General features: G+C 48.0%; 5 protein-coding genes across 8 annotated transcripts; 4 read left to right on the top strand and 1 right to left on the bottom strand.

The window, feature by feature from the left end:
• The first annotated feature begins 5,916 nt into the window (after window positions 1-5,916).
• Window positions 5,917-14,338, top strand: LOC121453558 (spermatogenesis-associated protein 24). Its single transcript, XM_041660428.1, has 6 exons — window positions 5,917-6,057; window positions 7,189-7,254; window positions 7,446-7,576; window positions 7,669-7,739; window positions 13,985-14,087; window positions 14,191-14,338. The coding sequence occupies exons 1-6, from the start codon at window positions 5,941-5,943 to the stop codon at window positions 14,318-14,320; spliced, it is 618 nt and encodes a 205-aa protein (XP_041516362.1). The 5' UTR covers window positions 5,917-5,940; the 3' UTR covers window positions 14,321-14,338.
• A 1,793-nt stretch (window positions 14,339-16,131) lies between these two features.
• On the top strand, window positions 16,132-20,474 carry LOC121453135 (proline-rich basic protein 1-like). The gene has a single exon (XM_041659646.1). It carries the CDS (start codon window positions 16,180-16,182, stop codon window positions 19,231-19,233), a length of 3,054 nt encoding a protein of 1,017 aa, XP_041515580.1. The 5' UTR covers window positions 16,132-16,179; the 3' UTR covers window positions 19,234-20,474.
• A 1,717-nt stretch (window positions 20,475-22,191) lies between these two features.
• Window positions 22,192-24,694, top strand: LOC121453601 (marginal zone B- and B1-cell-specific protein-like). The gene is made up of 4 exons (XM_041660479.1): window positions 22,192-22,569; window positions 23,380-23,504; window positions 24,053-24,163; window positions 24,260-24,694. The coding sequence occupies exons 1-4, from the start codon at window positions 22,396-22,398 to the stop codon at window positions 24,408-24,410; spliced, it is 561 nt and encodes a 186-aa protein (XP_041516413.1). The 5' UTR covers window positions 22,192-22,395; the 3' UTR covers window positions 24,411-24,694.
• Window positions 24,695-30,836: 6,142 nt separating this feature from the next.
• On the top strand, window positions 30,837-45,214 carry LOC121453291 (solute carrier family 23 member 1-like). The gene is made up of 16 exons (XM_041659942.1): window positions 30,837-30,984; window positions 32,785-32,843; window positions 33,403-33,537; window positions 33,848-34,005; window positions 34,568-34,656; window positions 34,761-34,828; window positions 34,975-35,156; window positions 35,282-35,402; window positions 35,567-35,723; window positions 35,959-36,106; window positions 36,579-36,684; window positions 36,894-37,023; window positions 37,104-37,247; window positions 37,646-37,741; window positions 40,341-40,608; window positions 44,750-45,214. The coding sequence occupies exons 1-15, from the start codon at window positions 30,885-30,887 to the stop codon at window positions 40,586-40,588; spliced, it is 1,941 nt and encodes a 646-aa protein (XP_041515876.1). The 5' UTR covers window positions 30,837-30,884; the 3' UTR covers window positions 40,589-40,608; window positions 44,750-45,214.
• LOC121453292 (polyadenylate-binding protein-interacting protein 2) lies at window positions 43,187-53,970 on the bottom strand. Of its 4 annotated transcripts, none has more exons than XM_041659943.1 (4): window positions 53,819-53,970; window positions 48,931-49,094; window positions 46,714-46,893; window positions 43,187-44,190 (listed from the first exon to the last, which is right to left on the bottom strand). In XM_041659943.1, the coding sequence occupies exons 2-4, from the start codon at window positions 49,066-49,068 to the stop codon at window positions 44,134-44,136; spliced, it is 375 nt and encodes a 124-aa protein (XP_041515877.1). In that variant the 5' UTR covers window positions 49,069-49,094; window positions 53,819-53,970; the 3' UTR covers window positions 43,187-44,133. The 4 variants fall into 4 exon arrangements, with proteins under 4 accessions (XP_041515877.1, XP_041515880.1, XP_041515879.1 ...); XM_041659946.1 differs by lacking the exon at window positions 53,819-53,970 and adding an exon at window positions 53,531-53,549; XM_041659945.1 differs by lacking the exon at window positions 53,819-53,970 and adding an exon at window positions 52,509-52,569.
• Window positions 53,971-61,298: the final 7,328 nt, after the last annotated feature.

Genomic DNA, 61,298 nt, shown 5'->3' on the forward strand with positions numbered 1-61,298 from the left:
CCAGGCTGGCCTCAAAGCCTGGCCTTGAAATATAGCCAAAACCTTTGAACTTTTTTTTTCTAAACAGGGTTTCTCTGTGTAGCTCTGGCTGTCCTGGAACTAGCTCTTGTAAACCAGGCTGGCCTCTAACTCAGAGATCCGCCTGTCTCTGCCTCCCGAGTGCTGGGATTAAAGGCGTGCGCCACCACACCAAGCCCCTTTTTATTATTAATCATCATCATTATTTATTATTATTATGTTTTGTTTGTTTCAAGACAGGGTTTCTCTGTGTAGCCTTGGCTGTCCCGGATTTCACTCTGTAGACCAGGCTGGCCTTGAACTCAGAGATCTGCCTCTGCCTCTGGAGTACTGAAACTGAAAGTGTGTGCCACCACCCTGAAACCCTCCTGCCTCTACCTCCTGAATGCTAGAGTCATTCCTGGCTGCTGTGCTGCTGGGGAAAGGACCCAAGGCATTGTGCATGCTAGCTTACTAAGCTACATCCCCAGACTTACCTTCCGAATTTTTTGAAAACCTTTTTAACCTATGAGCAGCAGGGAATTTACTTTGTAAAATGTGCCAGGCACGGTGAAACATACCTTTAAACCCAGCACTCAGGAAGCAGAGGCAGATAGATTACTGTGAGTTCTAGGCCAGCCTGCTCTAATAGCAAGTTCATAGTGAAACCCTGTCTCAAAACAAACAACAGCAAAAACCATGCATTGTAAAATGTACCCATGAACCAGACAAGCCTGTGGAGAGCTCCTAGCCATGAAGAACGCAAAGCTCTCCTCTCCCAGCCTCAGCCCGGGCTAGAAAGTGGACCAGTGGGGTAAACCCTCTCCTGGATGCCATGAATAGTTTGTGGATTTCATGGCAGTGATGAATTATCTTGGTGATGACCCCAGAGTCAGTCTAGCCCAGCTCATTAAATGTCACACCGACTGTCTGTTCTCATAGCCTGGTGTACTGTTTTATTTACTGCTGATAGACTATAGTACTCACATCTGGTCTCCTCAAGAGGGCCAGACTTGCTCTGGTTGAAGGGTAGTTTAATCTATTTGGCACTATGTAGAATCGCGTTAAACTCTTAATTCCTTGCTTATAATTTAGATACCTTGTCTTCGTATTGGTAAAATAAGCTTTGTACTCTTGCCTATGTCTTTGATGAGGTTTCCTGGCAGTGTAAACTCTTTAGCTATGGCTTTTCTAGCTGCCAGTGCGGCTCACAGTTTGAGACCCAGGACGGAGACTGTGATGGGAGTGAGGGCTCACCCGGGGCCAGGAACTGACGTTCAGATGATGAGGAGCAGGGCAGCCGGAAGGAGCCCATGCCCTTGTTCATCTGCTCAAGCAGGAGCCATCTCAGCCTCACTGGTCAGCTCCGGTAAGAACATAGTATCACCGTGCATGCTTCCGGGACCTGTTAGGCATGACAGGAAGCGCCACGCCGTGCTGGCATCAGGGCCCAGCAGGCTGGCTGAGCTGCAGCTGCTTTCATTCTCCTCATCACTGCTCAGAGCTAGCGCTGCCAGGGGCACCGTGAGATCCCAGCACTGGCCACACAGCCACCCGTTGTCTGCATGCACTGCCCTCACAGGAGCTGGCACTTAGTTTGTATCACTTCAAGTATTAGATTGGTGTCCTAATTATTTATTTTGGGAAAGGACCAAGTTACTATACATCTTAATGTTTGGGCCTGCGCTATTGGTACCTCATGCAGTGGTCACAAAGTTACTGAGTCTACATTTGCATCACTCTCAGTGTTTGGAGGTGGGAGTGTTCTGTGACCAGAGTCAGGAATGACACATGGGAAAATGCTGAAAAGTCTGGCCACCTGATCATTGCATCTAGAATGAGTGTATTTTAACAAAGTAAACATTAAACAATTTTATATACAAAATGCAACCTTATGGCTTTTCTTTGTTTGGCCTTTGTCCACTACCTCATGCGTGGAGTCACTTTGGACCAAAGATGCTCCTGTGGAATAGTCTGTGTTTAGAATCGTACATAATGCTAATGGGATGAATTCCAGACGGGCGCGGTGGGGGGGGGGGGCGGTGGGTTTCAAGACAGGGTTTCTCTGTGTAGTCCTGGCTGTCCTAGAACTTGAGCTGTAGACCAGGCTGGCCTCAAGCTCTCAGAGATCCGCCTGCCTCTGCCTCCCAAGTGCTGGGATTAAAGGTGTGTGCTGCCACCTCCTGGCTAAGGATTTTTTGTTTTGCATTTATCACCTTTTCTGTGTATAGGTGTTTTGCCTGCATGTGTGTATGTGTGCCATGTGTGAGCGGCGCCCTTGCAGGCCGGAAAGGGCATCGGTTGTTCACCATGATGTGGATGACGGACAGAACCTAACTTGGGTCCTCTGCAGGAGCAGAAAGTGGGGTTTTGGCTTTGGAGGGGGGAATTTGGAAACATAATTTATATATAAAATTTTAGCAAGAAACAATGTAAAATGACAACACACATTAAAAGTGAAAATAAGCCTGGTGTTGGTGGTGTACCCCTCACACTTTTAATCCAAGCTCTCAGGAGGCAGAGGCAGACCATTTCTGTGAGTTCAGAGTCTATAGAGTTCCAAGATAGCCAGAGCTATGCAGAGAAATCCTGTCTTGAGAGAGAACCTGTTGATAAAGACCACTTTCTATCCTGAAATAACTGTATAAAACATGATATCCTCAAGTCAAATACCTAGGAGCGACCTAATCTTTATTTCTCTTCAGAGAGAATGAACCCACAGAGAACGCCTATAGGTGAGAATGCAACTTTACCTGAACCGGAGTGACTTCTGCTAAGAATTCCTTCTGTACTTTCAGATAGCAATCCAGCGTACCACAGCCAATCTAGATCAAGCCTAGATTTAGTATCAGAAACACTGGTGCTACCCAGCTCTTTCCTGGCTATATTCTCAGTGGGCCATACTTAGCAAAGTCTTGGTTTAAAGATACCATTCACGGTGTTTAATATTTACATGGTACAACTGGTCACATGTCCTACTTGGCTCAACATACGTGTGAGACTCAGTACAGCTGAGTTTGAGAACTTGCCTGTATTTTAGGTGGGCTGGGTCAGAGGCAAATGATACCTCGGACGTCTAGATCAAATGCCGAGTGCAGTGGTTCTCAACCTGTGGGTCGAGACCCCTTTGGGGGGGGTCACATGTCAGATGTTTACATACAGTTAATAACAGAAGCAAAAGTCATGAATTAGTACGAAACAATGTTATGGTTGGGGTCACCACAACATGAGGAATGGATTAAAGGTTGGCAACATAGGAAGGTTAAGACCACTGTCTTACTGGTTTTCATTTTGGGGTTGTTTTAGAAGAGGGGTTCTCAGGAAGCCCAGACTGGCCTTGAACTTCTTATCTTCTTGCCTTGACATCACTAGTGCTAGGATTCCAGGTGTGCAATACTCCGCCATGGAAGTCTGACTTGTTCCCTCCAAAACATCTGGAACTTCTGATTCCATTAGACTCCACTCCAAAACCACCATCCACTTACACCGTAGCAGCTTTACCCCCTTACCTAGAATATTTCAGTAGCTTATTTCATCCCCAGCATTAACATCATCCAAGTTCTAATCATAGCTAGCATTTTGAAGATTTTGCTTTTTTTTTTTCTTGAGACAGGGTTTCTCTGTGTAACAGCCCTAGCTGTCCTGGAACTAGCTCTTGTAGACCAGGCTGGCCTCGAACTCACAGAGATCCGCCTGCCTCTGCCTCCCAAGTGCTGGGATTAAAGGCGTGCACCACCATTGCCTGGCTATTTATCTTTTTCTTAGCACTGCCATAGCTCTACTACTATTTCTTCTAGCTGACTATTGACGCACTGGTCCGCTAGACCAAGTCCTAGTCTGGTTTTGTCTGGGATGAGCCGTGAAGTGCCACCTTCCAAAACGAGCTGCTCTGGGAGAGTCTGTTGAGTGTGGTGACTCAAACAGAACCCCGGGAGGAAAGCACGAAGATGGCCGGTGCACGCTGACGTCAAGCCCGAGCCACAGCGTGCAAGGCCAGCAGGAGTGACACCATGGCGACGGCAGCTCACAAACATTTCAGTGGGGCTGGCTGAGAGTTTCCAAGTTCAGTCCATTATCGTCATGGTGGGAAGCATGGCAGCATGCAGGCAGACACGGTACTGGAGGAGCTGAGAGTTCTGCAGCAGGAGACTGTGCCACACTAGGCCTAGCTTGAGCATGTAAGACGTCAAAGGCCCCACTCCTACACACACACACACACACACACACACACACACAGTGCCACACTTCTTCCAACAAGGCCACACCTCCTAATTGTGCCATCCGCTATGAGCCACGCACTCGAACACTAGACTATGGGGGCCATCCCTAGTCAGACCACCACAGAGACATGTCTAAAACACCACTATCCACAAAACTAAAGATAACAACTAGATAGGTGTGGTGGAACAGGCCTATAATTCTTTCCTACTATGGAAATTATCACTAAAGGGTTTTTTTTAGAAAAAACAACAACAATAAAAAAAAAACTTTAAAAATTCTTAGGCAAGGCCGGGCGGTGGTGGCGCACGCCTGTAATCCCAGCACTCGGGAGGCAGAGGCAGGCAGATCTCTGTGAGTTTGAGACCAGCCTGGTCTACAAGAGCTAGTTCCAGGACAGGCTCCAAAACCACAGAGAAACCTTGTCTCGAAAAAACCAAAAAAAAAAAATTCTTAGGCAGGGGGCTGGAGAGACAGCTCAGTGGTTACGAGCACGCATTGCTCTCCCAGAGGACCAGAGTTCACTTCCCAGCACCCATATCAGATGGTTCACAGCCATCCATAACTCCAGCTTCAGGGAATCCAACTCCTCTGGCTTCTATGGGCACCTGCACAAATATGCACACACAAACACAAAACATTTAAAAAATTAAATACTTAGACACATGACTAGAGAGATGGCTCAGCATTCAGGAGCACCTGCCCTTTCAGAAGGCCCAGGTTCAGTTTCCAGCACCCACAAAGTGGCTCACAACCATCCATGACTTCAGTTCCAGGGAATCTAAGGCCCCGTTTCTGAGCTCCCACAGGCACTAGGCACAGATATACATCAGGCAAAACACTGATACACGTAAAAGTAAAACATTTTTTCTGAACTTCTTAGGCACATGGGTCATATTTTGAGAACCAGGCAAGGGTAGTGGCAATACAGGACAGTATAAACTATAGACTATGCCCACATGAGGTTTCTACTGACTGCTTCTCTTGCCAACTCCCCACCCCCCTTTTTTTTTTTCTTTTTTGAGACAAAGTCTCATTATGTAGCTCTGGCTATCCTGGAATTTACAGAGGGTGAAGATTAAAGGCATCTGCCACCATGCCCAGCTTGTTTGTTTTAAGATTTATTTATTTATTATGTGTACAGAGTTCTGCCTGCATGTCTGCCTATAGGCCAAAAGAGGGCACCAGATCTCATTAAGGATGGTTGTGAGCCACCAACCACCAAACTAGCCTTGAACTTGCTATGTATGAAAATATGACTCTGAATTTCTTATCTCCTGCCTCTACCTCCGAAGTGCTGGGATTACAGGCTTTCCATGCATGCTAATAAGAGGCACGCACTCTTTCAATTGAGCTTCTGTATTTTTGTGGGCTTTGTTATTTTGAGGCAGGGCTTTTCCATGTAGATCATGGCTGGTCTTGAACTCACAATCTTCCAGCTTCCTGAATGCTGAGGTTTCCATCTTAAACTACCAAGCCCAGTCATTTGTTTCTGCATTGTTGGGGGATGAATCCATCTTGGCTCTCCCCCGGCCAGCGCTCTACCCACTGCACGACACGCCCCGGCCTCGAGAAGCTTTCTGAAAGCCGGTCCTCGGCCTTGTTAACAGAGGAAGTCCCCGCCCCCGGTTGCCAGGGCGCTCTGTGGCGTTGCATTCTCATTGGCTGGCGACGGGTAAGGCGCGCAGCGGGAGGCCATTTCCAACGAGCTGGCGGGGGCGAAAGATGGCGACGCCCCTTGGGTGGTCGCAGGGGGGCTCCGGATCTGTGTGTCTCGCCTTCGATCAATTGCGGGACGTGATTGAATCTCAGGAGGAGCTGATCCACCAGCTGAGGAATGTGGTAGGCAGCCAGAGCTCGGGGAAAGGCCGCAACTGGACGCCTCCCCCCGGGGGCGAGGCCAGGCCCTCTTTGGATTAGGGGGCGTGGCTAGAATACAGTGCGGAGGGCGTCATCCTGGAGGCGGGGCTCACCTGGCTGCTAGGGGCAGAACCAAGAAGAACGGGACTGGGGGTTGTGGGGGGCAATGCCTGCCTGAAGTTAACCCAAATCAGGCGGTGTTCCCCACTCTGCCTGCTTGCTGAAGGGACAGGAAGATGCTCATTGAACCTCAGTGTCTCCACTTTTAGTGGAAATGACCTCACTGACTCCCAAAGCCTTCTGCGCACAGAAATCAGAACATTAAGTCATACTCCTCCCCAGTGTCAAATGCAGTCCTAATCGAATTTGGCCTTTCCCGGTGGTGGTTTAAGGGTCTCCAGACATTTCGGTGTGCGTTTGTTTCCAGCCTCAGCTAGTGGGTGCCAAGCATTGGCGTCACAGGTTGCCTTGGTGCTGGCTAGCAGGAGCCAACAGTTTTTGTTTTTTTCTATTTTAGTAACAATGTTGAGATATTTCTCTAGCTCAAAAAATAAAACTGGCTTCACATCTATTTTTCACTCTAATGATTTTTAGACAGTTTCTTCCCTTCTGTGCAGTTAGATTCAAGGGGGATTGTGAGAGGCATACTTAGCCTATTTCCAAAAAAATGTATGCTTCTGTGGGCACTGAATTCCCTTCAATTCCCTGAGGGTCCCCAGATCTTTCTCTTGGCAGCTCACTTTGGCATGTGTGTCCCCACCATCTGGAACATTTTTTCCCTTCTCATATTTAGCAGTCAGACATCAGGATTAATGCCACTGTCTCTGAGAGGAATCCTGGCCCTTAGTAAAGCTGGGTCCAGGGCTGTTCTGTGTACCACAGTCCACTGGGCTTTCCCCCACAACATACAGCATGAGCTGTCTTCAGGAGGCGGCTCGCTCCTTGCAGGGAGCACTTAGGACTGGGCCTCAGTAAATCTCTGGAACTAAAATCTCCTGTCCCAAGGCCTGAAGTCCTGGATATCATCCCCTTAGCCATCCTTGTCCCTGGTCCCTAGAGAGCAACCCCTCCCACCTTGGTCCCAGCCCCTTCCTGAGCCGGGCTCTGTTGCAGATGGTTCTCCAGGACGAAAATTTTGTCAGTAAAGAAGAGTTCCAAGAAATAGAGAAGAAACTGGTGGTGAGTAATGGTGTCTGCAGACGCCTGATTTCCTCCCGATTCCCAAGATCCCGGTGTCTGGGCAGGGTCCTTGTAGTGAGGCTGAGTCTTCCTGCACCCAGGCTTCAGCGCCTTTGAGAAAGGGAGTTAGTTAGGGGACCCTACAAGACCCAAGGTGTCTTGGGATAAAGCGGTAATCACCTCCCCTGCAGGAAGAGAAAACTGCTCATGCCAAAACCAAGGCCCTCCTGGCCAAGGAAGAGGAGAAATTGCAGTTTGCCCTCGGAGAGGTGGAGGTACTGTCCAAACAACTGGAGAAGGAGAAGCTGGCCTTTGAAAAAGCGTGAGTGAGTGGGCCCCAGGAAGAGGTGTGGAGGCTGGGGGCTTATCTGCCTTCTGCCTGCCCACCCTTTCATTGTAACTTCCCCTGCGCAGGCTCTCCAGTGTCAAGAACAAAGTCCTGCAGGAGTCTAGCAAGAAGGACCAGCTCATCACCAAGTGTAATGGTAGGCGGGAGGCCCGTGCTGCCCCTCAAGTTAACATACACGGGCTCTTTCCCAACAGCCCAGGGCCTGTGACAAAATCAGGGTTCTACCCCAACTTCTGCCCCCGGCTGAGGATACAGGCAAGTCCAGGCGGGTCACACCCTCGAAAAGGCCTTCAGGGACCAGGCAGGTCACGGAAATGATGGATGAAATCGGTGTGCGATATTCTTCACAGCCATAAAGGAACGGGCTTGCTCCCATTTTTCTTGAAACATACAACCTTCTTAGTCCACCTTCTGTTTTTTCCCATTTTTGATAAGTGTTAGAGATAGTGCACCCAACTGATAACCTTGCTTCTAGAGGAGTCGTAGAACAAGCTCAGTCCTCCTGGGGAGCTGGTCTTCCACTCAGGACCAAGCGACTCATGAAAGCCGTGCCCCTCCCGTGAGAACAGGGCCAGGATCCCCAGATCTTTTAGAAAAGAATCTAGGAGCCAAGTGTTGTGGCACATGGTTCTGATCCCAGCACTCAGAAGGTTGAGGCAGGAAGATGGGAGTTTGAGGCCATCCTGGATGGTGTAAGACCTTGTCTCAAGAGCAGAAAAGAATTTTCAAGCCAACTTTAATGGGAAAAATCTGAATTATTAGTGTAGGCAACTAATTTAGGCAATTTGAAAGAATTTTATTCACGGAGTAAAATCTGCTGAGCTGCTGGGTTTCAGCTCTGCCATCTGCTATGTACACATCTTTGGCCACTTACTGGTCCATGGCGTGCTCTGAGCTGAGGGGCGGCACCTTTCAGTTCCAGAGACTGCTAGACTTGTTACTTAGCCTAAGAATTGTCTATGAATTCCATGCATGGAATCTGTTCACTCTCTGTAGCAGATCTTCAATAGGCCAGAGACGGCCTGAGCCCAAGAGGGTTAAGGTCCCTCCCTAAGCCTAACAGATAGTTACTGTCTCCCCGCACCCCCAACTCCTCCCTTATCATCTTTTCTACCTAGGGGTTGGAGAGATGGCCTAGCAATTAAGAGCTCTGACTGCTCTTCCAGAGGACCCGGGTTCAATTCCCAGCACTCACATAGCAGCTAACAACTGTCTATAACTCCAAGATCTGACACAGACATACATGCAGGCCAAACATCCCTATCCAGAGAACCCAGAGAACTGGAATTATTTCCTGGTATAGCCAGAGATGTCTTTCCTTAGGCATTTTCTTCTACCACAATCAACCCAGGCCCTAGGGCTCACCGTGTGTCATGGGGTCAGGGTCTGGCTTCCTCTCCACAAAATGTCCTGCTCCTCTCCAATGGGCTACAAGTCCTCACCTAGGCAGTGCGGTGCTGTGACCCTCGCTTTAATCAATATTCCTACCTGACCCTTTGTGATTCAGTTTTGTTTTTATATTTACATAGTTTTTTTCTTCCTTCCTTTCTTGATCTTTAATTTTTTTGAGACAGGTTCTCTCTGTGTAGCCCTGGCTGTCCTAGAACTTGGTATGTAGACCAGGCTGGCCTTGAACTCACAGAGATCCTTCTGCCTCTGCCTCCAAATACTGGAATTAACAGGTGCCACCACTTCCCAGCTAGTCACACAGATTCCTAGTTCTTTCCCAAAAGAATTTTAGATGCAGTTAATTTCATATTATCCAGAAGACCTTGAGAACCAGACTCCAAGGCCCTGTCCTGCCGCGCACTGAGATCCTTCCTAAGTCTCTCGCCTTCATCTCTGTCTCTTTCCTCTTTTCTACTCTGTTCATCTGGGCCCACATTTTATCTGAACTGATAATGCACCAACATTTCTGCATGGTTGGAGCTTGTGCTGTAGTTTCCTCTTCTCCTTCCTTTCTTGTATGTGTACATGCCTGTTTGTATGTTCGTGTCCATGCAAGGACCAGAGGCCAAAATTGGGCAGCTTCCTCAATCACTCTCCCCATTTTTATTTTATGTGCATGAATGTTTTGCCTTCGTGTGTGTGTGTGTATGTATGTATGTATGTATGTATATATGTATGTATATCTGCACTGCATGTGTGACTGGTCCCCACAGATACAGAAGAAAGCGTCTAATTCCCTGGGGCTGGAATTAGTGTGTGAGCTGCCACATGGGTAATGGGACTTGAAATGGGGTCCTCTGCAAGAGGAACAAGTGCTTTTACCACTGAGCTGATTCTTCAACCCCCTGACATTTATTTTAAAGCAATGGTTTTGTGTTACAGTTCTTGTATGTGTGTGCATGTATACATCACACCCTACACGTGTGGAGGTGAGGGAAGATTTGGTCTTCACGTTTTCCTTCCACTGTGTGGGCCCTGGAGATTGAACTCAGGTCCTCTATGTGTTAGGGAAGAACTTTAACCAGCTGTGCCATCTCGCTGGCCCACTGCCCTGGCTGTGACAAGGTCTCACACTGAACCTGAAACTTGCCAGTTTGGGCTAGACTTCTGTCTAGCCATCCAGAAAGCCTCAGGGACCCACTGTCGGGATTACAGGGACACACAGTTGCACCCCCCGTGGGTGCTGGGTATCCAGATTGTGTGCTCACATTCGTTGTGCAGCAAGCACATTACCAACTGAACCCCCTCCTCAGCTCCCATTCCACTTACCTTGTATGTGCTCGTGTGTGGGTGTGGGTGTGCATGTGTGCACCTGCATATGGAAGCTGGAAGACAACCTTCAATTTCATCCTGAGGACTGGTACCCACTTCCTTTAAGAAAGGCTCTCTCAAAAAAAAAAAAAAAGGAAGAAAAAGAAAAAAGAAAGGCTCTCTTGCTGGGCAGCGGTGGTGTACACCTTTAATCTCAGCACTCGGGAGACAGAGGCAGGGGGATCTCTGTGAGTTCAAGGCCAGCCTGGTCTACAAGAGCTAGTTCCAGGACAGACACCAAAACTACAGAGAAACTCAGATTCTCATGCTTGCAAGGCAAGTGTTTTACAGACCAAGCCCTTCTCAGCCTCCAATTTTTTAAAATATTTTTCAAACTTCAATGACTTTGTTTTTTTAGGTTTATTCATCTTAATATTTTGTATGCATGGATGTATCTTCTGCATGTGCCTGGTGCCCTCGGAAGCCAGAGGAGGGCATCATATTCCCTGGGACTAGCTAGAGCTACAGAAGATTGTTAACTCTCATGGGTCTGGGAATGGAATCCAGGTCCTCTGGAAGAGCAGCCAGTACTCTTAACCACCAAGTCCACTCTCCAGTCCCCGCACCTCTTTTTTTTTTTTTTGAAATGGGTTCTCAGGCATCCCAGGCTGGCCCCGAGCTTGCTATTGAATGACTTTGAATCCATCCTCCCGCCTTCACCTCCTCGTATTGCTCTTCCTTTCTTTTTCTCTCTTTAATGGTTCTGGCAGCTGGACCCAGGGCTTAGCATGCTAAGCATAAGCTGCTCTCTACCAGTGAACATATTCCCAGTCCTGTGCAGTCTTTTCCTCAGTGGGATATGCCCCTCCCCGACTGTGTGATCAGAAATTTCCAGCGCTCCATGAAGGGCAGTTATATAAATGAATGCTCTTAGATCCTGATAGCCACCTGGATTTTTTATCCAAGACACAGAAATCTATGTATTGAATGTGCACCTGTTTAGGAGAGAGGCTTTTCCATGACTGTCCTCACATCCTCTCCATGCTGCCTTGGAAGAGGGACGTATGAGGAAACAGGCCTCAAAAGCAGCTAAGCCAGCATGCTAACACTGCCTCATCGGTATGAGCCTCTCTGAAATGTGTGGCCTCATCCTGCGCTCTCATCGGTTTCTCTTCTGTCTGCCGTTTGTTTCTCTCTCTCTCTCTCTCTCTCTCTCTCTCCCCCCGCCCCCGTATGGGAGCCTCATACATGCTAGGCAAGTGTTCTAGGAATGAGTCACACCACCAGCCTTCAACGCCTGAGTCTTTATTTTTATTTATTTATTTTTCTGGAACTCACTCTGTTGACCAGGCTGATCTCGAACTCACAGAGATCTGCCTGCTTCTGCCTCCCGAGTGCTGGGATTAAAGGTGTGCACCACCACCCAGCACACTTATTTATGGTTTTTTTTTTTCTGTTGAGACAGGTAGCCCAGGCTGGCCTCAAACTTGGTAGGAGACCTTGGGCTCCCAATACTCTCAGCTCTGGCATGTGCCAACACCCTCAGTGTAATTTCTGTTTTTTTTTAAATATTTATTTATTAATTATGTATACAATATTCTGTGTGTGTGTGTGTGTATCTGCAGGCCAGAAGAGGGCACCAGACCTCATTACAGATGGTTGTGAGCCACCATGTGGTTGCTGGGAATTGAACTCAGGACCTTTGGAAGAGCAAGCAATGCTCTTAACCTCTGAGCCATCTCTCCAGCCCTGGTTTTTTTTAAAAATTTATTTATTTATTAAGGATTTCTGCCTCCTCCCCGCCACCGCCTCTCATTTCCCTCCCCCTCCCCCGATCAAGTCCCCCTCCCTCATCAGCTCGAAGAGCAATCAGGGTTCCCTGACCTATGGGTAGTCCAAGGACCACCCACCTCCATCCAGGTCTAGTAAGGTGAGCATCCAAACTGCCTAGGCTCCCCCAAAGCCAGTACGTGCAGTAGGATCAAAACCCAGTGCCATTGTTCTTGAGATCTCAGTAGTCCTCATTGTCCACTATGTTCAGCGAGTCCGGTTTTATCCCATGCTTTTTCAGACCCAGGCCAGCTGGCCTTGGTGAGTTCCCGATAGAACATCCCCATTGTCTCAGTGTGGGGGTGTACCCCTCGCGGTCCTGAGTTCCTTGCTCGTGCTCCCTCTCCTTCTGCTCCTGATTTGGACCTTTCTGGGTTTTATTTTTGAGGATTTTTTAAAATTTATGTGTATGAGTGTTTTGTCTACACATATGTATGTGTATGTGCCATGTGTGTGCCTAGTACCTGTGGAGGTGAGAAGAGGGTGCCAGATTCCCTAGGCACCTCTCTCTCTGCTAGATAGATAATAATATCTATGTTAGAGAGAGAGTTAATTCACATATTTAGGAACCACCATGTGGGTGCTAGGAACCAATTCAGGCTCCTCTGGAAGAGTCCGGGCTCTTAAGCACTGAGCCGTCTGTCCAGCCTCTAGTTCCTGAGTCCTAACTCTTCTTTTGGGGAAGATGAACACATGTCTGATGGGTTCACAGACATCATTGCCCACAGGCGGCCCTCTATAGCACAGGGCTGGGCACCCACCTTGCCCTTTATAGGTCCGGTTGGTGGACGTGGCCAAACTCGATGTTTCTGATCCCAAAGTCCATCCATTCCACAGTACACAGATCTATGAAACACTGTTTCAGGTCTTAGGGAGTGAAGGAGACAATAGTCCCTGTCCTTATGAACCGTGTGTCATAGTTGTAGAAGGACATGAGTGACATATGAGGTGTGTTAGACATCGGCAAGGAGAAAGGGAGCAGGGACGGGGACTCGGAAGGGGAGGGGTGTAATTTCTAGATGAAGGGTCTAACCAAGGATGTGTAAAGGCCCAAGAGCAGCAGCTAAGAGCCAGGGCTTTGGCCTTCTTCTTTCCAAGGAATTTTTGCCCATCCTCACCTGGGCGAGGTTTGTAATTGAATGGTGACATCGCTGACTTACTGTCCCCACTCCCAAGACCCCATAAATTTGCTGATACGTCAGGGCCTCGTGATGAACACCTGTAATCCCAGGCTGAGTAGAAGGACCAAAAATTTAAGGCCTACCAGGGTTACAGAGTGAGTTTAAGGCTAGCCTGGTCAACCTAATGAGACTGTGCTTAAAAACCAAGTAGAAAGTAGATGGGTGTGGCCGTGCGTACTAGGCTGAGGCAGGTGAGTGTCTTGCATTTGAGGCTAGCCTGGTATGCATAGCAAGTTCTAGAACAGCCAGAGCTACATAATGAAGAGAAAAATAGTAGAAAGAGGGAAGCATGCCTTTAATCCCCCACTCTGGGGGCAGAGGCAGGCTGTTCTCTGTGAGTTCGAGATCAGCCTGGTCTACAGAGTGAGTTCTAGAACAGCTGGGGGCTGGGGCTGTGTCGAAAGACTCTGACTAAAAAAAAATTAAAAAATAAAAAATAAAGGGTTGGGGATATAGCTCAGTGATAGAGCACTTACCTGTCATGTGTAAGAGCCTGGGTTCAGTCTCCAACAAAGAAAAACAAACTCATTCATACTGAGGCACTGCAACTGTTCAAAGATAACCGAGTGGCAAGAGCAAACCTCTGGAACGCCCCACAAGGGAAGACCTCCGCTCAGGAGCGGCCTGAGAGATGGGAACCTCCCCTCCTCCCTGCCTCTCTCCCCCACAGAAATTGAGTCTCACATTATAAAGCAAGAAGATATACTTAATGGCAAAGAGAATGAGATTAAAGAGTTACAGCAAGTTATCAGCCAGCAGAAACAGATTTTCAGGTGAGGGGCCGGGCCAGGCTTGGGGGTTGCTGATGGAAGTGGGGAGCCTGACTTGGCCCCTACCCAGGGCTGTCCAGCCTACGACCAGCTGGCTCCGTTGCAGGAATCACATGTCCGACTTCCAGATCCAGAAGCAGCAGGAGAGCTACATGGCCCAGGTGCTGGACCAGAAGCATAAGAAAGCCTCGGGAACACGTCGGGCCCGGAGCCGCCAGTGTCCCAGGGAAAAATAAAATGCTGGTTGCCTTGCTGGTCTCTAAATGCAATGCCCAACTTCTACCTTCTCTATTCTGGGGAGACCAGCTCTTCCCCTCCATCCTGGGGACCCCCACCACACTGGGCAGAGGAAACACTGCCCAGTCTCCAGCCCCTGCTGCTGTACTACTCCTTTGGGATAGGATAGTGCCCATGGTAACGGAGTGGGAACTGCTGCTTGCTTTTGGTGGTTAGTCTTCTCTATACTCAGCCCGGATTAGCCCAGTCACACCCTGCCTGAACTTCAGTGAATGTGATTCTCTGAGGTTGGCTGTAGGGTTAGGGAAGAATGGAGTGTGTGCGTGTGTGCATGCGTGTGTGTGCATGTGTGTTGGTGTAGCCCTGACTACAGACTTTAAGACTGGATTCCAGAACCACAGTAAATCTGAGAAACCAGAAGAACCCAGATAATTAAAAAAAAATGTGTATGAGCTGGACTGTGGTGGTGCACACCTTTAATCCCAGCACTTTCCAGCATTTGGGAGGCAGAGGCAGGCAGATCTCTATATGAGTTCTGAGTTTGAGGCCAGCCCTGGTCTACAGAGCAAGTTCCAGAAGAGCCAAGGCTACATGGAGAAACCCTGTCTCGAAAAACAAACCCCCCCAAAACAACATGTGTATGCACTAGCCATCCAAAGCACTCCTGCACCTTCTTACACTAAAGAACAAAAACTTCAGCAGGGCGGTGGTGGCGCACACCTTTAATCCCAGCACTTGGGAGGCAGAGGCAGGCGGATCTCTGTGAGTTCGAGACCAGCCTGGTCTACAGAACTAGTTCCAGGACAGGCTCCAAAACTACAGAGAAACCCTGTCTCGAAAAACAAAACAAAACAAAACAAAAAGAACAAAAACTTCCACAGGGAGGAGGAGGCTACACAACCTTAAATCTGGAAAACAGGGAAAGGGCCCCAGCCCGCTCAAGTTGCTCAGGCAGGCCTTGATGGGGTGAAAGGTTAAATCCTCTCAGAAGTCTTCACTGAGTGTGCCCCTAAGTGATCTTGGGGAACTCAGGATCCACAGGATTGGTTAAACCTGGCTTGTGCTGGGTCAGTGTGAGGGTGGGCATAAAGCTGGGCCAGTGCTCTGGCCTCAGGGTCAGCTGGGGCCTGAGTCATAGTGGGACCTTCAAGCCAGAAGTTAAGGGCAAGTCGTGTGCTATTGTCAGAGGACAATGACAGCTGGTGGCTGCTTCCCTACTAGGAAGGAAGGAATGCTGTGGGGCACCGCAATAAGGTCCTGTGTGCCTGGGACCTTAGAGGGAACCCTACAGTGGTTGGTTTGTCTCCCAGCTTTGTTCTGGGTGCTAAGCAGCTTGGGAAAGCTAGCCAGCGCCTGCCTGATTCTCCTTACCCTATCCAAGGTGGTGTATGGACGTGAGAAGTCAAGGAAGCATATGGATTGTAGCTAAGGAAGCCATGGAGGAGTTTCCTTGCAATGTTAAAGAGTTGGGGGCTGAGGATATGGAACTTCAAGCTCACACCCTGACCGGCTCAGAAGTCCCTTGCAAGGCCAGAGTTTTCCCACCTGTGTTAGGTGGAGTTGGGCATAGCTGTTTGCTCCTTTTCAAAACTAGGCCTGTCTTTCTCTCACCTGCCTGTCAGTCAAAGTCTGGAGCCCCAGCCCTGTGTTCCACCTGTGCTGGAGAAAGTTCGGGCAAGGGGGTTTGCACCGGATAGTGCCCAGGACTTGGGTCTCTGCTGACAACTCCGCTAGCTTCAGCGTAGACACTGGCGCTTTAAGACGCTTTGACCCCATGGCATCCCGGCGGGGCGGAGACAGTGCAGGCGCCACCAGCGGAGGCATTGCCCGGGAGGTAGTGCTAAGTGTCCTGCCCACCATGCTGACTGCGCTCGCCCCGCCAGCCCTTCCAGGGCTCTCAAGGCAGCTGCCTGCCCCTGCCCGGCGTCAGGATTCATCCGGTTCGTCCGGCTCCTACCACACAGCTCCGGGTTCTCCGGAGCCCCCGGACGTTGGGCCGGACACAGAAGGCCGGGGGACTTGGCTCTGGGTGGCCCCTGGGCGGGGGGCGGGCGCGCAGCCTGTGCTGTCCGTCAGCGCCCAGAATAGCCGCCAGCAGCACAGCTCCGGCTCGGATTTCCCGCGAGGCCCGGGCTCCGGCCCGCTGCCGCCCCGGCCCCAGCTGCGCATGCTGCCGTCGGGGGAGATGGAAGTCATCTTCGGCGCCAGGGCTCTGTTCAGCCGCTCCGACGCGGAGGATCGGGAGGAACAACAGCTCATGGCGCCTGCCATCAGCAGTCCGTTGCTGCCCGGGTCACCGTCTCCTGTGTCAGTGTCGCCGCAGCCGCAGGCCCCCGACGGGGGCTCTCGCTGGGCCACCTACCTGGAGCTGCCGCCCCGCGGGCCGAGTCCGGCCGTCTCAGGCCAGTACGAGTGTGTGGAGGTGGCCCTAGAGGAGCGCACCGCGCCGGTTAGACCCCGCACGGTGCCGAAGCGTCAGATCGAGCTGCGTCCGCGGCCTCGGAGTCCCTCGCAGGACAGTCGCGCGCCTCGTCCCCGACTGCTCCTGCGCACTGGCTCCCTGGACGAGTCTCTGAGCCGCTTGCAGGCCGCCGCGGGCATCGTACAGACGGCGCTGGCCAGAAAATTGGGCTCTGAGGTCCCGGCCCCCAGCAATGCCACTTTTAGATCCACGGGGAAACCAGAACCCACGACGAATCCTCGGGAAACAACACGCAGCACCCGTGTGGTCCCGGAAGAGGTCAAGGCTCGGCCACCCGGCGCACAAGATAGTTCTGTCCACACCAAAGCCCCGCGGCCTTGGCCCAGTCTCCGAGAGCGAGCAATTCGGCGGGACAAGCCGGCGCCTGGGACCGAGCCGCTGGGACCTGTTAGTTCCAGCATCTTTCTGCAGTCAGAGGAAATAATCCAACAGGCTCACGAACGGGAATCCAAGACTCAGTTCCCTCGTGAGACTCCCGATCGAATCGTACCGAGAACACGAAGTCCTCCCTTCCATTCTAGAAGCTCCCGAGTGGTTCCCAGTAGGGTTGTGAGACCAAGGAGCCCATCTCCTCCGCAGCAGACTCCAAACGGGGCCGTGCGGGGTCCTCGGTGCCCGTCCCCCCAGAACCTCTCACGACCTCATAGGACTGTCTGGAGAATGGGCAGTCCGTCCTTCCCTGAAGCATCTTCTGAGTGGGAAAATCGGAATGAGGCCGTAGAGGACTACAGCAGAAGGAGCCCTTCCCCTCCACTTCTTTCCCAGTGGACTCAAGGTGTCGCTAGAGTTGGGAACCCAGGTCCCGAAACTCCTTCTCTGTGGAAGGCTCCACATTCGACAGGTGGAGATGCTGTAGGGCTGAGTAGGGGCCGGTCCTCGCCAGCCCTGCTCCCACAGGAGTTACCTGATCATCCTATTGAAACAAGTAGCCCATCGCCCCGAGAGACATGGGGTCCTATTGTGCAGGGCTCATCGACGGTATTGCGTCAGGAAGCTATGAATGGCCTAACTCAGGAGTTGGAGCCGCCTACACCACCAGCCCCCGGGACTCCAGAACTCACAGAGGCGCAGTGTCTGCTCACCCTGGAAAATGCGGATAATGCCTTCAAAGGCAGGCAGCCGTCTCCAGTTGTCGATACACCGGAACCTCCCGGAAGTCATCTCACAAGCATCCTAGACGACGTTGTGTGCCCAGAAGCCTTGGCCTCGGGAGAAGCAGCTTATGGACGGTCGCGCGTGACTATTCCGCGGCCGCGAGACGTGCGCAAGATGGTTAAGACCACTTATGCGCCAAGCTTTCCCGCGGGAACCCCAAGTTCCGGGCTTCCCGCGCCTTCTGCTGACACCCGCGGGGACGGCGATGCATCAAAAGCTCAGGAGCTCCCCGCGCTGGAGTCGCCGGCCCCGGCTCATTACACTTCCATTTTTCTCAAGGACTTTCTGCCGGTAGTACCTCATCCCTACGAGTCACCAGAGCCTTCACTCCATGCGACCCCTAAGGATGTCTCCCACTCCAACCAGGTCCCGAGGCGGAGGGCAGAGAACAACACCGCGAAGCCTTTCGCGCGCAGTGAGATCCGCTTGCCTGGCGCTCTAGTCTTGAGCCGCCGGCGGGAGAAAACCCCAGCTGTCCAAGGATGCGGTCCTGGGGTAGAAAACCTGGATGCTGAGGCCCAGCGCCTGGTCCCAGAACACGAGGGTCGAACCAGTCCCTTAGGAGGCGCTCACACCTCAACCGAGTGGTCCCCTTTAGGATCAGCAGGGACCCAACCTCCTCACCCCGGCTCCCCGCAGGCATGTCCCAACTCGAGCCTTGGGACAGCACCCGAATTGGAGACACCACTTGTGGCTCCTGCAAAGGTGGTTCAGGCGCCCCTCCCGCGGGAGCCTCAGGCGACAGCGACCAGGACCGCTGCACCCCTCCCGCGAGCTGCCTCTGCGCCTCCCACGGATCGACTCCCTCCTGCATCCACCCAGGGGGCGCGGAGGCTTCCAGGAGCCGCGCCACCAGGAAAGGTCCTCGTAGACCCGGAGAGCGGTCGCTATTACTTTGTGGAGGCTCCACGGCAGCCGAGGCTACGGCTACTCTTCGACCCCGAGAGCGGGCAGTACGTGGAAGTGCTGCTGCCGCCCTCGCCCTCTCTTTCCCGGCCGCCACGACAAGCCTATGCCCCGCTGGCCCTAGGGCCGGGCCTCTACCCGCCCGCCTATGGGCCTGTCCCTGGCTCGTCACTGACGCCGCCGTCCCCCAATCTCCCGGCCCTTGGCAGTCTCCAGCTACCCTGGACCCCTGAAGCCGGGCCCCTGGAGGGGATGTACTACATGCCCTTGAGCGGGACCCCCAGTCCGGCTCCACCGATGCTCTTTTGTGCCCCGCCCTCCAGTTCCGGTCCCATCCAATCCAGCAAGGGTTCCGTGTTTCCTTTGTGAAGCTTCAGGTCGCGGTCCCCTTGGAGTTGTGTTCCCTAGAAGGCTTTGGGAGTTCTGGTTCCTAGTCACTTAATTTTTCCTCCTCAACTCTTTGGCTAGTTCCAGCCAGTCCCCAGACCAGAAGTGACCTTAAGAGAATGTATCTGCTCCCTGGGCTGACAACGCTGGATCATCATTAACAAATGCCTGGCTGCCTATGCTCCGCCCCCCCCCCCCCCCCCCCCCCGCAACAAAAAATGTGTATCCCTTTCCCAAACCTTCCCAGGGTGTGGTGTATGTGTGTATGCAGGCAAGCAAGTATGTCAAAGTGAGACCACTAAGAGATGCTGGGGTTTCCCAGAATGGAGGGTGTGGGAGTAGCAGGGCCAGGGCTGCCTATGGTGATGGTGAACTGTTGGTCTCTACCTAACACCGGGCCCCAGGCGGGTGGGCAGGACAGTGGGTGCTGCAGAGATGGAGGGGATGGGGGACAGCCATCAAATCTGGGTTTGAGCCTTGCTCTGGAAGGTTTTGGGAGAACACAATGAGGCCCCGGCCCGCTCAGGGCTGAGAATGGCAGCTGTGGGGATAGTATGTGAGGTGGAAGATGGATGTTGTATAAGGAGACGTGGAGGGTCGGGTTGGAACTGCAAGTCCCAGGATCGCTGTGGTCCCTGTAAAGACAGCCAAAGGGACAAGCAACTCCTTGGCAGAAAGGCCTGCAGAAGGCACTAGGAAACGAGGAAGGGGAGTGACGTTGTTCTTCTTTGGGCTTTCTGTTGATTGCTAGGGGTGACTAGGTACAAGGGGTGAACTAAAGAATGTCAAGTGATCAGTAAATACTTCTCTTGGCCAGCTATTCCTGAAGACTGACAGAACAATCTAGAAAAATAAATTAGTTTTAGGAGTTGTGGTTGTTTAACCAAAATGGAAAGGCAATGGAGGGATGACGGCTAACAGTTCACAGCATGGAGCCTAACTCCTAACACATCAGGCCCCAGCGTCTGTCTTCTGTGAGCCATCCGCACCCAGGCAGGAGGCAAGTGAATCTCTAAGATGACAAGAAGGGGAAGGCTGGGGTTTAGCGTAGGGGCATGCTCTTGGTGTCTAGAAGGGAGGGCAGAGCTAGCAAGAGAAACCCAGGTGTGGTGGTGCATGCCTTTAGCCCAGAACTTCAGAACTTGGGAGGCAGAGGCAGGCAGATAAATCTCTGTGAGCTCCAGGCCAGCCTAGTCTACAAAATGAGTTTGAGTTCCAGGGCAGTCAGGGCTACACACAGAGAAACCCTGTTTCAAAAGACCATAAAAAAAAAAAAAAAAAAAAAAAAAAAAAAAAAAAAAAAAAAAGCTGACAAGGGGCAGAAGAAGGATGTCCATGCAGAAGCAACAGTGCCCAACAGTGCCCACACAGGGACTGGCCCTTCAGGCTGCTCACAGCCCAGGGAAGCCCCAGACCTGTGTTCCACCTGCCCTGAGGTAAACTGAGAGATGGAGCATGTATGTCTCTGTGGGATGGGAAGTGATCTCTGTAGATTTGAGCCTGAAGTGACTGGACCTTGCTGGAGGGTGTTTGGAGAGGGACAGTTCCCACTAGAAGCAGGGTCAGGGCTGGCGATTGATAGCTTTCTGGTTCCAGGCCTATGCAACTAAGATCCCCCAGATCCCCTACCAGCCTTGCCCTGGACTGGAAACTGGCTAAAACACTAAATCAGAATAGCCTGAACATCTCTACCAAAGATTCTGATCCCCATGGCATAGAGGGACCAGGCCACCCCCAGAGTGCATCGTCTTGTCCTGGTGTGCAATAAATGGCTGGCCATGGAAAGCCATGGTGACTGTGATAACAATCAGTGTATAATCCTTATTTCCTGCTGCCATCCTTAAAACAAAACAACCCATTTTTCCCTGGAGTGGTGGTACCTACCTTAAATTCTAGCACTTGGGAGGCAGAAGCAGGTAGATTTTTTTGAGTTCAAAACCAGCCTGGGGGGGCTGGAGAGATGGCTCAGTGGTTAAGAGCATTGCCTGCTCTTCCAAAGGTCCTGAGTTCAATTCCCGGCAACCACATGGTGGCTCACAATCATCTGTAATGAGGTCTGGTGCCCTCTTCTGGGCTGCAGACATACAGACAGACTATTGTATACATAATAAATAAATAAATAAATAAATACCAGCCTGGTTTACAGAGCAAGTTCCAGGACAACTCAGGGCTGTCTCAAAATAGCCATGTAAAAAACACTTAAAATTCTGTATTTTTATTTTATGAGTGTTTACCTGCATGTATGTATGTATACCACATGCATGCCCATGAAGACTAGAGGGCATTGAACCCCCCGGAACTGGAGTTACAGATGTTTATGAACCACTATGTGAGCAATGGGAGCTGAGTCCAGGTCCTCAGGAACAGACGCATTTGTTCTTAACCACTAAACTTTGGTCAGCTTGTCGCTTCCCTCCCCCCCACCCCCCGACAGACAAGGTTTATCTGTATAACAGCCCTGGCTGTCCTGGAACTCACTCTGTAGACCAGGCTGGCCTTGAACTCACAGAGATCCACCTGCCTCTACCTCCTGAGTGCTGGAACTAGCTGGGACTAAAGGTCCACACCCAGCTAGCTTGCTCCCTCTTAACCCCCACAAAGCCCTTCCATGCCTGGCTCTGGCCTGGGTGAAGGGGACTCTGCAGTCAGAGAGAGATCATGTATGCTCTCACATACTGTGGTTGCCAACCTTACCACAAGGAGAACCCTAGGCTGGCAACCACAACCATGGCCACATTCCTCCTGGTGGCTGAGTGACCTAGAGGCACTGGGGACTACTCTCATCATGGCTCCTCTGGTAGGAGGATATGTCTCTTCTCTCTGAGCTTTCACATCCTCACAGTAGAATAAAGATGACTGTAACCGACTGCCTCACCCCCAGGGTGTTCAGCACAGTCCCTGCCACTCGATCAGGTCACAGTATTGAGATCCACACCCCCCCCCCCAACTCCTGGGTCAGCCTAGAACCTCTCTCTGTGAGCCAGGGTCCCCTGTGGGAACTGTGTACGTGTCACCTCCAGGGCCCTGGGGGAAGGGAAGAGGACAGCGAGGTGTCAGTTCCCTATTGGCCTGAGCCACAAATAACTCGAATGCACAGCTGCACCCCAACCGCAGTGCACGCTCCATGAAGTAACTTCAGAGGCCATGAGGCTGGCCCTGCCATTGCTGCTACTGTTCGGGTGCAAGGCCACCCTGGGAAGCCTTGGGGACAGGCCTCCGCTCTCAGCTACCGCTCCAGTGCTGGATGACGAGGAGAAGTACGCATCTTATATGCCTGTTCACCTGCGCTGTGATGCCTGCCGGGCTGTGGCCTACCAAGTAAGTTCTGCCTGTCCCCCAAAAGTCCTGGCTCAGACCACTCCATCTACTGTAAACTCCATCATTGGCCTTTAATCCCCAGCCCGCAGCCCCAAGCAGCCATCTCTCCATGACATCACCAGCCTCCTCCACTTGAATTGCCCTGCCTCAGTTTACACCCTTGCCTGGTTACCTAAGAGCGGCCAATCTAAGGTGCCCGCACCTTGTCACCCCAGGGAAACATTCATCCTCTTAGATTCCTTCTCTGTAGTCTTCTTGGTCTCAACACCCTCCCCAGGCCCCGGAAGTGCCTTTACTTCATGCATGTTGGGTACATGTGTATCTATGTGAACCCATCATACTTGTTGCTCCCTCAAGCTTGCCTATGTGACCATGTTTCTGTATGTACGCAGGGTGGATGAATACATGTGTTATTAAAGACTGGGCTCTGGTTATTTTATTTGTTTATTATTATTATCTTTATCACTGGCTTTCTTTGTTCTTGTAGTTTAAAAATAGCACATGCTACCAGGCAAGCATGCCCTCGAAGAGTGGCCTGGTTTTTCACACAGCATTTCCTCCCCTGCCTGAAGTGGCCCAGCCCAACTTTGGGGCCTGGGCCAGGGTGGGGATGGGGTGGGGAGGGGTGGTGAAAGGTGGTGGGGTGGGGAGTAGGAGGGGTGCTGCAGCTTGCCTCACAGGTGCTTCCTGCTCAACAGCAAGCACCTTGGCCACTTCAATCTCCCCAGAGACTTGGGTGTCTGTCCTTTCCTCCTTCCCACAATTGACAGCCGCCCCACAGTCCTAGCTCTCAGCACCTCCTCATTCCAGATGGGGCAACATCTGGCAAAAGCAGAAGCTAAATCTCATGGTCCAGACTCCAGTGGACTGCAGGAGCTGAGCGAGTCGGTATACACAGATGTCCTGGACCGGACCTGCTCTCAGAACTGGCAGTCGTGAGTTGCCAATCCAGGCCCTACCACTTTCTTTTTTTTTTTTTTTTTTTTTTTTTAAAGATTTATTTATTTATTATGTACACAGTGTTCAGCCTCCATGTATGCCCTCAGGCCCTAAGAGGGCACTAGATCTCATCACAGATGGTTGTGAGCCACCATGTGGTTGCTGGGAATCGAACTCAGGACCTCCGGAATAGCAGTCAGTGCTTTTAACCTCTGAGCCATCTCTCCAGCCCCCTACCACTTTCTTAAGGGAAAGGGCTGGCGGGTACAGACCTCCATCCTCCTGTTGATACCACGTGCAGGGTCCACGAAGGCTCTGGCCTCTGGCCTGAGGGAGGAGGTTGACTGGGCTGAAATCCGGAAAGTGCAGCTCTTGGGGGCAAGTTGGGGAGCAGATGGCAGCAGAAAAGTCACTGTGAGATCTTGGGCCTTGAATTTAACCCAGTCTGAACCCAGCAAAAACTCAGTGTACTTAGGATAGAAGCAAGTCCCTCCTTGGCCAGGCCCCCATTGATCCTCTATCCCTTGCTTCCCACTGCTGCCAGCTATGGAGTTCAAGAAGTGAACGGGATGAAACGTCTCATGGGCCCAGGACTCAGCAAGGGGACAGAGCCTAGCATCAGCGTAATGATTACTGGGGGTCCCTGGCCCAATAGGTAATTACAGGGTGGGGAAGGGGTCCCTGGAGTCCTGGCTTCCCCCCAACATCCCTGTGGGTAGGTTAGGGTTCAAGGTACCTCTTGCTCTCTTAGGCTCTCCACAACGTGTTTCCAGTACCTGGGAGAGTTTGGAGAGGATCAGATCTACGAAGCCTACCGCCAAGGCCATGAGGCCCTGGATACCTTGCTGTGTGGTGGCCCTCAGGGTTCCTGCTCACTGGAAAACCCAAAAGAAGAGCTTTAGTACAAGTGGTACACCTGCAGATCTTCTCTCCCTATATATATATATATATATTTTAAATTAATGGTTGCTTGGAGACAGAGTCTCATCGCATAGCACAGGCTGGCCTCAGCCTTGGAAGTGCTGCCGTGACTCTCCTGAGCCTTTGGCCCTATTCCTTCAGCAGTGGTGATGGGGAGGGGGCAGGGAAACCTGGGCCTTGTTGTCAGTCTTCTTCCTTCCTCCACCCCTCTTTGGGGCAATGGGGGTTTCTACTTTCAAATAAAGCTCAGTGACTTTGAAGTCTCCATAAAGGGACTTGGGGATGGTGGGACAGACATGGAAGTCTCTGTTGAACACCTTCCCATCGCGGGCCACATACATAGCACTCTACCCACCTAGAAGACAGCTGGCGCGGCTGGAAATGGGAGCAAGCTAGGAAAGGATCCAGACAAATGGATCCAGTCCAGGGTCAAGCAGTCCAGGCCTTTGGATCCCTCAGAGGGAAGGTGCAGCCACCTTGTGGCCACCGAGGCATGGACTTCTTACTCTCTGTACTTGCTTAGACAATGGAGGCTCAATCTAAGTAGCAAGAGAACATGAGGACATGACCGCCTCAAGGTATAGTTGAGAAGGATTTTATTGTCCATGTGAGGGAGAAAACAGCCAGAGGCATCTGGAAGAGTCCAGACGGAAATGGGCCCAGAGAGGACGTGGGGGCGGGGGAGTGAGAGACACTGGGAGAGGCGCAAGAAAGGGGACCAGGAGCCAAGAGCGGAAGACCAAGAGAACGCCCGTGGTCAAGATGGCAGATTTATATGGGAATGAGAAGCTGGGGGAAGGGAAACCTAGCCCCTGGGCTGGAGAGTTTTAGGGTGGGGGGCAGGGTGGGCAGTGCTGCCAGGAGCCATGAGGCTGTGTCTGAGTTTCTTGGGGACCTGACAAGCAACAGACCCAGTACCGTCTGGGCTGGGAGGGGCTTCAGACTTTGAAGGTAGGAGCAATGTTGGCTGCTGGAGGAACTGGGGTGTCTCAAACAAGCTTGCACGTGTAGGCCCTGGGTGTTGGTTTCCGCAGCAGCAGCAGCCTGCCTCTTCCGCCAAAGCAGTTACATCATCACCTGCTACCAGGTGCTTTCCGCCCATCAGCTATGCGACATGTGCACCCCCTAAAGGTGCTCCCCCAGCACAGCTCGCTCATTCTTTTGTCTCTCTTTATCTCTTCTTTCCTCTTACCCCTCTTGTTCCTCTCTCGCCTGTTTTTTCCTGGCTTGCCTCGCTTGTCTCTTGCTTTTCCTCCCTATTCCTGCCTGCCTGCCTGCCTCTGTCACGTCCCCACTCCAACACAGCCTTTCACTCTCCCCCTCCCCCAGTAAACCTACTGCACTAACTCTGCTGCACAGTGTTTGCTTAGTGGCATACCTTGGCAGGGCCTGTGGAAAGGTACCCACTTCACCTTTCTTTTTATTTATATTTACACTGGGTACTGCTCTGGATCCCTATTTGCCCTACCGAGTGGATTAATTCATAAAGGAATGGAAACACAGCAGCTTCCTCTTGGATTAATTTGACCAAGATTGAGCCAAGTTTGAATTCTCCATTTCTCTCCCTGTACCTTCCAACTGTGCAGTCTGGCTTCTGGTCTGCCAGGAATCTGTCTGCTGTGTGTGTTTGTGTTTAAACTGTGCCTGTCCCCTAACACAAGGGCCTCACTGTATTTATTGTTTGTTTTTGAGACAAGGTCTCTCTGTGCAGCCCTGGCTGTCCTATAACTCACCAAGATCCATTTACCTCTGCTTCCCCAGTGCTGGGATTAAAGGTGGGAGTCACTAACCTGGGCCAGGAATGAGGGATTCTCTACAGAAATCTTTAACAGTTTTACAAGGGAAAGTCACTTCACTGCTTCCACGTGACCTGGATTAGTAAACACAAGCTGTAAATAGATGCTCTCAGCCTGTAGCCACGACTGTGGACTGTTTGCAAGGTGTTTTGTGGCTATTGGTTTTGAGGGTTCTTCTAACCTGCTGGCTGTTTTCAGTAAATAATTGTTGCTACAAATGCATGCACACATACATTATTTTCGGACAGAGCATTGAAGGGCACATAACTTAAGATTAAAGCTATGCATTGGTTTGGATTGTAAAAGATGATGGCATGGGAAATTCAAGGCAAATAAGGTTGGTTACAGCACTCCCCTAAAGGCGGGTAAACACAGCAGGATAGCAGGTTAACTATATTGTCTTAAATATCTCAAGGGGTGTTATTAACTTTGCTGTGAGGATTGCCCAAAGTTCAGTCCACTGAGAGTCAAGAAATATCTACAAAGCCTGGCGGTGGTGGCGCACGCCTTTTATCCCAGCACTTGGGAGGCAGAGGCATGCAGATCTCTGTGAGTTCGAGACCAGCCTGGTCTACAGAGCTAGTTCCAGGACAGGCTCCAAAGCCACAGAGAAACCCTGTCTCGAAAAACCAAAAGAAAAAAAAAAAAAGATATTTCTTTATACAAACGTACTACTACCTTCCACATCCCACTGCTAGGGTCTAGGAGTCTGTGTTTTGTTTTTGTTTTCCAGTTAAAGAATTAAAAGGCAGGGCTGGAGAGATGGCTCAGAGGTTAAGAGCATTGCCTGCTCTTCCAAAGGTCCTGAGTTCAATTCCCAGCAACCACATGGTGGCTCACAACCATCTGTAATGGGGTCTGGTGCCCTCTTCTGGCCTGCAGGCATGAACACAGACAGAATATTGTATACATAATAAATAAATAAATATTTAAAAAAAAAGAATTAAAAGGCAGGGAAAAAAAATCTTGAATGCAACAGGGAGCAACAGAGAAATCTGGACCCCTACAAGCAGAAGCAGATAGACTCGGCCATTGTAGAAAGGCATGTGTTGTGGTTAGGGAAACACACACGCAGCAAGCACACGAGAACAGTACCCTCCAAGAGTGAAGGGGCCTTGGGAGGCTGAAAATCCAGTCTTCTTGAGACTGAGCCTTTAAATCCCTGAAGAGTTTTCCTCCCTTAGGGTCCATCAGTTTGAAGAGAAAAAAAGGATGGCTGTTACATTGTTATGCCCAGATGGTGGAGTCCCCAAAGACCCACCATGGCGTCCACACTTGTATGCAAAAGCAAGGAGCCTTTATCGGACCAACTGTCCATCCCACATAGCGGTGAGGTTGGAGCACGCCAGGCCTGGGTGGGGAAGGTTGGAGGTGAGGGGATTTCCAGGGTTCAGGACCCGATTGACTGACATTTGTCTAGGGGTATCTTGGCAAAAGGGTGATAAGGTGTGTGTTGAGCTCGGGGACATCTAGTAATCTTATTTAATGGTTGCAATGTCCCTTCAGATGCTGTCCCTCCCTGGGAGGTGTCAGTTTATGGCTTTTCTCTGCCTGCCAGCAAACTGAATCTCAGGTTTTTATTAAGCCTGTTGTGGCAACAGTGTGACCAAACTGTCCTGGGCCCCACAAACATGGTCTGTACGCAGCCTCTAACTTGTCAAGCCAGTCCATCATCAGGAGGTCTGCTGGCAGGAGAAAAAGCCCACGCGGCCCTTGTTTTAAGCGGGAAGGCTTTTGTGTCAGGTCAAAAGGGTAAGAAAGAAGTCAGTCATTTTGGAAGTCCGTCACCTTTATTACCTAGTGATGGGCCCCTTCCTATCTGTCTGCCTACCATGGAATATGTCTGTTAGGAGCATAAGTGAAACCATTTTGTCTGACTTGGAATAATGCAGTGCCTGCAAGAGGAGGTAACCTCAAGGTCTGGCAAGCTTTGATATGCTAATAAACCGAGTCCAACCCATAGGCTAATGAACAAGCCCCAAGAGGTGAATGCTGATGGTGCAAATCTAATGCCCACCGGACAATACAAAAAAACTGGAAATTTGGAGGTGACCGAGGATCGCGCCAGGGTGCTCCACAGTCAGTTGGTTCAAGCCTTTGTGCTGATTCCCATTGGCAAGGGGGCTCTGAGACTGGCCACTGTGTAACTCTGGCTTCAGACTGTCGAGTTCCCAGCACCATTGCTGAGTTCACACATGCTCTCCTGTCAGCACTAGCCACTGACCGGAGCTCTCAACGACCTTCTGGAACCTTCAACAGTGCCATTCTCCCATCATGCCACAGATTACGCACCTCATGGTGGATGCCAGGTGAACTTGCAAGCTGCTGAGAAGTTCTAACTGGAGAATTCCCTAGTGGAACGTTAGCTGCCGGATGACCAACTCGGATAGATGAGATGTCTGTTTACGTGAGAGGAGCAGAACCTTTAGAATAGCATGGTGTTGTAAGGGATGATTGTGTGGCTAACTGAGCATATTTGGCCAGCAAATCTGGGGTGGCCATTCTAATTGCTGAGCACTGGGTGTGCTGTCTGCAATGTCTAAGTCCTAGTCTAGCATCTTCACTTGCCCTAGGGTATACACAGTGCCACCTTCTTCCCCAGCCCTCTCTCTAGAGAGAAGCCGCAGAAACCAGAAAACCAGGGTCCAGGTTGCTGGCCGGACCCTCAGGAGTGTGAACTGTGGGACTGTGCAGGTGCCTATAATGAGAGCCCAGGTGATACTGGCTGATGTCACCAAGGAAATCTGGAGTTCCTGCTCGGTTCTTAGTTTTGTTGTTAAAAGGAATGGAACTGTTTGGGAAGGATTAGGAAGTGTGGCTTGTTGGAGGACATGTGTCATGGGGGTGAGCTTTGAGGGTTCCCAAACCATGCCCTGTCTCTCTGTCTCTCTGTCTCTAGTGGTTTGAATATGAATGGATTCCCCTAAGGTCATATATTTGAATACTCAGTTGCCAGGCTACAAAGGTGTGGCTTTATTGGCAGAGGTACGCCAGTGGGTGCGGCTGTGGAGTCTTTCATGGGTCCACACTAGGCCCGGTGTTTCTCTCCGCCAGCTGCCTGCAGATCAGGATGCAGAGCTCTTAGCTAGTGTCCCAGCGCCATGCCTATCTGCTTCCTAACAGAAAAGTATAACCCTTCCCCATTTGAGAGCCTAAAAGCACAAGCCTGCTTTTCCTGACACTCCGTGAAGGGTTAATTACCTACAAACCTCAGGTGTACTGAAGTTCCGGGCAGGAGGGTTGACCTGACTGATCACACACTTGGAAGCACACCAAAACTGCTGGCATCTACCACCTCCAGCCCGCAGTGGAGCTGGCCGGGCAGATGGACTCTGCCTTCCCCAAAGATACCCCTTTGCTCTCCTATAAAAGCCCAAGGTCCCACACACTAGATGCCCAGCTGTTCTGATTAAAGAACAATTCTGCTTCTGGAGAGGACTGCCCGCTTTCATTTCCTTGCTGCTTCAGTTCATGGATGATGTCTCAGCTGATCGTCAGTATCTGCCAGAATCCCAAAGAAGACGGTTCCAGGGCCAGGGAAGGACTGGACTTGCCAGGGAGAGCAAAAACAAGCAGGCAAAGAGAACAAGCTTCCTTCTTCCACGTCCTCTACATAGGCTGCCAGTAGAAGGTGTCGCCCACATTAAAGATGGATCCTGCCACCTCAGAAGATCCAGAATAAAAGTGGGTCTTCCCACTTCAAATGATGTAATTAAGAAAAAGCCCAGGGCTGGAGAGATGGCTCGGCAGTTAAGAGCACTGCCCGCTCTTCCAGAGGACCCAGGTTCAACTTCCAGCACCCACATAGCAGATCACATCTGTCTGTATCTCCAGTTCCAGGGTATCTGACACCCTCACACAGACATACATGCCGGCCAAACACCAATGCACGTTAAAAAAAAAAAAGAGAGAGAAAGAAAGAAAGAAAGAAAGAAAGAAAGAATTTCTCACAGGTGTACCTAGCCGCTTGAGTTTTAGTTAATCCCAGGTGTAGTCAAGATGATTACCAACAATAGCCATCACCAGGGTCTATTCTTGGCTAGCCTAAAATTCACTATGTAAACCTTATTGCCTTCCGTGTGCTGGAATTAAAGGAATGTGCCACCATCCCAGCTAGGCTTGGACTAACTCTTGAGAAGAAACAATAAGTAATGTTCTAATCTTGGGAGCCGATCAGAATGTCATGTCTCCACCCCAGGCCACAGGTATCCTATTCTTTTGAATAGTAGGCTTAGGAGCAGTAAGGAGGAGCAAAGAGAATTTTCATCTTCCTAGTGTGGCCAGAGAAACAGGAGGTGGGGGTCTGAATCTGAGCACAGGGAGGGGTCCGCCCTTGGCCTCAAAGGTCACACCACCTAACAGGGTCCAGAAGACTTTCTGCTGTTGGAGTGCTAACGTCGTCATGGCCCCCACACGGGGACACACTTCCGAGCCTTGTGATAATGCACACGTCCAGGTGAGGTTTGGGCTGAATTGAGCACTGATTGAAGAAGTAGTGGGGGTGGGGGGTAGGGGCTCCCTTTCTGCCACCTGCAGAGCACTGGGAGGAGTCACAGAGGCCCAACAGGTCAGACCACTTTGAGAACCAGGACAGAGGAGTGGACCAAGAAGCAGAGGAAAAGCTGGGGCTGGAAAGGGAATTGCACGCGCGAGACTGCCATGAAGCTACTGCCCAGCTGGAGAGCCGCGCTGCCCATGGGCCCTCGGCATGGCCTGTGCCCCTGCATCCCAGCCTTGCCGTGGGCACAGCAACCCAGAAGTAGGTAGCTTCAGGGTGGTTGGGGCTAGCATAACCGGAGGGGAGCAGGTGCCCAACCCAGGCCCAGCTCCTTCCAGCTGAATGGGCCCCTGGATCCCTGTGATTGCCTTGGCTAACTCTCCGCTCTAGCCGAGGTCAGGAAAAGAGATGTAGGCACAGAGTGAATGCGAAGAGTGATGGGCTTAAGGAGAAAGGTTCCATGTTCAGTTTAATGTTCGGCTATTTTTATTTTAACCCTTTGAGATAGTTGGGGTTTTTCTGTTTGTTTGTTGTTTGTTTTTCTATTTTATTTTCTGAGGCAGGGTCTTACTATGTAGCCTTGTCATGGAACTCACTCTGTGGACTGGGCTGGCCTTGAAATGGCAGAAATTTGCCTGCCTCTGCCTCTTCCGCCTATGGGCTGAGTTTTAAAAGCGTGAGCTGCCAAGATCTTACGTGGCCAAGGATGTTTGAGGCTGGTCTTGAATTCCCAACCTCTTGCCCTCAAGCTGGGATTCCAGTATGTGTCATCCCACCCAGTTTTCCTGTTATTTGAAATAATTAACAATTTAGATGTAGTGCGCGTGCCTGAGCATGTGTAACGCCTGTGTGTGGGAGGACAACCTGTGGGAGCCAGTTCTCTAGCCTGCGGGTCCTGGGGAGACATCGAACTCAGGTCGGCAGACTTGACAGCAAGTGCCTTTTCCTGCTGAGACATCTTGCCAGCCCCCAACTTTTATTTACTATTATTTTGTGTGTGTGTGTGTGTGTGTGTGTGTGTCTGTGTTGTCTGTGTTTGGGTGTTAGTGCCACAGGTGGACAGGAGGCAGTCAGAAGACAACCTATAGAAGTCGGCTCTTTCCCTCCACCACGCATGCCCCAGAGGTCAAACTGGGGTCACTGGGCTTGGTGGCAGGTGCCTTCACCTAATAAGCCATTAGCTAGTCCTTTTCTGTTCCGTTCAGGTTTTGCTATGTTAGGTGCTATTTCTTTAGTGTTATTCCAGGCTGGCCCAGACAGAACTCACTATACAGGCCAGGGTGGGCCTGACTTACTGCGATCTAACTGCCTCCTGAGTCCAGGGATTACAGGCATTAGCTACTAGACCCAACAAAATTCTTAACACTTTTGCAACAAGAGCCCCCTCCTCACTTTCCCAGGGTTCCCCAAACCTCGTAGTTCATCCTGGCTAATGTGTGTGTGGGGGGAATCCTCACCCTGAGACAGGGCATGAGCTACACAGGCCTTTCTGCAGATGCCTGAGGAACCCTATATGGTGAAGGCTGGCAGGGAGGGGGACCAAAACTAACCCAAGTTTAGCATTGGTTTCCTGAAACCTCACCGTCTAACCTTGGTCATATCACTACTAAGTCTTTTTCCTTCAGCAGTGAAAGAGTTAACAGCCCGCAGCCCCAGAGGGGCGGGACATGTGGCAGCACACATACGGCACAGATATTGGCATTTGATGGTGATGCTGATAAGATTAACTTCTATTACTAAATGTAGAGGGCTTCAGGCGTGAGTCATGCCTGTTCTCTCTCCTGCCTGTCATCCTCCAACTGCCCCCTCTCGCCCTGTAGACTCTGGCCCTCCCTAGGGAAACAAGGACAGGCTTCATGCCAGGCTTGGATGCGGGTAGGATATTCAGAAGATAGACGTGCCCCATGCTTGGGTGGCCAGAGTTAATACCTTACCTCTCCCTGAGTGTCCCTTTCGCAATCTGGAGCTATGGACCTGGTTACAGATTGACTTCGAACAATGTCTGATGTGCGGAGTAAAGTCCTCCTTGGCCTTGGTAAAGCCTTCCTCTTTCCTCCTCAGAAGTTTCTCCAACCCGTGTCTCAGAGATGAGAGCTCAGGACTCCAGGAGCCCGACACAGGTGCTGGCGAAAGCGGGGAGCTGGGCAGGGACACGGCAGGTGGGGGCTGGGCCTCTGCTGGCCTTTCTCGGAAGGCAGAGGCAAAATTTCTAATGTACTTGACAAAAAGAGACAGTCCTGAGCTTTCAGTGGCACTCAGGGAATGGAGTGGAGAGGATAAAGATAAGGAGCCTGTAGTTTGGGGGCTGACTGACCTGGGCTTAGATGGTCGGTAAGGGCTGGGCCTACTCCCTCTGTGGCACCTTCAAGGACGTCCGAGAGGCAGAGGTGGGATGGGAGGGGTCTTATCCAAAGCCTAGACCTCTCCCTTGGGCCTCTTTGTCTTCTGACTTAGGGGCCTCACTAGAGAGCCTAAAGGACTAGGGGCTCTAGAAGCCAGGCCAGTGCCTTCATCCCTAAATTGGGATGTGGGAAGAAGCAGTGGCCACCAGCTGTGAGGGTGGCCGGTCCAGTCCATTCTTACTGACTGGCCGGGAGGCCGTGTGACTCCCGTAGTTCAGGCAGCATAGGCTTTGCAGCTCATCACTCTGCCCTGAGCTGTAGCTCTCTCTTGCTCCAGCATGAGTCCCTGGGTTCAGCAGAGGATTCCACCAGGGACCGGAAGACATCCTTGCCCATGGAGCCCAAGTTGGACATGTTGTACAAGATTGAGGATGTGCCGCCATGGTACCTCTGCATCCTGCTGGGCTTCCAGGTGCGTTTCCCCAAGGCCTCCCTGGACACAAGTTATTTCAGGCCAGAGAAAGAAACAGGTCAGCATGACGACTGTCACCAAGCAGCAGTGTCAAAGCAGGTTAAGTGGCCTGGGAGGACTATGGACGGCATGTGACAGGCAGGAAGGGCCCATCCACAGAAGCCATAGGAATGACGTGGGGGAGGCTGGGGCTTTGGTAATCCCTAGGGAATGATGTCATTTGAGTAAGCACCCTGTCAGGACACTGACCTGGGATGCACGTTTTCCCGTGAGTGTCGTGGGGCCACCTCTCACACTCCTCTCACCTCAGCATTACCTGACGTGCTTCAGTGGCACCATCGCTGTGCCCTTCCTTCTGGCTGAGGCGCTGTGTGTGGGCCGCGACCAGCACATGGTCAGTCAACTCATCGGCACCATCTTTACCTGTGTGGGTATCACCACTCTCATCCAGACTACAGTGGGCATCCGGTGAGCTGCCCCTCCCCAGCGCATGCGCGCTCACACACCGCACACTGCAGAGCCAGAGCAGGCGGTTTCTCTGAGAGCATCTGGTTTCTTCCCTGTCTGCTGCACTATCTACCTGGCCAGCCTTAGAGCTAGGTAGCTGAGCTCCCAGGAGACTGTGTGTAGGGCGTCTCCTTCGCTTGCTCTTTACTCCAACGTTTAGGGGCACTGCTTCCTTGCCCCACTGCCCATCCCTGTGAGCAGGCTTTCAGCATCTGTGTGGACCTGGGGTTTCCTAGCCCCGGATGAACAATTCTAATCCGGTTGGCTCAATGGTGGTGGATGCGAACAGTCGCAAGTAGCCCTCAGATGCAGAAAAGGAGCTGTCCGTTTCTAGAGCGCGAGGCTCTCCCGGATGCTGAGATGGAGGGCCGAAGACAAAGCTTGGGGTTTGAACTGAGGGGAGTCCCCCTGGGGCCCCAATGCCTTCGCTCTTTCTCTAATGCTTCCTCCAAGCCTCCAGTTTCTATCCCTTTCCCTCAACCTCCTCTGCCACCCACCACCGCTACTCTGTGCCGCCTTCCAGGCTGCCGCTGTTCCAGGCCAGCGCCTTTGCCTTTCTAGTTCCAGCCAAAGCTATCCTGGCCTTGGAGAGGTGGAAGTGTCCCCCAGAAGGTGGGTTCGATTTTGATTTCTGTGCTGGAGGAGCCATCAACTGCCCAGAGTCTAGATACCAGGGTGTATTTACGGCACTGTGTTCTCTCTCTCTCTGTCCCCAGAGGAGATCTATGGTAACTGGAGTATGCCCCTGGATACCTCTCATATCTGGCACCCGCGGATCCGCGAGGTGGGTAGAGAGAATGGGCTGGAAGGAGGGGCTAGAAGGGCAGTTTGTATACACTGCTGAGTTGTGTTCAAAGAGGTGGTCGAGAAACTTGAACATTCTGTTGAGGCCCCTGTCAAGGTGACTTACAGCCGATTTTGCCTTTTTAGGTCCAGGGTGCAATCATGGTGTCCAGTACGATAGAGGTGCTGATTGGGCTGATGGGGCTGCCTGGGGCCCTGCTCAGCTACATTGGGCCTCTCACAGTCACCCCCACTGTCTCCCTCATTGGTCTCTCTGTTTTCCAAGCTGCTGGTGACCGAGCTGGCTCCCACTGGGGCATTTCAGCTTGGTGAGTGGACTGCGGGACTATTTCTGTCCAATCCTAGACTCTGACCCCAGCCCCTTCACTCCTGCCGTGTTTCTAGGCGTCAGCCTGGCCTACCAGTTATTTCCTTCCTGTGTCTCTACCCCCAGTTCCATTCTACTGATCGTCCTGTTCTCCCAGTACTTCCGCAACCTCACCTTCCTGCTACCTGTTTACCGATGGGGCAAGGGTTTCACTCTCTTCCGCATCCAGATCTTTAAGATGTTTCCGGTGAGGAGCTGACAGATGCTAAGACTAGCAAAGGGGAAGAGCTGAGGCAGGGCCAAGGCTGGGGCAGGGCCAAGGGCTCCAGCTAGAGGCTGAGCATCAGTGGGGGTTCTGGGGCTGGTGCCGACATAGGAGCCTGCAGCACCCCGTCACCCCACCTGCTCCAGATCGTGCTGGCCATCATGACCGTGTGGCTGCTCTGCTATGTGCTGACCCTGACTGATGTGCTGCCTGCAGATCCCACAGCCTACGGCTTCCAGGCACGAACTGATGCCCGAGGTGACATCATGGCTAGCTCACCCTGGATCCGCATCCCCTACCCATGTAAGCAAGTCCACTTGGTCCTTTCTGCTTCCAGCCAGAACTCCTGTGAGACAGACGCCTGCTGACTCCAGTTCGGCTGACAATGCAGTTAGCATTAGCCCTGTTTGTGAATGCCACCTGGTGTTTATCCCCAAACCTTATGCCAGATCTGTGGTTCAGTGTGAGACCCTCCCTACCAGCCCCTCTCCCTTTCAAATAACCCCGTCTATCCCCACCCCTGTTGTCTCCAACCCAGGTCAGTGGGGCCTACCCACAGTGACTGTGGCTGCAGTCCTGGGAATGTTTAGTGCCACCCTGGCTGGCATCATTGAGTCCATCGGTGACTACTATGCTTGTGCCCGGCTGGCTGGTGCACCGTCCCCTCCGGTACATGCTATCAACAGGTATGCCCAGCTCCATGTCTGATCCTGAGGGCCACTATGAAAACAATTGTGGGGATAGGACTGGGTCCCATGGTTGGAGGCTTGGGCAAGAGAGCCATTGTCACCTCCAGCCCTCATTTCCTTGAGTACGGAACTGGGAATTACTCTATAAATGCTGGGAAGTGCGGAGAGATGCAAGAGTCCCAGGGAAACCAGGTACAGACAACTGTGTACCCAGTTCCTTATGTGTGTTCTAATGCATGGCTAGCCATGCTGTGAGGTGGGGACCCTCATCATCTCCGTGGTACAGATGAGGAATTGAAGCTCAGAACTGTCCAAGGGAGTAACCACTGGCACACAGTGCTGGTACTGGCTCCTGGCTTTCAGAGTGGAATGCAACGGATAATGCCAGCCTGAACAGCCCCGGAGCCAAGGGGACAGGACAGTCTGTGGATGAGGCTGGACCAACACCCCACTCACCATTTCTTTACAGGGGAATTTTCACTGAAGGCATCTGCTGCATCATTGCTGGGCTACTGGGCACAGGCAACGGGTCTACCTCGTCCAGCCCCAATATTGGGGTCCTAGGGATTACCAAGGTGCCACGCCACCAGCCAGAGTAGCACTGTCCTGTTCTGTGTTGCAAAGCCCTGTTCTGAGTAGTCTTGGCTTTGGCTCAGCCCCACCTGTGGGAGCATCCCACCTTCACCCTCCCCTCTACCGAGCACTGGGGTCTATTTATATGCCTGACACCCTGTCCCCTGAACTGGCCCTGCTTCTGGTTCTAGCCAGCCCCTGGCTTCCGCAGGTGGGAAGCCGTCGAGTCGTGCAGTATGGTGCAGGCATCATGCTGGTCCTGGGTGCCATCGGCAAGTTCACAGCCCTCTTCGCCTCTCTCCCAGACCCCATCCTGGGTGGAATGTTCTGTACCCTTTTTGGTGAGTGGCCGATGCCTGCCCAGTGGGCGTGGCGGGGCCCATCCAGCCAGGCTGCATCCCTGACAGTTCTGCGGTGGCAGGTATGATCACCGCCGTGGGACTGTCCAATCTGCAGTTTGTAGACATGAACTCCTCCCGCAACCTCTTTGTACTGGGATTCTCCATGTTCTTTGGCCTCATGCTGCCCAATTACCTGGAGTCCAACCCAGGTGCTATCAACACAGGTACCCTTTGTTCTCTACTGTCTCGAGATGTGGGGGGAAAGTGGGGCGTCTCTCAAAGCTCTCACACACGTGGGGTGGAAACCAGTGACGTGGTAGAGCACTTCCCTAGCTCCTGTAATGAGGCTGGATTACAAGCATGAGTCTAGCTATTGATCAAGTTTTATACGTGCTCATTTAATTTCCAAACCGAACAAGAGTTCCCAGGGGCTAAATGTTGTCCTAAGCCAATAACTAGCAGTTGACAGAAGACTGTCCCAAAATATGGGACAGAAGCATGACAGGCTTGAAAGTCAGGGCTTTGAAGAGCCCACGGCCACGATAGTGGGCGACACCGGTGGGAAGTCCCTGAGCCTCCTAGAAAAGGCCACTAGCCCACTGGCCCTCGACTTATTCCACAGGCATTTCCGAAGTGGATCAGATCCTCACTGTGCTGCTGACCACGGAGATGTTTGTTGGCGGGTGCCTTGCTTTCATACTGGACAACACAGTGCCAGGTACTGGGTCAGTGCTGGGAGGAAGCACAGAACCAGGCCATACTCCTATGTACAACAGATGGCCTGGTTCCTGCGGACAGATGGCCAGGTCTGATGCCATGCAGCAGCAGGAACAGACGAGCTGACGGAGTGTCCACTGGCTGGGGGAAGAGCCTGTAGCATGGCATATTCCCTAGGTCTGGAGAGTCAGTTCTGGGTTTTGGGAGTCTCCCACCAATTCTTTATGGCCACCAGGCTGGAAGTGCCTTTGTTTTTGCAGAGTTGGACAGGTAAAAACACAGCACTGGTTTGTGGGGGCAAAATCTACCAAGTAAGTTAGCAGCCTGCTACGCAAACAGAACCCCAAGGTGAACCCTCGCTGCCCCAGCTCTTGCAGGGAATGTGGAAATGTGACAGCCCAGTATGCGTATGCCCAGTAAATACATGTTAGAGACTGACAGCCATGAGATCTCACACCATCCTCAAAACCTGACAGGCCAGGCTGGATCAGCAGTGAAGCACGCGCCAAGCATGCGTGAGGCCCTAAGATTCAATTCCCGGTATTGAAACCAAACAATGCCCACATCATAAAGTAACTGAGAATCAACAGTTACTGTACATGACCCCTGCAGACAGGCTTTGGAAACTGAGTGGGGAAAGCTCAATGAAGACAGTGGTTATTAACCATGGTTTCTTGAGGAATGGCAGTTCAGACTGGCTTAAACTTGCTATTCTCGTCTTTATCTGCTATCTGACGTATCACCATACCTGGCTTATTCCTGCAGCAAATGTGGTTCAGAAAAAGCTGGTGGAATTTACCAGCTTGGCCGAGGCAAATTGAGGATGTTTGTTTTGAGGAGTTCTTCCCACAAAATGGGACATAAAACTGGGTTTAAATAACAAGTTGCTGAGACTAAGCTGGAGTCATCTGCAGATAAGGCAGCTCCATCCTGAGAGGAGCACGAGACAGGGACCAGACTGTTAGTGGGAAGACGCTCTGGGCTAGGCAGGCTTTTAGGCTATGCCAGCGGCATAGAGGCAAGTGGGGCACGGGGACCACAGTCGTGTGTATGCCAACAGCTCAGGGGCAGCCTTTCCGAGGCCTCCAGCCCTCCTTGTTAAGAGCCTGAGATTTATTCGAGGCTGCAGTGGCTCTGGGTTATTCTTAGCTCTGGCTGCCCTCACTCCTCCCACTACACTGGAATTATTTCAGTCTTTGTCAGCCCCAGCCCTTCTGAGAACCTGCAATCTCTGAGATTCTGGGTCTTCTCCCATAGGTGCACCCTCCTCCATCAAAGAGTTTTGCTCAGCTTGGTTTTCATTCATACTATAGAAATGATTTATTTCCCAAATGTATAGTTAGAGTGAATCTTAATATTGATAGTGTTTCAAGATCTGTGTCCTTGGCCTGGCAGGACGGCTCAGCAGGATGACCTAAGTCCAACCCCCAGGGCCCACATGATGGAGCAAGAGAACCTATTTCCTGTGCTTATCATTTGATCTCTGCACTTTCATAGTTACAGGATAAACATATATATATATATATATATATATATATATATAAAATTTTTATTTTTCGAGACAGGTTTCTGCGTAGCTTTTTGGTTCCTATCCTGGAACTAGCTCTTCTAGACCAGTAAATATTTTTTTAAAAAAAGGATAAACGATAAACGTGACAAAAAGTTAAAAAAAGCCGGGTGGTGGTGGCGCACGCCTTTAATCCCAGCACTCGGGAGGCAGAGGCAGGCGGATCTCTGTGAGTTCGAGGCCAGCCTGGTCTACAAGAGCTAGTTCCAGGACAGGAACCAAAAGCTACGGAGAAACCCTGTCTCAAAAAAAAAAAAAAAAAAGTTAAAAAAAATACGTCCTTATGTATATAATCTAGATCCTACTTCTTGGGTCCCACGAACCCAGCACACACTAACCCTGTATTCAGATCATCCATCCATCCATCTTTTGGGTTTTCCCAGACAGGTCGCCTTGGCTGTCCTGGAACTTTCTCTTTAGACCAGGCGGCCTTGAATTTAGAGATCCACCTGCTTCTGCTGGGATTAAAGAAGTACGCCACCACTGCCCAACCCAGACAGAGTAAAATGACTTAGCCTGTTTCTTCTCAAAATTTTGTGCAATAGTGCCTACACACCTCCCAGGAGCATTCTGAAATAATGAAATTAGTTAGCAGAGTCTGATGCTATGGTTCCACAGCATTAATCTTTAAAAAATTTTATTGTAACACTGCATTTTATATGCATTGGTGTTTTGCCTGCATGTATGTCTGTATGAGGGTGTCAGATCTTGGAATCACAGACAGGTGTGTGTGAGCTGCCATGTGGGTGCTGGGAATTGAACCTAGGTCCTCTCGAAGACTAGCTAGTGCTCTTAAACATGGAGGCATCTCTCTAGCCCCATTATTAATCTTTTAGAGTTTCTCAGAGCTATGGCAAGTAAGGCATCCAGGGTGGTAGAGAGTGCTTATCTAGCATATAGAACTGCCTTGGGCTCCGTTCTAGCAATGCAAACTCAAGACTTGATTCCAGAAGTATGCGTTACAACTGGTTGTATGAAAGGGAAGCAGCACAGGGCTGTCACCCTCTTAGATGACCCCACTGTCCTCCTGCAGGGAGCCCAGAGGAAAGAGGCCTGGTACAGTGGAAAGCTGGAGCCCATGCCAACAGTGAGACGTCAGCCAGCCTGAAGAGCTATGACTTCCCCTTTGGGATGGCCATGGTAAAAAGGAGTGCCTTCCTCAGATACATTCCTATCTGCCCAGTCTTCAGAGGATTTGCTAACAAGTCAGAAAATCAGACTCCAGTTCCAGAAGATACTCCAAACAATACAGAAACTGCATCTGTGTGCACCAAGGTCTGAAACTAACTACGAAAGGAAAGGTAGGATGTGTTACGACTCTTGTGGGAGGCTGAATAATCCAACATGTTTCAACAAAAAAAAAACCTGAATTCCATTTTTTGTAATCTGTTTCAAGTTTCTTCAAGGGGAGAGTAGGCTGGATAAAAAATCCTATGTGGATTTTGGGTGGAATTCCTTAGCCATGTTATAATGAGAGCAGAGATTCCCAACTGTTGTGGGTCACCGATGGTTACAAGTAAATTGCAATATTAATCCTACCAGATATAAGCAGCATTTAGGACAAGCAGTCTATAAGCAGTCACCGTAAGCCTGCGTTTCCAAATTCTTTTATGCTTGTATGTATTTTTTCAGTCTTTCAAGTACTGACATTATTGGCATAAGCCACCATGATTAGTTCACTCCCTCTCAATTCATGATCCTTCTATCATAGCCTCTCTCAAAATGTAAGAAAAAAAACTTTAATTCATTTTATGTGTGTGTTTTGCCTGCATGTCTGTGTGTCATGCACCTGTTCAGTGCCTGCAGGTTAGCAGTAAGCACGGGATCTCCTGGAACCAGAGTTATGGAGAGTTGTGAGCTACCACATGGGTGCTGGAAGCCAAGGATCCTCTTGCCAGAGCCACAAGTGCTCTTTCTTATCCACTGAGCCATCTCACAGCTCAAGTGCAGGAACTTTGCAGGTGTATATCACTACACCTAAATAATGTTTGGTATGGAAAAGGCTGAAACACTAAGACATTAAACAGGAAAAATCATTCCACATATACCATTTTGTTTCAATCTTAGTGGTCATAAAACTAAAATAATTTTAATTACTTCAGTACCACAAATCTGTTAGTACAAGCCCGTAAGGGGGGTGACCATTTGTCTTTAGGGCTTCAAAATGTGTGGACAGTTCTGAATCCTGACTTTGCCTAAAATGCAGACCCCTGGTTTGGGTTAATGAAATGCTTTCTCCCTACGAGCTGTGGTTCACTGAAGGCTGAAAGGCACTTGTGTCTGCTATGCGAGCTGTTAAGGAGGCACATGAGATTGAGGCTGGTTTGAGAAAATAAAGGTATTATGGACCCCCCCCCCACACACACACACAAAGAACAAGTTTCAAAGATACACACATTAAAAAAAAAAAAGAAAATTGGGGCTGTTGAGATGGTTTGGTGGTTAAGAGCCTGGCTGCTCTTCCAGAGGTCCTGAATTCAATTCCCAGCATCCATATGGAAGCTCACAAGGGTCTATAACTGTAGTCCTACAAGATCAATACTCTTCTGTGTAGTGGTATATCATTTGTATCTTGATAAATAAAATCTTGCCTGAAGACCACAGGCAAAGGTCAAGCCACTAGAGAAGTTTTCCCTCTACCAAGGCAGGGCGACTGCAGACTAAGCCTCTCTCCTCCCATTTTATATTCCTTCTAGTGCTGGGATTAAAGGCATGTGACTCCCTAGGACTGGGATTAAAGGTGTGAGCCACCACCACCTGGATTTGTTTCTGCATTGATCTTGTGTAGCCCAGGCTGAACTCAGAGATCCATCTGCCTTTGTCTCCCAAATCCTGGTATAAAAGGTGTATGTCACCATTGCCTGACCTCTAGTGGGTCTTCAGGCAAGATTTATCAAAATACAAATAATATATCACCACATTCACCCCTTTTATTGTCTATAATAAAAAAAGGCTATATTCAGGCAGACAAAACATTCATCTACATTAAGTAAAAAAATAAAGGCAACACCTGTTAGCTCTCAAAAAGTTAGTACTAAAGGAAGGGAGGGAGGGAGGAAGAAAGGAAAAGAAAAAAGAAAAAGGAAAAATTAAAGCCAGGCTTGATGATGTAATGCCAGATCTCTGTGAGTTAGAGACCAGCCTGGTCTACAAAGTGAGTCCCAGGACACCCAGGGCTGCACAGAGAAGCCCTGTCTCAGAAGAGACAAATGACCAGTTAACAGTGGCTGCTTGCCATGCGGAAAATAGTCCCTAAGTCCAACCTCCAGAACCATAGATAAAAAGTAGTAACTTCTCAGCGCTTTCCACAATGAATGTGAGCCAGAAACACTCACACAGAAGAGTAAGATAATCTCAGCACCCAAAAACCCGAAGCAGGAACCTGAGCTGCTGAGCTAAAGCTGGCTTTAGCTATGTAGCAATATGGTGTCTCAAAACATAAAGTCGGGAGTGGTAGGCATGCCTTTCAGGAGGATCTCTGTGAGTTGGAGGCCAGCCTGGTCTACAGAGTGAGTTCCAGGACACCCAGGACTGCACAGAGGAAACCCCGTCTTAAAAATAAGCAAAAATGATGAAATAAATGACTACGTGGCCCGTTTTAGTCTTCAGCCCTATAATATCAAGAGAAATCCATGCTGCTGCTCATGCTAAACAGGTGTTCTACCATTAACACATATCCCCAGCACACCAGTTTTACACCACGGCTATCTAAGATTTCAGACACTGGTCTTAGACAACAAAAAAGCAAGGACAAGTCAAATACTGGAGAGACACTTGCATAGCTCCTGTGTATTTGAGCAAGTCCTCCTCTCTGAGCACAGTTCACCCACACTCAGTACCGATACTGGAGAGTCTGTACCAATAAACACAAGCACCAGCTCAGTTCTACTATTATTTATTTTTTTAAATATTTTTGAAAAAATATAATTTTTTTACAATATTTTCAACTTAAACACTATTCACACTGAACACGTATGGCAGCTTAACCTACCCAAATATGAAGTTTAAGAAGCCAAAACTGTTCTAGCTTTGTTAAAAGAAAAATTGTGCTGCAGACTATAGTCATGATAGTTAACAAAGCAAGGAAGAGCACCACTCAAAATCATGCTTCCGCCTCTTTAGTGCTCCAGTGGATGATGGGCTGGTATTGGTCCTGTGCCAGACGTCACACACGTATGGCTATGATGCAGTGGATCCGCAGAAGACACACGCCTCAAGTCCTACTTCTTCAAGTTCACCACCGCTGGGCGAACCCAGTGTTCCTAATATGATAACGCACCAGGCAAAAGCCAGCCTGGCTCTGAACTGACCACCACCGTACCCTCTGCAGACATTCTTGTGTAACAACTTACTGCTAGTTAACACTTTCTTCAGAAAAGGTCATTTTCAATGGACAAATACAACTGAGAAATCTGCTTAACAATCAGAACTTAATTTAAACTTACACATTTACTTATTTTACAAAGTGTAGACATTAAAGTGTCAATTAATCCTCAGGGACCACCTACCCTCAAAGACAGACAATTCAGTGAGAGCTGGAGCTTGTTTAATTTGGTTCTTTGTCACAATTGACTGGTGCTTCTTCCACTGCTGTCTTTACATTAAGCCACGGGGCCAATTCTACTTCCAGGAACTGTGTGACAGCTTCTTACTTAGTAACAGTCTCAGCACTTTTATTAAGCATGCAAGACTAACAAAAACTTTGGCAATGCATAAGTGTAACACAGTGACGAGAGAGCTTTTACAATGAAGTCTTCTAATACTGCCTTCACAGTGTGGAAATTGTGCTACATCCACCAAAAGAGGGCCCCGTCTACTCAAATATGTTAGTACTTCACCCCAGGAACAAACTCCTTTGCATTTGGATTCAGATTGCTCTTGACCTGGAAAATAAATACATAAGAAAGAAAAAAAAAAGCAAATTCATTATAGTTGGCTGTGGATTCTCAGAAGCATTCAGCCTAGATCCTTATGTAAAAAATATCTTAGAAAAATACAACAGACTGGACTACAGTTATACCTAACCCCAAAAACCTATGAAAGAGAAAGAAATGTGATGGACTGTTTATATCCTTCTTTGTTTTATATAGGTCTCTTTGTACAGTCCTAGCTGGCCTTGAACTCAGAGATCAACCAGTCTATCCTCCCAAGGGCTGGGATTCAAGGCATTTGTCACCACACAAAGCCTCTATATCCTATTTTACCAACTTCTAAAGTAGGAGCTGACATTAAACATAACAATAAAAAGACCCCACTAACTTCACATAAACTATAGGAATATTAATAGCATGGGATAAGGACTTCTGTCAACTGTACATGATGCTCTGGGTGACTTCCAAGTAAGTTAAATATAAGTTTACAGTAGAATAACTGGGCATTGTTGGCTGTTGGTGAATTTTACTTATGACCGTCACTGAAAACTCGGGGGTTATCTTTCTACAGGAGGAACTGGACGTAACAAGAAAAGAAAACCACACAGAAGACAGAAGACCTGAGTTGGGATTCTCAGCTCTGCCTTTTCCAAATTCCCATGTAAGCTTGGACAAATCACCTTCTGAGACTGTTTCCATATCAGCTTACAAAACATCAGAAGAGTAGGCCAAAGTCTCTAAGCACTCTAGAGACTTGCACTAGAATTATTCTGTTTCCCACGTTTACTTTCCTAAGCATACATGTCAATGTAAAGAAATAGTGGGAAATTCTCTACATTGAGAGTTGACAAAAAGGAAATCAGGAGATTCCAGGGGTAAATACAGACATGCAGGTAGGCTTTTTTTTTTTAAACGGAATTTAATTCTAATGTCATGTATTTTAAGACCAAAACATAATACTAAACAATATATTGGACCAATAACTTAGATAAATATCCCCCATTCCCACAGGGAAATAAATCTAAATTTTAATTAATGTCTCAGGCCTGGGCTTGATCTTCAGCATTATATACACAGAAATAAAAACCCTTAAGAAGAGCAAACATGGTTTAATTGTAAAACCCAGAAGTCTTTTATATATAATCTCTGGCAGCTAGAGGAGTCTAAGAATGAATTAAAGTACTCTCAAATAGTTTGAGTTAAACTAATCAGTTTCTGTGTTATGGATTTATGCAAAATCCAGCTTATACTCAAGACTAGCAAAGGTTCATCAGAGCACCAGTATCATTTGACACGGCTAATAAGCAAGCATCTTGACATCATATACCTTGTTCAGCTAGGTCACTGTCATTTACTGCAACAAAGATTATACCACAATGTAAATGTTTTCTGCATTGTCCTTTAGTTGCAGAATGGTTTCCAAAGCATGACGGGGAGGATGACTCTAAACTATCTCCTCTGGGATGCTTTTAAACAATTACCATGCTTAAAACCTGATTCTTCAAGTTTAGGTGATTATGACAACAGCTTAGTAAACGAATGCACACTGAACAGACAACAATGAAGAAATTCCAGAGCCCAGGAGTTCCAGATAATTCTCTTGGCTAGAAAAATGAACATTGGCCGGGCGGTGGTGGCGCACGCCTTTAATCCCAGCACTCGGGAGGCAGAGGCAGGCGGATCTCTGTGAGTTCGAGACCAGCCTGGTCTACAAGAGCTAGTTCCAGGACAGGCTCCAAAACCACAGAGAAACCCTGTCTCGAAAACCCCCCCAAAAAAAAAAAAAAGAAAAATGAACATTGAAAACCAGAAAAACAATGTAATTGCATGTGGAGCATGGTGGCTCATGCTTGTCATTCCAGGTCTTGATAGACTGGGGCATGAGGATTACTCTCTAAGTCTGAGGCTAGTCAGGACTATGCACTGAGTTTCAGGTTGGATTGTGCTGCAGTGAGACCCTGTTTCAAACATCCACCCACTTCACAAAACAAAGTCTTGTCTTTTAATTTTAGTAAAAGACTCATCAGGGTCTACTTTAGTGACGATGAGAACTTTATTGCAAGGGCATTAGCAGTGATGACACTGAGGATAAGCAAGAACATAAATCTAGCTTTGCGTTCTTTTCCTGACAAACACTTGTAAAAGCATCTCAAAGAAACCCAATCAGGAGATCTAAGAAATTTTATCAGATAAGAATTTCCAGATTTTACCAAATGTTTAGGTGATAAAGAGCAACACTTTCATCAAGGTACTTTTATATAATCAAGCCATATGGTAATATTGTAAATTTTGTACTACTCCAAGACATTCAGATACTTCAAGGGCAACATAAGTTTAATGCAACATCAAGGTTGAACCAACAAGTTATCCTATGTGAGACTGGGGGACCTCTGATTCCACGCTTAAAAAGAGTGGGAAATTTTTCAAAGGGAAGAGATGTGGAACTCTTCTTAAATAGAGTGTAGCTGGATTTTCCACTTATGGGAAAGATGAGGTAGGGTCTAAAAAGATGAGAAATGACTTTTTTTTTTTTACCACAAGATCTTCCAGAGAAGAGCCATCACTGATAACAAGGTCATTAAACTGGTCTTGGATTTGGTCCATAGTTTGTGGGAGATCTCGAGCTGGAATAAACCATTCATGTTCTTCTTCCTCTTCCAACATTTCTTGGAAACAACGTTCAATAAATTCTTCTTCCCACAACTCCTCTTCTATCTAGAGTTACCAAAAAATAAGGGATAATTATAGCATAGCTGTAGGACATCCCTAAGTATGGCTTAAAATATCTTAAACGAAGCCACCTGCAATCATAATGTGAGAACAGGTTGTGGTAGGTCGTACACGCCTTTAATCCCAGCACTCAGGAGGCAGGCAAGTGGATACCTGAGTTTGAGGCCAGCCAAGAATACACAGTGAGACCCTGTCTCAACACAACACAACACAACAGAACCATATCAAATAATAATGTGGCTGGCTGTATGGTTTACACACTTGAAAAACAAAGTAAAACTACTACAGTGAGTTCTAGGCCAGCCTATAATATAGAATGTACCCATTTCTCAAAATTTCCCATAAGAGCCAGTCACAGAAGTGCACAACTGTAATCCTAGTACTATGGAGGCTGAGAAAGGAGAATGGTGAGTTCACACACACACAAAACAGAAACACCAAACCACAGTATCAGAGCCAGAAATGCAGCTCACTGGTATAGTATATCACTATGCATGAGGCCTTGGGTCTGATCTCCAATAACAAAATTCAAAAATTAAAAACTTCCTCTGCTGCTTTTTTACTACAGGTAACAAAAGAAAACAAAACCCCCATAAAGACTGAGGAAGAGCTGTTTAGGGTTATTCTAGGTCTTTATTTGTCTCTACAGAATGTCTCTCCATTTAAAACAGCAGGGAAAAAGTAAAGGAGTGAGCCAGGTGGTAGCAGCACATGCCTTCAATTCCAGCACTCAGGAGGAGAGGTAGGCGAATCTCTGTGCATTGGAAGTCAGCCTGGTCTACAGAGTGAGTTGTAGGACTGCCAGGGATATGCAGAAAAACCCCATCTTGAAAAGCAAAATGAAAATAAATAAAGAAAGAAAATCCTCAAAATAAAGAAATAATCTCTTCGAGAAATATTTATCAGAATTACCCATGAAGCCTTGAAATACTCAGCCCCTAACCCAATCTGCATAAAGACTACAGGAAAATGTCTAGGAGGTAGAGATTAAACAGCCAGGGCTACACAGAGAAACCCTGTTTTGACACCCCCACCCCAATCCCTCCAATAGAAAGGGAGGCTGGAAGAAACGATTCAGTGCTGAACAGCACTAGTTGTTCTTTCAGAGGACCTGTTCCCAGCACCCACGCTGGGCAGCTCACAACTGCTTGCAGTTCCAGCACTAGGGGATTCAAAGTCCTCTCCTGGCTTTTGCACCTGCGCATACATGGCTCAGCCATTAGGTTAGGCTCATAACCAAAAAAAGTAAAAATAAATCTTAAAGTTCATGGCTTTAATCCCAGGACGTGGGGGGTGCAGAAATAGGCTGGTGTATTTCTGCAGGTTACTGAGTGAGACATCCTGCCTTAAAAACAAACAAGACAACCCTTTTCTCCTTTAATAACAGCCCCGCACCTCTATTGAATCTCACTGAAATGATAGAAACTGTTTTACTCTACAATGTCCATCATTGGATACAGAGATATTAGGCTACCTACTGATTGCCAAACCAAACGATCAGGATTGGGACTAAGAAAGCGAGAATAGTAGAAATGGGGATAAAGATGTCGCTTACCAATCTACCAGAGTTCTCTAAAGAGTAGTAGCAGATTTTAAGGTTGATTAAGATTGAGGCTCTTAGGTGAAAAACAGACCAATTTTGCACCAGACATCTATGGTCTGTGTGCTTCAATTTCTTAAATTCTCTCGGATTTATACTGTAATACAGAGATATGATTTGGTTTAAGGCAGTGGTCTTCAAACTGAACTATCTGGGACCTTTTTTGGCTTCCTGGGCTCTATCCTATTATTCTGCACCAATCTCTAGAGTGTGACCCCGAAACAAGCTGCCCAAGTAATTTTAATGAGCAGTTAAGCCTCGCAGTAATTAGCAGCCAAATAAAGTAAGAGTAGTAACACACAAATCTTTACCCTGCATATAAATGACCACACACACACACACACACACACACACACTGGGGTCAAGCACATCTTTGAAAGATATGAAGCTACAAAAGAAACACGTTTGTACACAAAACTGACTTGTCTGTTGAATTCCTCTTCGTTTTCCATCCACATGTACTCTGCAAATGGATTATCATCTTCATGAGAATGACCGTTAATAATCACATCTTCATTGATGATGCTTGGGCTAGTACTGCTGCGACTTGGATCTTTCATGGTTGGTGTTTGTTGTCGTTTTTAACCTTTAAAGTAGAGTACAATCATTCTTTTAGTTCCTAGTGAGTGCACCTGCTGTTATCACCACCCACCGAAGTGTTAGAGGCACATGCGACAGTAGTTGGAAATGATTAAGAAATAGCTGAGACAAGGGCTGGAGCTATAGAAGTAAACAATGCTTTTGTGTTTGTGTGAGGACATGCACATGTGTGAAGGCTATGTTTTAAAAGTTAGATTCATAAATTTTACTTGACTTTTGTTAGTATTTTTTTTTCCTATTAATGCTGCTTAGAAATCAGCTAACCTCTTCAATATAGAAGCTTGTTTTCACTAGATCATGTCCTTTATCTCCATTCCTACTTGAAATTCCTCACATACTGGTTTCCAACAGTATATCACTACTAAAATTTTAAATATGATTTTATCATCTTTCTCTACTAGTTTCGTATCTTAAGAATTAGCATTAAGCCGGGAGGGCAGTGATGGAGCATGCCTTTAATCCTAGTCCTGGGAAGTAGAGGCTATGCAAAGAAACCCTGTCTTGAAAAAAAAAAAAAAAACGAAAGGAGGGGCTGGAGAGATGGCTCAGTGGTTAAGAACACTGGCTGTTCTTCAGTAGGACCAGGGTTCAATTCCCAGCAACCACAAGGTAGCTCACAACTATCTGGATCTCCAAGATCTGACACCTTCACACAGACCTACCTGTAGGCAAAACACCAATGCACATAAAATAAAAATAAATAATTAAAAAAGAAAGAAAACCCAAAATGGTCTCATTAACCTTCAAATAGATACACTTCTTGCCTGGGCTGCACTCTGAACTGGCATGACTCCTCAGCCTTAGCTGTACTCTTACTTTATCACAGTCAGACAGACAGACAGACATTAGTCTACCAGTCTCTTTAGCTGTAAAGGAAAAATAATTACTCCACCAGGCATGGTAATGCCTATCTGTAATTCTAGCACTCAAGAGGGGGAAGTAGAAAGACTGCCCTGAGGCTGAGCCACCCTAGATCACACACTGAGTTCTAAGTCAGCCTGGGCTATGTAATAAGGTCTTGTCTCAAAACCAAAACAATATTCACACACAAAAAAATATTTCCATTAGTCCTTTTCCACACAGAAGTTTTCAAGAAGCATTAAGTTTCTGTCTTAATGTTTGACACTACAAGGTAACGGTTAGAAGAGCACCCTAAGAGCCAGACCCTAACTCTAACCCTCTAAGTGAGGCAGACCTATAGACCTGTAATCTTAGGACTTGGGAGGCTCAGGTGGGAGGATTAGCTGTACTATGTGCATAGAAGACTTATTTTCAAAAGGAGAGAGAGAGAGAGAGAAGCTACAGGCTAGAGAGTATAGGAGCATGCCTTTGATCCCAGTACTCAATAGACAGATCTCTTGAGGTCCAGGGCAGTCAGAGTTATATATATAGTGAGTCCCTATCTAAAAAATAAAACCAACAAAAAACTATCACGTCTGTTTTATTCTCAGCTGTGTAATGTATAAATCAGTTATTTGCCCTAAGTCTCACCCTCCTCAGATGTGAACTGGGTAATAATGAAAGTACCCAGGGCTAGAGAGGCTGTTCAGCAGTTGAGAGCACTTATCGCAGAGGAGTTCCCAGTACCAATAGAATAGTGGCTCACAACCATCCTTAGTTCTGGTTCCAGGGGACCCTTCCTACTCCACCCTCTGATCTCTGCAGGTGCCAGGCACACAAATGGCACACACAATTACATGCAGGTGCACCACATGTATGCTCAGTGCTCGAGAGGTCAGAAGTTGGCAACAGATACTCTGGAACTGAAGTCACAGATGGTTGTGTGCTCGGAAATGACATTTGGGTCCTCTGTAAGGGGCAACAATTAAACAAGCACTTTTCTTAACTGCTAAGACACCTCTCCAACTCCAGCGCCATTTTTTGATTTTTGTTTTTCTGAGACGGGGTCTTATAAGCGAAGAGTGGCCTTGAAGACCTGGACCCGAAGCTTCTGCCTTTACCTCCTTTCTGATTACAGTCACCCAGCACTGGTGTTTACTCATTTATAGACAAGGTCTCAGTACATGGTCCTGGCTTGCCTGAACTTGTAGACCAGTTTGGTCTCAAACTCATAGAATCCATCTGCCTCTGCCTCCTATATTTATAAAACACGCCAGCCCCAATCTCCTAAATGCTAGAATTATAAGCCAGACGTAACCACAACCAGTTAATCATTTAGAAAAATTAAGCATCAAAAGCAAGGTACAAAGTAAAAATAATCACAGGTCTTCTACCTGTAGGAGTGAAACAATGTTATAGAAAAATCCTAATCAAAGGTGGCACATGGCAGGAATTCTCGCTACTCAGGAAGCAGAGCGGTACGAAGTCTGGTTGATTTATCAAGACTCTGCTTCAAAGGGCTGGAGATGTTGGTTGTTACACTACAAACAGCAAAAAAACAAACTCTAAGCCTGTGATGTAACACTAATCTCTAATGTTATAAGGCCGATTTGGTAAGAGTAAGGATGGCTCACCATTCTCCATCATTTGAGTAAAAAGCTCAAATATATCAGAAACACTAATTTATGCAACCAGGTGTTAAAATGTAAGATACAACTCAAGGGCTGGAGAGATGGCTCAGCCGTGAAGAGCATTGCCTGCTCTTCCAAAGGTCCTGAGTTCAATTCCCAACAACCATGTGGTGGCTCACAACCATCTGTAATGGGGTCTGGTGCCCTCTTCTGTCCTTCAGGCATACACACAGACAGAATATTGTATACATAATAAATAAATATTAAAAAAAAAGGACATAACTCAAACCCTTTAGGCAGATGATCATCTCAATGGTATCAATTAAAGCCTTTTAAATTAAAATTTACATTTTTAGTTCTTTTAGTTTTAGTACTTTTTTTGTACTTGCCATATTTCAAGCGTCCCTGCCCATACTGGGTTTCACTATGTAGCTATGGTTGGTCTTGTACTTAAGAGATCTGCCTCTGCCTTCTGAAAGCCCCATACTCCAAGTTTTCAATAACCACAGGAATGCTGGGTTTCGGAGTCCAGCCACTATATCTAGTTTAAATAACTAATACTTATAAAAGTACTTGGAACAACGACTAGGATAATTAAATGATATGTACTTGCTAAATATCTGCCAAGCTCCTGTTTTCTCAACTTCAAGTTATGTAAGAAAAAACCTGCTCTATTTCACACATTGTCATGATGAGTATGAAAATACTTTATAAATTATAAAAAGGGGTGAAAGTGCAAAAGGTTGTTAAATACTACCTTCAATCTTCCAAAATAAAATTGCTCTAACAGTGGACATTTTATAAGTGTCATTAAAATGAAGGCAAGACTATCTAGGGTCATAAAGTGATAAACCTGAATTAAGATTTACTTATTGGAGGAAACCCCACTATAAACTTACTCTGTCCCAAAGAGGGTAGAAAGTACCTACCTCAGTTTGAGTTCGCAAGGACCAATATGCACATCCTTTAACCATTACAGTGAATCGCCATTCCCCCCATCCCCTAAAGAAAGATAAATAGGGTATATTTTTTTGAAAGTTACCTGTCTTTTGATACATACTTGTGAGAATGGTTTTTGTTCAAGGTCATTAACACAGAGACTGTGTTCAATATCCTGTCATTTACAGACCAAAAACAGAGCCACAGAACAGCAAGAGCTGGATCTCATTAAAGTTCTTGCAGAGTTTCTCTTCCTAGTTGAAACGATCTACAGCTCACATTTCAGACATTACTTACATGAACCAATGCCTATCAACTACTAAATGAAACGTGAAAAATGTGCCACCGTGAAAAATTAAATGCTCAGCCAGCACACGCAAAATGAGCATCTCCTGAAATTAGCGTCAAAGGCTGTCAGCAAACTGAAAATCAAATTATTTCTAGGGTTTGGGCCTGCAAAAGTAGGGAAAGCAAGCCTTTAGCACCTATTAGAAAATTATCGCGGGCTACTGCAAAACGTTTTTTAAAAGTAAACTTCACTATAAGTCCTAATACTCCCTTTCGTTGAGGTAGCAGTGGTACCGAAAGGTAAGGGGGCCAGTATCCAATAATATGAATTGAACGGGCCTTTTATCTATCAGCACCCCAAACAAAGGCCCTATCGGGAGCACATGATGAAGCTTAGAATAAAGGGGTAGGGGTGATGAAGAAATGGAAGAGGTTGAAAGATACAGGCCGTTCGACCGTTACAGAGTGCTCCCCTGGGACACCGTCAGCCTGCCAGTCCCTTGGCCCCTTTCCTCCCCAAACCCGAGAGCCGCAGAAACGCGCAGGCGCAGTAGCAAGGGCTGCGCGTGGCGACGCGCAGGCGTAAAGTGGGTAGAAACAATGAGCTTTGTTGCCCAAGCGGCGAAGGGGGGGGCACAGGGAAAAGGTACTGGATAAGTTTAAAAAAAAAAAAAAAGTCCGAGGATTGAGGAACGCAAGAAAGTGCTATCCCGGCAACACTCACGCGCCACAAAAGACCCGGACAGACGACTGTGCGGTCGAAATCATAAATAATGAAATGAGAAAAAAGAACAGAAAAACGAGCTGAGGCCACTTCGGAGAGATAGATGGAGCCTGCCCCGGCTTATCCCTCAGACTCGGCGGAAATGGACCAGAAACAACAGAGGTCAAATCGGCCTCGGAGGCACACAGCCTGAGCGGCCTTTTTGCCCCCTCGGCCTTGCCGAGAGCGGCCTCTCGACCGTCGGGGTCGCCGCGCCCTCACAAAGCTCGGTCTGAGGGGACCCCTCACCCAGTGCACGGCAGCGGGGACGGCAGCCAACGAATCCTGTCGGCCTCCGCGGATCTCCACAGGCAGCGCCGCTCCCCCGCTCGACGTGCGCTTCGCCCGCCGCCTCCCTTCTCCAGTCCAAACAAACACCCCAGCCCGGAAGTGACTTCACTTCCGTCAGCGCCGGCCCCGCCCACTCGTTCTGTCTTCTCTTCCCAGCCAGGCCACCAGAGTGCGCAAGAGAGAATGCGACAGGTCTGAGTTGTGCTCCCATTCAAGAGCAAAGGTCTTCCAAAGGCCTTCCAGGTGCTCAGCAGAGGCCCACCTCGGGGTTTCCTAGGTCTCTTGGTTTCTATTTATGCGAGTGTGACTTCTCATGCGCCCGCCCCACCAGAATGATGGGATTCTGTGAATATGGGAGCTGGGAACTAAGGTATGCATACTAAAAGGGGTCATCCAACTAATCTACTCCGATATACATACTAAAAATAACACACTGGGTCACGCTAAGAACACGCACTGATGTCATACTGAGATCCTGACAAAAACAAAAAGTAAAAGCAGAGGTATATAGCTGACCCACAAGCATTCGTTCTCACACACGTTAAAGACAGACCATCACATGCTATCAAAATAACAGCAGGTGGTTCCTATGCAGACTACTGAACCTCTTTAAAACCAAGACAGGAAACTGCTTAAACTCAGGCAAAACTAAGGAAGGCTCAAAGAATTTCCACAACAGTAATTCCATCACGTTTAAGACGTAAGAAGCAGGAATACAGGACCATCATTGCTATATGAAACTTTGTCAAAAAAAAAAAAAAAGGCCAGCAAGATGTTTTAGTGGGTAAAGCAATCTTTGTCACCTGAGTTCCATCCCCAAGACCCAAACATTAAGGTAGAAAACACCAACTCCACAACTTGTCTCTGACCTCCACACATGCCATAGCAAACAAAACAAACCCCAAACCTTTGAAGCTTAAAAGCTTCAGTGTACTGGCCTATGTGTTCTTAGTCACATTTCCTTGCTTTCATCATTGGCAAGCTCTTAAGTTCTGTCAATGACACTAAGCAAGAAAAACTATCTGGATGTTGTGGAAAACTGAGTATACTCTGATATAGGAAAATTGAACCTGGAAATTAAATTTGAATCCTCAAAAAATACCACATACTCATCCACTGAAACAACCACTTTTTTTTTTTGAACAGTTGCAACCAGATCCATGGTTTCATCTCTTTGTATAGTACTCAAAGGTCTTCGCATCAGTGACATTCCTTTTGTCTTCACCTCAGGCAGCATTTTTACCCTGGGCCAATCTTGGTGACAAGGGGTTTACTTCTTAGTATTTATTTCTGGACAGTTCAAAGCCCCAAAGAAATCAATATGAGTGGTCTAACATGGTTAAACTACTTCACTTACGCTTACAGAACTGTATACTAAACTTTTCATAGTAGCCTCTCATCTGCAAGGAAAGTGCACAAACCACTAAGCTGAAGCCCCCACAATTATAGCCAATTGGAAGGGAAAGTTTGACTCTGCTGCTGCTGAGCAACCATACAGCTATAAGAAGAGACTGTATGGTTTATCCAAAGGATGCTGATAACCATCTGGAGTGTTACACAACTGTAACCTTAGCCCCCAGGAAATTAGCTTTCTCAAAAAAAAAAAAACCAGAAACAAAACAAAACAAATAAACCCAAGTCTGTTGTAAATCTAAGCCTCAAAAACCAGCATTGGCGAGAAACTTGGAAAATAGTCTGAGGTAGGAGTAACAGAAATCAAGACGTGTTTACATATTCTTTTTTTTTTTTTTTGTTTTTTTCGAGACAGGGTTTCTCTGTGGCTTTGGAGCCTGTCCTGGAACTAGCTCTGTAGACCAGGCTGGCCTCGAACTCACAGAGATCCACCTGCCTCTGCCTCCCGAGTGCTGGGATTAAAGGCGTGTGCCACCACCGCCCGGCTTATGTTTACATATTCTTTAATTGACCTAAACACTTTTAAAAGATTTTTAAAAAATACTTATTATGTATACAATATTCTGTGTGTATGTCTGCAGGCCATAAGAGGGCACCAGATCTCATTACAGATGGTTGTGAGCCACCATGTGGTTGCTGGGAATTGAACTCAGGACCTTTGGAAGAGCAGGCAATGCTCTTCACCGCAAAGCCATCTCTCCAGTCCTTGAAAAGATTTTTAATTAGTGTACGAACATGTATGTCTAAACGTATGTCATTTGTGTGGGTGCCTGAGGCTTTGAGTTGGATTTAAAATGTGAGCCTCCATCTAAGTGCTGGGACCTGACTATAGATCCTGTTCCAAGAGCAGTATTGTGAACCTGAGCCATTTTTCTAGTCCATCCTCCAGCCTCCCAAGACAGGGTTTTACCCTGTAACCATACTCATTTTGAACTCCTAGGAACCCTTCTGTCTCAGTATCCATAGTGTAAGATTCTAGGCAAGAGGTACCACACATTTGGCCAACCCAAACATTCCTAAAAATCAGGTAAAAGCCAGATCGAATGGCACATACGTCTGGAACCCCAGCTACTCAAGAACAAAACACTGCGGTGATGGAGTGTCTCTTTAATCCCAGCACCTGGGAGGTAGAGATAGGTAGATCTCTGTAAAACTGATGCGAGCCTGGTCCACAGAATAAGTTCCAGGACAGCCAGGGATACGCAGAGAAACCCTTTCTCAAAAAACCAAACACAAACCAAACCCAACCCAACAAAAAAATTCAGGGCTACACTGCAATTGCAGGGCCAAACGCTGACAATTTAAAGAACTTGTTCCAAAATAAAAAGCTAAGAGTTATTGGGAATACAGTGTTTTCTTAGCACATGAGGCCTGGAGTTCAGTATCTAATATTGGGTGGAGAGGATCATGAGTTACTAAGGAAGCTTAGGTAGGATGATTCCAACTTCAAGGTCTACTTGACAATTCAGTAAGACCTGTCTCAAAACAAAAACCAGGTCTAGGAGTATAGCTTAGTCGTAGAATGTGTCCCTAAGACATGAAAAGGCCTCCTACACTAAATCCCCAGTATTTTACAGAAACTCCTAATTTGAGCATGCTAGTCTAGAATCCCGGCACTCAGAAGCAGAGGTACATGACAGACTCTGCCTTGGGGGAGGGGGGATGCTTGAGGATGTAGCTCAGTTGAGCTGTCTACCATGCTCTAAACCCTGAGTTTGGACTCCAGCACCAAATAAAACTGGGTATGGTGCACGCATACCAACACTTGGGAGGTTAGAAGCAGGAGGAACAGAATTTCAGATTAGTTTATCATACTCAGGTACACACAGATGGGCAAATCCATACCACCTTTTCTAAAAGCCCACCATGGTGTCAACATACCTTCAATCCCAGTACTCAAGAGACAGAAGCAGGCAGGTCTCTGAGTTGAAGCCAGCCCAGACCAACTTAAAGTTATTTCTATATAGTTTGAATAAGGGATTTGGAAAATAGTGTGCATAGGGGAATAGAGTAATGATGATATGTGCCATATTGTAAAGACAGAACAATTAACTTCTCCAGCTTGGATTGGCTTTCTACAGCTCAGCAGCAGCTTAAAAGATGGGATACACCTAATACATACAAGCATCAGGCACAACCAGAAAAAAGGAGTTATGTTTAGGCTCATAGGTCATCACATTAATATTTGAAGGCAATATATTCCACGGGTTTGCATAGCATTATAATTTAGGTGGCTGTCAGAGACACAAACAGGTTTCTTAGTACTGAGGAAAGAAGTGCCTTGAGCATGTTAGGCAAGGGTTTTAACAGCTCTATACCTAAAGATTTTTTATTTTTAAAGATTTATTATGTACAGTGTTCTGCCTGCAAGTATGCCTGCAGGCCAGAAGAGAGCACCAGATCTTATTGCAGATGGTTGTGAGTAACCATGTGGTTGCTGTGAATTGAATTCAGGACTCTGGAAGAGCACAAAGTGCTCTTAACCCCTAGTCATCTCTCCAGCCTCTAAATATTTTTTTTATAGGACAGGTTACCCCACCTAAGATAGAGGTCAATATAGAAGTTGGAAGGAAGCAGTTGGTAACTCATTTATAGTCAAACCTAATTTAGGGTGCAAAAATATTTCATTTAAATGGTTTCTCACTGTGCTTTGAAGCTGCTCTTCACCTGTAACGTGCGGCACTCCTGAATAGTTTGGACTACCACAGGATCACTACAGTGCCCCTGTCACAAACCAAATAACCAATGAGAATGCTCACTTCTAATTTTGGCAAAGTTGAGCAAACAGGAACTGGCCTTACTTTTGATAGGCAGTGGCAACAGCATCTTGTCCAAATCAATTGTAACTGTTACTTGGAGGAATGGATTCAATCCCCAACATCACAAATAATCCCACCACCCTTTTCACAAATGAGCAATCTTTCTGCTCCTGAAACATCTTCAAGTCTTTTGAGACACCCCGGCTGCCTGGCTAGCTTATGCCCGAAATAACAACACACAAACTGTATTCATTTAATCACTGCTTGGCCCATTTCTATCAAGCCTCTTCTAGGCTAATTCTCACATATTAATTTAGCCCATTTCTAATCATCTGTGTAGCGCCCCTAGGTGCACTTACGGGGAAGATTCTAGCCTATGTCCATCCTGGGTCAGAGCTTCATCGCGTGCGTCTGCCTGGGAGCTGGGAGCATGGCGTCTCTCTGAGGCATCTGCTCCCGAGAGGAGAGCTGTGGAGTCTGAGCTCACTTCCTCTTCCTCCCAGCACTCTGTTCTGTTTACTCCTCCCACCTATCGTCTAACCAATGAGGGCCATGCAGTTTCTTTTTATTTAACCAATGACCTTCCTCCATCACTGTAGCTTTGGAGCCTGTCCTGGAACTAGCTCTTGTAGACCAGGCTGACCTAGAATTCACAGAGATCCGCCTGCCTGTGCCTCCCGAGTGCTGGGATTAAAGGCTTGTGCCACCACCGCTCGGCATGAGTCTTTTTTGAAGAGTCATGGATACGATCACGTAGTATCATGGATCCCATGCTTTAAAAAAAAAAAAATCCTTTAATCACTAGAATGCAACATTTGCATTTTTTTCACCAAGTAGTAAGTTTGAACTCTCATATTTTTGGTAATGTGTCATCTTTCATTAAAGAAATATTGCAAAAAAAAAAAGAGGAATATTGGAAAACAATCCTCAAAGGGTTAATAGCTCAGTGCTGTAACACTTGCCTACCTAGCATGTATAAAGTCCTGGGTTAGCTCTCCTACACTATAGTGGTTAAACTCAGCTAGATACCTTGATACATTTCCAGCTATGGAGAATTCTAAATGAAGGGAGGGCATCACGTTGTTCAAGCCAGCCACCAGTCTAGAACTCCTTATCTTCCTTCTAAGTGCTAGGGTTTTAGTTCTGTCCCCATTCCCCAAGTTTCTGTTTAGCCCTTGAAGTCCAGGAACTGGTTCTGTAGACCAGGGTGACTTCAAAGATTCCCCTGCCTCTGCATCCTAGAGTTAAAGTAGTGTGCCACCACACATTGGTTGCCCATTTTTTAACTTCCAAAAACCTTACTGTGAAAAATGCTAAACAAATACCCTAACTCGTCACATTACCTTAAAAAGGAACATTCACAGCCAGAATGCAGTGGCACATACTTTATTCCCTGCACTCGGGAGGTAGAGTTATGTGGATCTCTATGAACTTGAGGGCAACACTGATAAACCTTGTCTTGAAAAACTGTGGGCTAGGGGTGGAATGGGTATATGGGACGCTGACACTCCACAGGTTGAGGATATGGCTCAGGGGCTGAAGACTTACTATATTCACCATGTACAAGGCCCTTAGTCGAATACCTAACATTGCAGCAACCACTCAGTACGAAAAGTGTATGTGAAAGCAGGAGTGGTGGTAGAAAGGAAATCTTTCCCTCCTAGATAATTCAAATAGTGGATATGATCTTGAAAATTCTTAGAGGAAGGCCTGGTAGTGGCGGTTCATGCTTTTCACTGAACACTTAGGGGACAGAAGGTTATCTCTGAGTTTGAAGCCAGCCTGATCTAGAGAGTGAGTTTCAGGAGAGCCAGGGTAAAACAAAATAAAAGTTTGTAGAGAAAGCTAGGTGTAATGATACACACCTTTAACCCCAGTACTTGGGAGACAGGTGATCTCTGGGATTTGTAAGCCAGCCTGGTCTACACAGTTGAGTTTAAGGACAACCGCAGCTACATTGTGAAACCTTGTTTTGTTCTTTATTTGTTGAGGAGGGTGTCACTGGTATAGTTCAGTGGGTAAATGTGCTTGACATAAGCCTGAAAACTTTTGAGTTTGGTCTGGGGATCTGGCAGTAGGAGACAAATGACCTCAGAAAGTTTTCCTCTGATCTCCACAAAGATACATGTGTCCACAGAATCTAACCAATTAAGTGTTGATAGCATATGCTATATAGCCAGAAATTCATCTTCCCGTTTTCCCTCACCTAGACCATCTACACTGCTCAGGCTGGGTTCAAATTAAAACTTTAACTTTTGGCACTCCGAGTACCTGAGAGGTACACAATAAAATGAAATTTACTTCTGGGATATGCAAAGTGACACTAGCAGAACTTAAAACTTACTAGCAATGAGGAAAAATGATTGTAAAATAAACTCAGGGTATCCTTAAAACCTTCACTCATGTTTCTAGAATAAGATTGAAATAGCAAGAATATATGTTCAACTTTATAGCAGGTGTATTAAAATTTTTTTCTTAGACCTGAAGGGAGCAAGGATGTGAGTTGATATGCAGGTTTGGCAGGACCCCAAATTCAAGCCCAATCATAGGGTAAAACAGGGTCTCTATCCCAGACTGAACTCTGAAACTCCCCACGTTGCTAGGGATGACCTTAACTTCTGATCCCGTTTATACGTCCTGAGTTCTAGAATTAAAAGTATATGCCTTCACTCCTGGTTTATGGGGTCAGACTGGGTGAATGCTAGGTAAGGACTCTATCAATTTGAAATAACTACATCTATAGGCATTTGAAAAGTAAAAAAAAGATAGCCATATCTGGGGGGAAAATCTGACTTACTGCCACAAATCAAGCTAAATAGTTTAAAGTACTCTTCAAGTCACCAACTCCACACAGTGGGACATAAAAACTAAGCTATCACTGCTGATAGATGTGTTTCCATTTATATTTACAATGTTATTCTTTTGTTTGTTTGCCTTTAGAGAAAAGGTTCTACAATAGCCTTGAATGGACTGCGACTCTCACAAAGATCAGGCTTCCAACACAGAGGCAGCCTTGCCTGCTGCCCCAAGTGCTGGGATTAAAGGTATGTGCCACCATGTCTGGCCGGTCTACTTTTTTTAACTGCTGTTAGATTTAAGAAACAAAAAACAAAAACGGGAATTAACAAAAGTGGATCGTTAGTAACAGTTAAAATTAAATAAAAAAAAATTGGCAAGGATTTTTTGTGCATGTTACTGAGGAGACTAAAATTTTACCCAACAATATACTTGAAATATCCTTTTAATACAACAGGGCTGGAAAGTTT

This window comes from Microtus oregoni, unplaced genomic scaffold (genome assembly GCF_018167655.1).
Source record: "Microtus oregoni isolate MIOR12 unplaced genomic scaffold, Mior012 000011F_ref0000422, whole genome shotgun sequence".
Lineage (NCBI taxonomy): Eukaryota > Metazoa > Chordata > Mammalia > Rodentia > Cricetidae > Microtus > Microtus oregoni.

What these genes read in the sequence shown, in the direction of transcription:
- LOC121453292 (XM_041659943.1), bottom strand. Translation starts at nt 49,068, where the DNA reads ATGAAAGATCCAAGTCGCAGCAGTACTAGCCCAAGCATCATCAATGAA. An exon ending in AAGAGGAATTCAACAGACAA is followed by an intron (nt 46,894 to 48,930) that starts GTCAGTTTTGTG and finishes TGGTAACTCTAG; the next exon opens with ATAGAAGAGGAGTTGTGGGA. An exon ending in CTTCTCTGGAAGATCTTGTG is followed by an intron (nt 44,191 to 46,713) that starts GTAAAAAAAAAA and finishes TTTATTTTCCAG; the next exon opens with GTCAAGAGCAATCTGAATCC.
- LOC121453601 (XM_041660479.1), top strand. Translation starts at nt 22,396, where the DNA reads ATGAGGCTGGCCCTGCCATTGCTGCTACTGTTCGGGTGCAAGGCCACC. An exon ending in GCCGGGCTGTGGCCTACCAA is followed by an intron (nt 22,570 to 23,379) that starts GTAAGTTCTGCC and finishes TCCTCATTCCAG; the next exon opens with ATGGGGCAACATCTGGCAAA. An exon ending in TGCTCTCAGAACTGGCAGTC is followed by an intron (nt 23,505 to 24,052) that starts GTGAGTTGCCAA and finishes CACTGCTGCCAG; the next exon opens with CTATGGAGTTCAAGAAGTGA.
- LOC121453558 (XM_041660428.1), top strand. Translation starts at nt 5,941, where the DNA reads ATGGCGACGCCCCTTGGGTGGTCGCAGGGGGGCTCCGGATCTGTGTGT. An exon ending in AAGCTGGCCTTTGAAAAAGC is followed by an intron (nt 7,577 to 7,668) that starts GTGAGTGAGTGG and finishes TCCCCTGCGCAG; the next exon opens with GCTCTCCAGTGTCAAGAACA. An exon ending in GCTCATCACCAAGTGTAATG is followed by an intron (nt 7,740 to 13,984) that starts GTAGGCGGGAGG and finishes TCTCCCCCACAG; the next exon opens with AAATTGAGTCTCACATTATA.
- LOC121453135 (XM_041659646.1), top strand. Translation starts at nt 16,180, where the DNA reads ATGCTGACTGCGCTCGCCCCGCCAGCCCTTCCAGGGCTCTCAAGGCAG.
- LOC121453291 (XM_041659942.1), top strand. Translation starts at nt 30,885, where the DNA reads ATGAAGCTACTGCCCAGCTGGAGAGCCGCGCTGCCCATGGGCCCTCGG. An exon ending in CCGGTACATGCTATCAACAG is followed by an intron (nt 36,107 to 36,578) that starts GTATGCCCAGCT and finishes ATTTCTTTACAG; the next exon opens with GGGAATTTTCACTGAAGGCA. An exon ending in CCCAGGTGCTATCAACACAG is followed by an intron (nt 37,248 to 37,645) that starts GTACCCTTTGTT and finishes CTTATTCCACAG; the next exon opens with GCATTTCCGAAGTGGATCAG.